This window comes from Lolium rigidum, chromosome 1, assembly GCF_022539505.1.
Source record: "Lolium rigidum isolate FL_2022 chromosome 1, APGP_CSIRO_Lrig_0.1, whole genome shotgun sequence".
Taxonomy (NCBI): domain Eukaryota; kingdom Viridiplantae; phylum Streptophyta; class Magnoliopsida; order Poales; family Poaceae; genus Lolium; species Lolium rigidum.
In genome coordinates, this window is record NC_061508.1 from 89,909,534 (window position 1) to 89,974,829 (window position 65,296).

Consider the following 65,296-nt stretch of genomic DNA (forward strand, 5'->3'; position numbering starts at 1 on the left):
ATCCAACATATACGAGTATGTCATTTTTAACATAGCTCATTCTCATCCCTGCAAACATATATATACAACATATACACATAGCATTTTTATTTTCATCATAAACCATAGCATAAACCACTATACTGCCAACTAAACCATTTTTATTTTCATTTTTTTAAATGAACCAGAGAATCCACCCATCTTTAGCATCTCTCTAGCAGTATCTACTGCATTTTCATTTGAAAACCTGAAGCATTTCATCATTTCATTTAGTATATAAATTTAACTTTACTACTGCATTTTAGTATATAAATTTAACCTTGCTACTGCATTTCATCATTTTCATTTGCAAACCAGTAGCAACGATAAACAAATCCTAGCAGCTTCATTTTAGCAAGGTTAAACAAATCCTAGTATATAAAATTAAATGAACCCTAAACGAACCGATAAAATTGCTAACATCATTTCATCATTTCATTTAACCTTGCAATCGCATTTTCATTTTCATTACAGTAGCAACTTCATTTTAGCATTTTCATTTAAACAAACTGCATTTTAGTATATAAATTCCATTTCATTTTTTTGGCAGCTTAATTTCATCATTTCATTAGAGTAGCGACTTAATTTCATCATACTGCATTCATTTTGAACCAAACCTCTATTTAATTTTATTTTTTTGGTAGTAGGTAATGATGCATTTTCATTTTGAACAAAATCTATTTGCAACCAGTGAGCATGAGCATTTTGAACCAAACCAATAAGCATGAACATTTTCTTTTTTCCTACTTCAACCTGCAACTAAATCAACTAAATGAACCCTAAAATTTGCATGCTAGCGAGTAGCGTAGCATTTTGAACCAGTGAGCATGAGCATGAACATTTTGAACCAGTGAGCAGTAGCAGTATTGGAAAAATTCGGAGGCATAGAGAGGGGAAGGGAGAGGGGAAGGAAGAGGGGAAGAGAGAGGGGAAGGAAGATGGGAAGGGGGAGGGGAAGGAAGAGGGGAAGGGCTAGGGGCGGTTGTTACCGACGGTCGCGACGGTGGCCGGCGCATGCGCGACGCCCTCCTCCTCCTCCTCCTCCGTGGCGACAGTGGTGACGCCTCCTCGATCCTCCTCTCCGAGGCGACGGTGTGGCGACGCCTGCTCCTCCTCCTCACGGCGGTTCTCCTCTTCTCGGCAGCTCGGGGGCTCAGGGGCGACGCGATGGCGCTAGGGCGGCGGTGCTGGCGGTGGTTGGTGCGGCCTGTGTGATTTGGGGGAGATAGGGTTTCTTCAAGTGGACGAAACCGCTAAGTCCATGTGCCAAGGTTACTGCCGGCGCACCAGGGCCCTGGTGCTGGGACTTAGTCCCCCAAATCACCCTAGCTAGCATGGCCATTTCCTTTTCTTTTTCTTTATTTCTTTCCTATTTCTTTTATGTTTCTTTTCTTTTCCCCCAAATGCTATACTATTTTATTTTCTTCTCTTTTCAAAATAAGAACCAAGCAATATGAGCTATGCATGCATGCATTAAAAAATATGAGTTAATGAGTTATACATAAAATGATGACCACCACACAATATTAGTTATAGATAAAATGTTGACCAACACAATATGAGTTATGTATTACAAAAAATATGAGTTATACATTGCAAATAAAGTTTTACATCATCGAGAAGAGTGTTTCACTTTCTTCTTGCTTTTCTTGCTCGTCGTTGAATAATTTAGCCCCGTGTCGTGACTTCTTCTTTTGAAGGGTCGATCTAACCTAGGTAGCGTCGTCCTGCTTCTTCTTGTGGTGTATGTGGTGTCTTCATCCTCGGATTCTTCCATCATTGGGTCTCCGACCTGTCCTTCGAAGTCTTCCTCGCCGGCGACTCCATCCATTCCGACAATGGTCCTCTTGCCTCTCCTCACGACAACACGGCTAAGCCTGGATGGGTCGGTTATGAAGAAGCATTGGTCCACGTGTGTAGCCAATACCCATGGCTCATTTTGTGCGGTGGCGTTTGTGGACCTTGATTTGTTGGCTTCGGGTAGAAACATGGTGGTGAAATACCGGTCTTCTTTTGTGACGCTCTTAGCCCATCTGATACGGAACATCTGCACTTTCTCCCCAGTGTAGCTAAGCTCCCAAATTTCCTCGATCCTTCCATAGTATCTAGTCATTACCACCCCTGAGTTCTGGTAAACGTTGTTCTTGTCTTTTTCTTCCGTGTAGAATGTGTACCCATTGATATCGTACGCTTGGTAAGTCATGATGTTGGGCGCCGGGCCATGTGACAAGGTCCTTACTAGTTTATCGTAGTCACAATCCATTGGTGGGGGATTAGTATCAATGTGGTCTTTGAACCAGCCGCGCGAAAGAGGAGTTGTGCTCTCTGAATATTTCTGCTTCCGTCATCGGCTTGCCACTGTTCTCTATCATAGTTTTGTGTTGTGTCAACCAAGGATCGATCAAGTCAATGTGTTGTAGCACTACTAAGTTGGCCTCCGTCAAAGTCGGAAGTCCGACCGGATATGTGCACGTGCAATTCCCTTCTTCCTTTTTTGTGGCCTACTCCCTCGAACCCGCGGAGGTGCTTGTTTTGAGGCAAACTAACAGGGTCCTAGATGTATAGATAATTCATGCAGAAAGAGATGCACTCCTCGGTGAGCCAGCCCTGGACGATGCTTCCATCCGGATGCGACCTATTACGAATGTATCCTTTAATGACCCTATTCATTCTTTCCAGCAGCATCATGTTGTGTAGTAGGAATGCTGTCCCTAGATTGGTGATATCATCCATGATATGGACCAACAGATGGACCATCACGTCAAAGAATGCAGGCGGAAAGGACATCTCAAGCTCACATAGGATCACCATGATCTCTTCCTGGAGCCTTGCGAGTTTCTTCATGCTTATCGACTTCCGAGGACTTTGAAGAAGTTATAGAGCCCAGTCAGTGTTGCACGGACATGGTCATCCATTATACCTTGGATTGCAACCGGAAGAATCTGCGTCATCATCACGTGACAGTCATGAGACTTCATGTCGCTGAAGTTTCATTTCTTGGGGTCCATGTAATCGCTTATTAGCCCCGAGTAACCGAAGGGCACTCGACTCCTACAAGGAAATTGAAAAATTGATCGACCTCATCCGGACTAAAAGTGAAGCACGAGGAGGGGGCAGTAATAGTCTTGCTGCTTAATCTTTTTGCGCTTCTGACCGTCGTCTGTCTCCTCCTCCGACTGTCCGTCTTGGGTCGGCGGGATCTGAAGCTCTTCCCTGATGCCCAAAACTTTCAGGTCGTGTCTTGCTTTCGGTGTCTTGCTTTCGGCCCATCTTTGGTCTGGTCCAGCATGTTGAGAAGAGTGCCAAGCAAGCTCTCGCACACGTTCTTTGTGATATGCATGACATCAAGGCAGTGAGGTGTATCGAGAATTTTCCAGTACGACAAGTCCCAAAACACGGACCTCCTTTTCCATACACTCATGAGCAGCGTTGTTGCCCTTTTCTTCTTCTCTCCGGGCTTTTGACGAATCTTTCCCGGCGCAGGGCACTCCTTCCAACCTTTCAGTAATGTATCGATCTCTTCGCCGCTCTTCTTACGTGGAGGTCCTCGGGGCTCATCTGTACCATCGAACAGATCTCCACGCTTTCTCCACGGGTCAGTCTTGTGTAGCCACCTTTGATGCCCCGTGTAAATGGTTTTCAAAGAGCCGGGATCCTTACCAAGATGCAAAACACCGTCTCTTCAATTCACCTGACACATGCCTTGTGTCCATGGCACACCTGGCACACAACATAACCGTATCCGAGGTAGTCCTGCACCGTCGTGATGAACACGGCTCTCAAAGGGAAATATTCTTCCGCGACGGCGTCCCATGCATCTACCCCTTCCTCCGCCCACAATGTTTCGAGCTCCTCCTTTAATAGTTTGAGAGACATGTTGATATCGTTTCCTGGCTGTGTCGGCCCTTGAATTAGCATACTCATCTGTATGTACTTCCTCTTCATGCACAGCCAGGGGGGAGGTTGTAGATCCATACAAACACGGGCCTGGTGCGGTGTGTGCTGATCTGGTTTCCGAATGGATTGAATCCATCCGTGCTCGCACCCAACTCCGATGTTTCTAGGATCTGCCCTAGAACTTTCGAATTCAATGTCTAATGATTTCCGCCGGCTTGCATCTGAAGTGTGTACCAGCATTGGGTGTTCAATCCGCTCTACATCATTCAACACTGCCCCCTTTCTTTCAGCGTGCCAGCGCATGAGCTTTGCTTTCTTGCGGTCCGCGAAGAACCGTTGCAGCCGGTGGAGAGGGGGAAGTACCACACAACTTTACGAGGAGCTTTCTTCTTCCCTTTCTTGTATCGATCAGTGTCACACAACAGACATTTGGTCTTGTCCACGTGCTCGCTGGATAAATGATACAGTCGTTGATGCAGGCGTGGTATTTTTCGTGGGGTAAATCGAGAGGGCACGTGATTCTCTTGGCCTCGGCTAGACTACCAGGACATATGTTCCCGACAGGAAGGAGATCTTTCAAGTATTCCAGAATGTCGTCGACGCTTGTGTCCGTCCATCCGCGTTTTGCCTTCATCTGAAGCACATCGAGCGCTACTCTCAAGCGGGACTCCTCCAACCTGCGACCTGACTCGTACAACGGAGTATTCGAGTATGTCTCCAGTTGCTCAATCTTTGATTTCCGCCTAGCGCTTTTCGTCTTTTCGAGAAGCAGATCTTGAAGATGAGGGTCCCGCACGACTGAAGCTAGCGGCACCTCTTCGTCGTCATCAATGTTATTGTCTGCGTCTTGAACATTTTGTTCATCATGATACTGATCTGCATCGCCGTGTGCGACAAACTCTTCATCGTCATCAATATCATATGCCCTCCTTCTTGTCGGCCATTACCACATGATGCCATCACCCCATTGACCTCTGCACCATCATCATCAGCATTCATCCATTGAGTGTGTCCATGCATGAAACCATTAGTGAGAAGGTGCCCCCGCACTTTGCACTGAATAGGGGTCAACCCATTTCCCTAGTTTGCATTTTCGACACGGACACAATACCTCTGTGAGGTTATTTTCATACATGTCGGCGATCGCATGTTTGAGATATCTCATCACGACGCTTTCCCTCATCTTGATGACCATTATCGCCTGCAAGGCAAGATATATAATTGATTAGAACCATGCATCCGTCGGTAGTTTTCACGGAAAATTTCGGCATGACCTTCCAACACATTAGGACCTAGGAGCGCCAGAAATATGCCGAAACGGAAACTTAACGAATCAACATTTCGGCGCAACGTTGGCAACTCATTTTCATCTCATCAAATCGCTCGGTCGCCGACACAAACACAAACACAACATATATATGCCACACACACTTTGCTTCAAATTTCCAATATACGACGATTTCATTTCTCATTTTTTCATTAATCACCTATTTGGTTGATACATTAGTAGACGAGATCGTGATGTCACGCTGACCACGACGTATGGATTTCTATTTTCTAGATCGAGATCTAGATCTAGATTGAGTGGTCAATACGTGATAGATAGATCTAAATCTACATAGGGATGTGGGAGATGCATGTAGGAAGGGAAGATTTTCTCAAAAAATATTAGTTTCTTTGGTCAAATTGGCTAAATTTGGTGTAGAAAGAGGCAAAAACTAGCTGGGTTGGGAGAAGGGTCGGGTTGTTTGGGAGGAGTAGTGTGGGGTGACTGGGTTGGCAGCAATAAGTCCCAGGTTATTGTCGGCGCACCAAGGTGTGGGTGCGTCGGTAGTAATTTGGCCGTTCTTGTGTATTTGGTCCGGGCCAGGCCCATCAAATACTGCCGGCGCATCGTATTAGGTGGTGCGCCGACAGTAACTCCTCAGCGCCGGCGCGGCGAGATACTAGCGCACCGGCAATATTTGCCACCGACGCGTGCAAATGATTGTGCGCCGTCCGTATCTTTGCCACCTATAGGCGTTTTCCTAATAGTGTGGAAGGCGTCGTGTTTACCCTTCGTCCACTTCCCTCAGTGTGCCGGGGGGGGGGGGACCCTAGGACCACCTGGTCCGGGCAGCAGCATTGTCGCTTTCCTTCTTAAAGGTGTTGCTTGGTATTTGAGGATCCGGTGCTGGGAGCGTGGTGATACTTCTCCGGAGAGCGCAACTTCTTTCGTTTAGTTGATCTGCCTCCGTCTTCATTTTGTTTCTTCTTTCTCTTGTTTTGGGCGTGTGTTTGCTGCTGCACCAACATGTTCTTTCGCTTTGATACTCTGTTAGTTGTATCGTGTGGTTGCTATATTAATATAGCAGAGCGAAAGTCTGTTTCGTGGTGGAATTAAGGAACTACCTACCAGTGAAACATGTGCATCACAGATAAGCAGAAGTTGGAAGCATGCTTCGTTGCATCGACCCATGCATTAACTGACACTGCTAGGATGAGTGCCCATATATGCCCGGACATACATAAGTTAGCTCGTGGTGGCGCGATCAGTAGAGGACCCGGCCGGCGAGCAGACAGAGTGGGTTCAAGGTATAATCATAAACCGCCAACAGTGAGCCCATTAAATTGGAATAGTAGCCAGAGAACAAGGGGCTGGCGGTGTGATGCATACATAGTGTTGTGGTTGCACGGAAGGACAAGGAGGCAAACTGGATCCATGGCATTCAAGTGTCCGGCCATGCATGAGAGAGAGCACAGCTACGCTAGCTACTAGTATACCACTACTTGTACAAACAATTGAAGGCATGCATCCGAAATATTCTTCTCATCGAGCTTTATCTCTTTCTAAAGAAAATCTCAGTCAATACCACATACTTGTCGCTAGCTAACACAAGCAAAAGCTCAAACTTATGAAAAGAGCTAGTGCAATTCAACCCCACTCACGTGTGACAGAAAACACAAGTCAACAAACTCATAGGCAGGCTTAAGAGACCTTGTGCATGAACACCGAGGGAGCAACAACAATTTTAATATAAATTGCAAAATATAGGACTAAAAAATGAGACATTGGCTCTAATACCATGTCAGTTTTATGCACTAGCCAATGCAACCAAAAATCCGAATTTATGAAAAGGATTAGTGCAATTTGACTTATACACATCGTTTTTCTTCTTTATCTTAGTTCTTCGAAAAGTGCCTTTGGCTACCGAGCACTAGTGATCCCGTCATTTAAAAAAATTCAAAAATCATATTTACGAGCTTTATAATCTTTTTGAACAAACATCTAGACATAGTCAATGATGTAACCTACATGCTTGTAAAATCGGAATGTGAAATCATTTGTATTGTAGGCTACATTAAAATGACAAAATCTAATACTCCCTCCGTTCCTTTCTATAGTGCCTATAGATTTTTGGCATTTGTTTCACAATATAAGGCTGTAGCTTGGCTTTTTTCAATTACCCTCTCCACCAATCAACTCCCACACGACATGCATGAAAAAATATCCATACAACACAGGAAACAGTTAATTGAGATTCCTAATGCATGGCCTCAAGGATTGTTTAGATTTAGGAAGCAATATTTTTCTTTCCTTAATTAAATCTGGCTGCACATATATGAAGAGACAACCAGACAAATTTGTGGGATTTGTTATGGTAAGTTAAGAAGTTATCGATTTCCCTAATTTTAGTCTGATCTCAAATCGTTCAGCCATTGTGTAAAAAATACTCTTGCGCTAATTTCCGTGCCAAAAATCTATATGCACTATAGAAAGGAACGGAGGGAGTATGATTTATAGATAAAAAAATATGCATAGTCAAATCCACATGATTGTCATTTTTTTTGTGTCGCATAGAATATAAATTATTTGAAACTGACATTTTGCATGTTTGTGGGATACATCATTGGCTACATCTGATTTTTTTTTCTTGTAACTTGTAAATATAAGTTTTGATTTTTAATTTTCTAAAACAACGAGATCTCTGGTGCCTGGTAGCCAAAAAAAACTAACACTCTTATTTCTCCGACTAATTTGGACCTCTTGATGGTGTAAACGAGTGTCTATCTCCAGTTGAATTCGAGTAACCGTATTTCAGGCTTGGTAGCTTGGTGGGGCAGAGATAGTGTAATTGTCCCATCGATCCATCTCACGGTCGGGTGTACCACATAAGCCTGTTGTGAGGTGAGCTTTCTGCTGTTTTCACCTAGTGCAGAAATTAATGGCCGTCGATCAATTGATGGCCATGTCGGGCGACGATGAGATGTATGTTCTCGAGCTCGAGGTAAATATTTTGATATCTCAACTATGCAATCGATCCATCACGCATTCAGGCAAAGTATATAGGATCGCTTGGACAAGGAGCAATCAAACTCGCGCATCTAGAGCCGTATTAGGAGTATACTGTTGCTCACTAATAGCAGTAAGCAGTAGTACTCGGCGATCCGTGCACACGTGCATGTTTCTCCATAGCGCCAGCCCTCTTTATTTTGAGTTTTACTTGGTGACCTTGCATTTCAGTTCAGGTCTTTGTGGTGTAGTACGATTGTCTTGTTTCGTTTAGTACCAGCTTCCCACTTTACTAATTCTGGACAAGCTTCCAGTATTCGTTGTTTCTTCCTGAAAATCCAAATTGATTTCGACGTTATCATAGTTTCCCTTTATGTAAACTTTGACCTGCAGTTTCCAAGTAAACATGTGAACAACTGAGTAGAAAAGATATATACTACGAAGGCAACATCGCTAAATAGCTCAACCCGGAGTTTCAACCTTCGGTTCAGTTGGGATTAGGAGGGCGTTTGTACCCTAGCACACATGGACTAAACCCTAGGATTGACTTACATCGTGCATCATTAAGACAGAATATTATTTCTGTGGGAGATAATGTTTCTGTTGGTAACGAGTTATCTCTGGTGTATCGATAAAGCTCGGTGACTCCAATCTTTATGAGGGGGTAAATAATAACTAATCAGAAGCGTATGAGACAATCTAGAAAGCAATTGGTTGCGAGAGAGGCATTTTAGCACCCCAAAGCATGAGACATACTCCCTCCGTTGCTTGATGTAAGCCATATAGAGAAACAAAAATCCAAAATATAAGGTATATTGCGTTGCACCACTTGTGCGAAGATTTTTTTTAGAAATTTTATTATATTTATCTATCTAATGCAAACTCCTCGAATTTATCACGTCAATTAGTCAGAAATAATCTCGCCAAGAACTGCTCTAGCTTTACCTCGAAGTATGTTCTTTAATATTCGTGCCAAAAGCAATACAGCTTATATTTAGGAACGGAGGGAGTACAAAAACGGTGAGTTCCCATTAGATCTTCAGTCTTACTCCAAAAGCCAAATACTATATTAGCCCTTTTGAGACAATTACATGTTCTAGAAGACAATTCAAATTGATCAATAAGAACAACTAGTTAATCTCTGTTGAAGTAAAACGAGTGGAGTAAGCTCCAATCTTAAGTAGACGAGTGAGTTGTCATGGTCAAGTAATCAACTAAAACAAAAGCTCATAAATAAACTGCCTGCAACTTTTTTTTGTTATTCAGAGCACCATCTCCTGGCATTAGCTTCAGGAGAGGGTCCAGCCGGAAAACAATAAAAACACAAGGTGATCCCCTTGAACCCCAAATCCCAATAAATATGGGAACAGCCATGATTCCGGCCGGGAGATCGAGCCAATCTCGGCCACGCCCATAACAGGAGGGCGCCGGCGACACGGCACGCCATGTGCTCCTCCTCTCCTCTCTTCCTCCGAGACACATGCCCACGGTGCCCACAGCCCAAATGCACAGCGGCACCGACCCTTTCCATCCAGAAAATTCAAGATGCAGCTAGCTCCAACAGTAGGTGGGAACGATAAATGCTGGAGCACAGATGCTTCGATTTAACACGTCGAAGTAGCGCCTACGCTGGACTGCACAGGCAGCAATGATACCGCCCAGGAAGAATAGTATGGGCTACAGCAACACTAGCAGCAGACAAAAGGAACAAGGTACGCAAGTACACAGGGCGCGTCATCACTCAGCGCCGTTGATCTCATCTTCCAAAATGAAACTACATACAGCTCCCGTGGGCACGGCGCCGTAGCGAAAAAATAATGGCCAAATCATGCACCGTGCACAATGAATGAATGTTCGTTCCAACTACTGGAAAGTGGGGAGCACTGAATACTCACATTGGCAATACTACAAGAATGTTCAAGCCCGTAGATATACTACAGTTACAGTTTGAGACGGTGAGGCACATCAAGATGGAATGGACAAGCATGGATTCCATTTCGTGTCATCAGTAGACTACAGTTACAGTTTAATCGATCTCGTGGCTCAGCATCAAGAATGGAATGGATAAACAAGGATTCAATTTCATGTCATCAGTAGATCGTCAGCAGGATCTGGCTCTACGTGTGGCAGCTGAAAATTCCTTCTGCACAAACTGGGAATCCGTAGTTCCCAGATCAAGGGCGTGTGATTGAATAACCAGCACAAAGTTTCCAGTTGTAATTGCAAGCGTGGGCGTGGCAGTATATACGAACTAAACAGGATATCCACCTGGCAATGCTCTCGGCGATCTTCACGACGATGAACACCTCCAACACTACATAAGAATGCATCTGCTTCAGCATCCGAGGCCTTTCAGTATATTCCTCAGTTCACTGATAACGTCTGCGCTGCTCGCATATGATCCAGGGAGATTTATGGCGTGGTACTCTAACGCCTTCCAGTGAGAGATCAGAGCAAAATGCGGCCGTCGATACAGGCTGCTGATGATCTCGAGAACTTTCGTGTCTCGCGTAGCCGACACCAGGTGTGTCATACCAGCCCCGTGAGCCCCTATTACTACCGAAGCTTCCAGGATGGCCCGGAGCTGCTCCTTCATACTCATGTGCGCGAAAAGGCCATTGACAACATTTATTTTGCACTTCTGACCTTTTGCCCAGCTATCGACCGCATCGAATACCTCCTGCTCATTGCTTAGTCTAGATTCAACTTTCCCACTGTGACGCGGGTGTGCCAGGTAGTCTTCTCGCCGAACAAAGAGAACATTGAGTCCATCTGATGTTTTAGACGACACGATACCATCGTCCAGAAGACCGAATGAAGCTATAATCATCTCCCCAAACTCAGACAACCGTGCAGTTTTCTGGGGGTCGGGTTTTTCTCTAAGAGACCGAGCGGAGGCACCTTCGCAGCTGAAGCTTTCACTAAGCCCCTTAAATAGAGCAGTCTCGTAGCCCAATGGCGAAAGAACTGCATGCCGGAAGCAAACAGGACCAGAGAAGTTCTTGACATAAGCCACATTCGAAAAAAGTGCTTCCCATGTTTGCTCCAGTGGTGCCTGTGGATGTCAGGTCATATCTGTTACAGACAAGCATATGCAGGGGGAAAACAAATGAATCATTATGAACAAGAATGAGTTCACATGCTAATTAGCATAAAATGCACTCGAAGATGAAATTTAATCAGAATGTATGCAAGCAGCTGATTTCAGTACAATGGAAAAACTGAACAGATGACCGCTCATGTTCTTCTGTTGAATGAGAAACTTAAGTTTCCGGAGGAAGGATCATTCTGTAAATATAATGACAACACAGCTGCCAGTAAACAGAACTGGCATTATTCTTCGCCATCCTACAATATCTTCAAATGTTTTAATAAGGAGTTGCAAACGGCACACACACACACACACACATCAACTTTCGAAGGTACGATCCTGTTCTAACTATTCCTTGGACAGATGGTGAGATGATTGATGAGACATGCTACAAAACGGTTCCCTCTAGTTGACTAATTTTGGCAAACTAACTCATAAGAGTCAAAACTTAAAACTCTCCCCCATGTTCCATTCTTCAATTTTTTACTGTATGAATTACTTAAGCATAGTAGTTGTTATAAACCACACGTTAAACTACATACAATGGTTCTGAACAAAGTGAATAACATGACAGCGCAATCGAAAGTGAAAGTTTAGGAAAATGTAAAAGCATTGAGGAGTATGAATGGCCAAGTCTGGATCAGGTGTCAGGACAGAATTTTCAGGGATTTTTATCTGTTGTAGATGTAGAACAGAAATACTAGGAGAAAAGGAAAGAATTTGGAAGAGTTTCTGATTGGAATGATCTCTGAACAGGAGCAACAGACATGATCCTAAATACGAAATGAATATGTTCAAAATTGAACGAACTAACAAACTACAGAGCAAGCACATAAATATGAAGTTGATAACTTGATATTGGACAACCAAGATAATTGCTAAAACAGGCTGATTGATCATAACTCATGCAGCATATCACATGTAACAATTACAATGTACCAACAATCATAAGCATAGAATGTTTCTAAGTACAGGACATACCTTGCAATGCCCATCCACGAAAACAACATTAGGACGGTCAGGTAAATTTGTGACTCTGGAACTAACATATGCACTGTACCAGTCTGTAATTGTGTGGAAAAGGTTTGCATACTCAAATCGTGTGACCAGAAGTGTCGGTTCTTCAACCCACTGCACCAAGTATTATAAAACACAGTCACTAAACAATTGCAGAAATTGGCGAGCATGTACAGAAAATGTTGTAATAAAAAAAGAACTTCGATATAATAGTCACAATCCTGAAATAATTTAGAGATCTGCTTGACAACAAGTTCTTCTGCTTCTTCGTGAAAACGTATATTGCGGTGAGAACCTATGTGCTGGTACATTTTAGTACCATGGAAATATGGCACTATTGATTTTTTTACCACCCGCTGATATTAACGTGTACTGACATGCATAAGTTGTATATATCTGTAAACTGGTGATCATTGCATGAAGTAGCCATTTTGACCTTAGAAGACAGGAAAAGGTAAGATTCCCCACACTAATCAGAAAAGTAACATATGAAATCGATCATTTGGTAGGGCTCAATGATAACATCTCGCTCCCTCCCATTTACTTGTTGTCACATAGGCTTACAACTCCATATGTTGACCGCAGCGCATATTTATCCCCCAAGTTTCTTTGTCACATAAGATATGAATTTGGAACTGCTCGTTTGCAGATCCCCAGATATATAGGTTTGTGCTAACTCCAATGGTTCAACCTTTACATAACAGACAAAAATACAACAGCATTTCAAAGACAAAATGCAATAACTGGGAAACTGATTAGCTGCAACTGCAATGTTTATTTACCATGGCCCATATCATGACCGGCACGCCATTATTTTGTTTAGATGTGCATGAACATAAGTCTATATATAGAAATGATTAAAAAAACGAGCTGCTAGGCGACGACAGTAGAATGCCTAGCCATAAGCGATAGGTGCTAGGCAGAGGAAAAACTGGGTTCTTTTTTCGAACCATGCAGGAGGACTGCATGTGAAATATCAGAAAGGAGAGAAGGCCAAAGGAAATGACTAAAGTACACGAAGGGAAAAAGTTCATCAACGATCTTTTAACAGTAACACCACTACCTTAAAAACCAAACTTAAAACCCTATAGCTCGTTTGGCAGCCATCACTTTGTGCCAGAATCGTGGAATTCAATAGTTTGGCTATCATGGAATTGGAACCGGCATTTCAATTGGAAATTCCAACGAATTGGTACTTTTTATGTTAAGTTAATACCTGTTCCTAATCCTGTCACTCCTCTGGAAATTATTTCATTTCATTAATACTTTTGGCAGCCAAAACCTGATTTTTCAGCTTTGGAATTGAAATTGGACAAATGAAATAATGACACCAGTGTCCTATCATTTCATTTCTGTCAAATGAATTGAGTGTTACCAAACGAGCGCTTAAGATCACTAAAAAGTAGACGGCCAAGCTCTAGGGAAGTAGTCTATGCAGTAAAAGACAACCCCCACTCGCTGACGCCCACTGTAATAGATCAGTTTTGATCTGCTAAATGACTTGTTGGATTGGTCAGTACACATTGTCAAACACTATTCCATTCCTCTCCCTCCAGATCGTCCAAAATGGTAAGCATCACTAGCGAGTTTAGTCTCTTACAGTTGTCACCCTGAAGCATGTCATTCGCCTGAGAACGCCAAGAGCGAAACTAAAGTGCAGTAGAGGGAACAGCCTGAGCCCGACCGGCCCAACTAAGAATTGTGCTTCAGATGATATTCACGACTGCACAGCCGATGCAAAGGTGTTGAGCATCCTCGCTGGCCGAGTTACATAAGATGCATTTGTTGATGTGCGGATGCCCACACTTGGCCAGCCTGTCAAACGTTCATTTTCTTCCACTCTTGATCAGCCATGCAGTGAATCTGCAGCAAAGTGGCGCCCAAGAATTCCAGATTGCCTTAGCTGCATCGCATGAAGTAACAGCACTGCAATGAGCACGGTAAACCGATTTGCAGGAGAAGGCTCCATTCGGTTACTGGAGCCAGGTCCATGGGTCTTCTTCGCACAAAGTGGGATGAAAATATCTAATTTCTTCCAAAACCGCAAACACTTGCATGGAAGACTGAATGGAGAGTTTTTATTTTTATTTTGCTCTAGTGGCCACATTGATAGCTTCGTAAACATCAGCATAAGCAGATTTTTGTTCCCTTCCAAAGAAAAGCCCTTCTAATCTTATCAATCACTTTGAAGACCCGGAAAACTAGGCATTTACTGCTAGTGCTTTCTGCTTTGCTTACCCTGATACATGGTCCGCTATAGTTCAGTACATTGAAATTGTCTGTCATCCGTATCTGATATGTGGTGTGCACAGAGAGACACAGATGCTTCTTACATTGTTGAGGAAATAAACTTTGGCATCCATGCACGATGTGCAACCCAAACTTGCTGAAGACTATTCTGTAGCTTTCAAATAGGGGCTCCAAGCAAATCATATAGGGGACAGAATATGCACCACTTGTCGCATTTGATTCTGAATTTGTACAACTTAAGTCTTGATTCCGAATACAATATGTACCACTTTGTCATCAGTTGTTTTAGAAAAGTTGTTGGCAATTAAGGTGGATTAGCTAAGGCATAAATCTTAAGTGCAGACTGTGTGAGCTGGAGGAGGGTTGCAAAACTGGTCTGCAATTCAAAATAATCCTTTGTCTAGGAAACTAACAAAATAAATTAGTAATAGAAGGTTGCTGCATGAGAACTGGATCCAGTAGACTACAATTAATTCCTTATTAAATACCAAGCACACAGCCATCTGTACTCCTACAGTTTATCAGATTGCGTTCTGGGACTACAGATTCTACAATAGCTCATTTCCGTATTCGGATGAACCACCAAACATATGTTAGCAGATATGTTACGTACTCCCTCCGTTTTAAATTAATTGACGCATATTTGTCTAGATGCGCATGTATTAGACGCGTTTTAGTGTGTGATAGATACGAATCTAGAAAAATCTGGCTCAATTATAAAATATCAACGTTCAAGCACTTGCATGAAAGACTGAATGGGGAGGGGTTTTATTATGTCGGTGTGTCGCTAATCCAATTACTACTATCAAGAATTGCTTCGGCACCATTCTCTTTGCTCTAGTGGCCGCATTGATAGCTTGGTAAACATGAGCAAAATTTTCTATTGTTTTCCCATTGATCCATTTGTCAGTCCAGAAAGAACATCTCTCACCATTTTTTACAGTGACTTTGCATTGATGATTTGGCAATTTTTCTCGTCAATGGGTATGACCAAGATACTCCATGGTCTGTCCTTGGCACACCTCAGGTTCCATGCCCTGACATATAGTCTGCTATGGTTCATTAATTTGATATTGTCATTCATCCATATCTGATATGCGATGAGCACTGGGAGACAGATGCATGTTGCATTGTTGAGGTAGTAAACATTGGCATGCATGCACATATGTTATATCCAAACTTGCTGAAGACTAATTTGTATGCAGCTATCAAATAGGGGCCCTAAGGAAATCATATACTAGAGGACAGAAAAATAGAATATGCACCACTTGTGACATTTGATTCTGAATTTGTACAACTTAAGATGCTGATTCCGAATATACAATATGTACCACTTTGTCATTAGTTGTTTTAGAAAAGTTGCTGGCACTTAAGGTGGATTAACTATGGCATAGATGTTAAGTGCAGATTGCGTAAGCTGGACAAAGGTTGCAAAACTGCTCTTGCAATTCGAAAGGAACAATTTATTCTTTGTCTAGGAAACTGACAAAAGAAATTAGTATTAGAAGGTTGCTGCATGAGAGCTTGATCCAGTTGACTACAACAATTAATTCCTTATTAAATAGCAAGCACGCAGCCATCTGTAGTCCTCCATTTTATCAGATTACGTTCTAGGAATACAGATTCTGTAATAGCTCATTTCTGAATTCGGATCAACCACCAAACATATGTTAGCAGCAGATATATGTTACGTACTCCCTCCGTTTCAAATTAGTTGTCACGTATTTGTCTAGATGCACATGAATCTAGAAGTAGATACATAGAATCTAGACAGATCTGCTTCAATTAATTTAACAAAACTTAGTCATCAGCTAGCTATCACGACAAGGAATACCTGGGAGCAGTGGAGCTCACCGGGCGGCACCACGCGCGCGGAGTCCAGCAGAGCTCTCATGGTGTGCATCCCGATCCCGTCGGCGGGCACGTAGGCGTCGAGGAACCCAGGCTCCAGCAAGGGCCCCGTCCTCCCCGCCGCCACGCCCTCCACCTCCAGCGCGCCGGGCTCGTACCTGGGCAGCTCCTCCTCCTCCGCCCGGCCCATCACCTGCCCAATCGGCTCGCCGCCGCGGGACATGGCGATGAGCGCCGGGTCGAGCCGCACCCTGGCGCCCTCGCAGATCGAGCTGCCCAGCGTCTCGCTGTGGTGGCAGCGGAACCAGCCGCCGCGGCCCTCGGGGAGGACGTCGACGCGGCGGGAGAAGCCGTTCCCGAAGTAGGCCTCGCAGGAGCGCGGCGGCAGCGACGGGTCGGCGGTCCAGGGGAGCAGGGACGGGAGGCGCGGCCACGGCTTCTGGGAAGATGGAGTCTGGCGTCGCTCCTGGGTTTGGGGTTCGGGCTCGGCGGGATTTGGGGGAGGGTGGTGGGACTGGAGGAGGAGGTAGAGCGCGAAGGAGACGGCGTGTACGGCGAAGACGATGAAGAGGACGCACGGGATGAGGCGGCGCAGCCTCTGGCTGTGGCTGTGGGTGGTGCGGCCGGCCATCGTCGCCGGCGGGCGGCGGCCGCCGGAGTGTGGTCGGCGCCGTCGGGTTTCGTGTGGGGCTGGACTCGAAGACGGAGCCGCCGCGGTAGGGGAAAGTGGAAGTGCCCGGAGCCGGAGGAACCGTTGGTGGGTAGATCGGACGGTTGGTTGGCGCGGTTGGTCGGTCTATGGACGGCTGCGCTTCTGTCGCCATGAGGAAAAGTGTCACTCCCACTGCTCCACTAAGTAGATTATACATTAGAAAATTAGATGTGTTTACCTACTCTGCAACTTCTGCAGAGAACAGGCAAAACACCCGACCAAGCAATCGATTTGTTTACCTACTCTGCAGCTTGTGCAAATTGCGATGACTGCGATGTTACTAATGGCTCCCAATTTTGTTTATGAATTTTTGCGGAGAGAAGAGGCTTCAGTCAGTCTCCAGATGTCAATATCTAGTCTAGAATCTCTAAATTGGAACCATACGAAATGGACAGCTGTTTACAAAAAACAAACTTGTATAGTACTACTAATTTAGTTCAGAGTACTGATCACCACCATTAGATAATTATACATTGACGCTGTTGGTTTTCCTCTTCCTTCCTTGAGCCACATATTCAATTCGAGATTCCATATCTCTGAAGCATCTCACTTATGTAGTATTCTGTGAGGAAAACAGCCTGATGCTCCACGTGGAGTAGATTAGGCCAGTATATTCTTCGAGAGAATTCCTTATATGACACTGGTCCTAAAATATGGTGCCTTATGTGACACTCTCAACTTTTTTGCTTCCTTCTATGGTCATTTGTGTAAAATTTATGCATCACATGACACACTAGTGTATTTTTTGAGCTAACGTTGTAAACTTTTCACATACAAAGTCAGTTCTGCCCCTGGTGCAATGTGTGACAAAAATTCATGTGACAATAAGAGAAGAGAGTTGTTTAACTATATAAATATACTAATAATAACTGAAACGATAAATCAAAAATTCGGCAGAACCTCCCCTGTATTTTGATGCCATATTCCCTGCACACAGTTTATATGTATATAATCGATTGAACAAATCTCAACAATTGACAGAAAGCAACCAGATTCACATATAAGTCACAAATAGTTCACATAAGTTAGGCCGCCCTGCCCACCCGTCGCGCCGTGCCCGCCCGCCGCGCCCTGCCCGCCCGCTCCATGACCGGCGCGTCGCGCCCGGCCGCCTGCTCCATGGCCGCAGCAACCGACGCCTCGGCCGCCGGTCCTTGGCCGCCGCCACTGGTAGGGTTCCGCCCGACGCGTGAGGTGCGGGCTCGTTCGATGTGGATGGTGTGCAAACAGAGAAAAGGTGAAACAGGGGTATTTTGGTCCACGTGAGCAAAAACTAACGGAACAGTTGACAGAATGTCATATAAGGCATACAATTCATACAACAGGTCACATGAGGAACCAAAAGTTGATAGTGTCATATAAGGCGAAAATGCTCAACTGAACTCGAGCGCAGATGTGCTCTTTTTCTGAACCACACGTTTGCGGAAAGATTGGTATGACCGGTCTGTATTCAACTCTGTAGGGCCCATCTCTGCGCGCGTAATCATGTCCACCGTGACGAAGGAACGTGACCATCACAACTTTCCTTGACGGACTGGACCGTACCAAAACGTCCTAGACGCATCTACACCGATCGCAAATGACAGACACAACCTCCTGTGCATCCACATTTAAGGTGTGTTTAGATTGTGACCAAAATTGCCCGAATAAAATTTGGGCTAGCCAATATTTAATTGAGATATTCCTTGCTCACCAGTTGATTAAGATTAGCTAAAAAAATAGTAGAATTGGTAATGAACCATTGGCAAGGCAAAAAAAAATTTGTCGAAACAGACTTTCGCCCCTCTATATTAATATAGCAACCACACCAATACAACATTTCAAAACAAAGAAAAATATTGGAGCAACAACAACAACATGCCCAAAAATATAAAGAAATGAAGTCAATGGCGAAGCCCGACGAGACGACGATGACCCGCAACCGCTGCGCCCTCTGTCTTGGCCCCACCATGCTCCAAGCACTCTAAAGCGCCTCGTTCCAAGCAGCCCCATCGAGAAGGGAAGCACCATCGACACGATGTTGCTGCCCAACCAGACCGGTCCTAGGGATTCCCCGGCACGAAGAGTACAATGGATAGAGGATTCCCACGACCCCCTTTAGCAAGGAATGGTTCCATAGAACGATTGACAAGGGATTAACTTGTCAATGCCTATGGATTATAGGCTAGGGTTTAGTTAGAAGTAGAGGGCAAGTAGATCTCGAAGGTTTCAGCCGAAAAGTACTCGACGGATATGAAAACTAGGGTTTGCAGACAATGATTCGATGATCTTCTCGTCCCTCGACCCCCCTTTATATAGGTGGAGCCGAGGGATTCGTGCTATACAAGGATTACGGAGTCCGGGACGGTTTCTAACTCATCCCGCCGGATTACAAATAACACTTCCTATTACAACTCTATCTTTTCCTTAAATACATCTTGGGCTCTCGAGTCTTCTTATTCTTCGGGTAGTGGGCCTTCAATAAACCCCGGGTACTATATTAGGCGGGCCCATTTGGGATGCCTATGTCGGTAGCCCCGAGATTTTGCTTGAATCGTAGAATCGGGGAAAATCTCCATTGTCTATTTTTATTCGAAAGCTTTTAACTTTTATACTTTTTCTCATAAAATTCTATATTGTACGGGGATATCGGTAGTTGGGGCTAGTTCATCGACGGATCGGGTACTAGTTAAGCTGCTCTAGTGGCAATCCGCAAAAACCTACTTCAAAATCACGTCCCTGGACATGATTTCGGGATGCTTGGTGTAAACTTCGACGGGCGCCGCTTAAGGTCTTACCATTCTGTCGAGTCCCGGTTAAATTTATCGAGTACCTAACGCGTCCGTTAGGATTTTTCTTCGTATACTGTTGATACGGATAAAAGTAGCGAGCGCGAGTCTTTGGCGATGCCACGCCCGGCGAGAATAGGTACGGGGTCTTACCTTCGCAATTTTTGCGGCATTCGAGAAATTGATCGCAACTTCGGCGTTACGAGAATATATTGTCGAGTGCTTTTCCGGCTGTTGGAATGGCACATTTTATTGAGTCAAATATGACTTATATTGCTTTCCCGATGGGAGTATATGGAGAGTTAATGATAACTCGAAATATACTATCTTGCTTGTTCTATTTTTCCTTTGTTAATTTCATCGGGCACGCGAACAGCGTTCCCGATGGGAGTAGCTCCGAGGCTACAGCCAAGAACTTGTGCTTGGTTGTAGGCTCAACATTTTAGTCCACCTTGTCACTATATTGCCATTATCTCCTGATATTCTTTCCTCCTTCTTCTTTTCTCTTTTTTTTCTTTTTTTTTTTTTTTTTTTTTATATCGGGTACGCGAACAGCGCTCCCGATGGGAGTAGCCCCCGAGGCTACAGCCAAGAACTTGTGCTTGACTGTAGGCTCAACATTTTCTATATTTGCCATTGTCGAAATTTTTCTTTATTCGAAGTAGCCCCCGAGCATTTGGGCAAAAACTTGTTTCGACCAAAGGCTCCCGATGCATTCAAATAACTTATCCTGTCGCCATTCTCCTTTCTCTTGTCGACATATTTTCCCTTGTCAAATTTTCTTCAACTCTATCACTTGGTCGATATTTTTCTGCTTTGTGGGTCCATCGCTCCCACCATATTGACACGTCGTGGAAGTGGGGGACACACGTCCTCCGCTTTTTCTGGTGCACGTACGGTAACGCCTATCCTGGTAAAAATACTTTTTTGCCCTTGTAACTAGAAGATCAATTCTCGCCACACGATTTCCTCATCCAACGGTTCAACTGCTTCACCCAATTCTTATATAAACCTGTCTTCAACCTCCGTTCATCCCCTCGCTTGCGCCGCTCACCTGCTCCTCTTCGCAAATCTTCCTCTGCGCCCAATCTTCGCCGATTTCCCTCTCTCGCATACATTGCTCAACCCGCTTCCGTGAATGCCGCCGCGTGCACGTTTGACTCGCCACAGCACTCCAGAGTCCGCGATGGCCGCTGAGATCTTGAGTGGGAGAGATCCAAGATCTCCAACCAAGACACCAACCTGATGAAAAAGCTTGGCCCGATGAAGAAGGAAGGCGCCATCCGCTTTCCCGGTGAAGAAAGCTATCCCAAGCCTCCCATGGAGTATCGGGTTAGTTTTGTTGACCATCTGATCCGCGGCCTTTCTACCCCAATCCATGATTTCCTCCGCGGTCTTCTCTTTGTCTACGGGATTCGGTTGCACCGGTGACTCCCAATTCGATCCTCCATATTTCTATTTTTATCACTCTTTGTGAATGCTTCCTTGGAGTCGCTCCCAATTGGGCTCTTTGGAAGCGCATTTTCTGCCTTCGCCGCAATGGCGCGCACCACGCCACCTACAACATAGGTGGTGTAGTTATCTGTGTCCGAACCGATGTCGAGTATTTCGACGTCAAATTTCCCGACTCCGTCCAAGGATGGCGCAAGAGGTGGCTCTATATACACGAAGAAAGCGCCAACTCCGTGGAACACAACATAGTTCCTTTCGACGGAAACGCGAAAATTCAACGCCGCCACTCCTGGGACGCCGAAGCTTCCGAAGAAGAGAAGAAAGCGACGAAGCTCTTATGTCTCGTATTCATCGGCTCCAAAACACTCGAGGCAAAGAGTTATCCGGTGTCCAAATCACGGCCTATTTTCTTAGAATTAGAGTGCAGCCTCTTCGGGCTCGCAAAAATCCTCTTTGGACGTACTACGGTGCCAATGACGCCAATAGGCTCTCCGGTGATCTTTACGTGAAGGACTTGGAGAAGCTTATTCGAAGAATTACCTCTACGAGTAAGAAGGATCCTATTCCTTCCTCTGTCGCGTGGCACCCTACAACTCCACCAATCCTCTTCCCGAGGTATTTTGTCTTCTCGAATTTTTATCTTGTTCTGAATTTTCCCTGCATCTCATTGTATTTAACATCTCGCTATTTTTCCTTTGTCACTATTTTTACAGGGTCACCCTACTATGGCTTCCCTTCCTCCTCTTCACGAGGATGGAGAAGTCGAAGAAATGGGTATAGTTGCCGAAGATGCTCAAGGCTCTTCCCTTCTCGAAAGTGAAGTCGCTGGTTCTCACAAATCTGCGGCTTCCCATGAAGAGAGGTTGAGTACGAAGCTAGTGAATCGGCTGAATCCCTTCCTCCTGCTGTTTCCCGAAGAACAAAAGGAAGAGGACTGAAGTCGAGGATTCTAGCATGTCTAAGGCTGAAGAAGTTGGTCCTTCGATCCGAAGGCGGCTTATGATCCTTATTTTGAGTCCCTCATCGGCTCGTAAGTCAATTTTATCTCTCCTCCTCTCTTTGATGTACCCGAAAGATTTAACTCTGTCTTGCTTTTTGTCTTGTCGATTTTTTGTTTACTAGTGATGAGGAAGAAGTGCCGGCTATGACGTCGCTCCTCGGACCAGCACGTCACGTACTGTGCTTGTTTCAGACACGTTAGTTGAAGGAGATGAAACATCGCCTCCTCAACAAAACGTCGTCACTACTACTCCACCGTCAAGCCCCCTTGCCCCTTCGCCAAAAAGGGCAAGGGTTGAAATGACCATTGAGCCTCCTCCTCAATTGGGCAGCTCTTCGACGCAGCTCTTGGATGATGTAAGTTTGTCGAGATCTATATTTCGTCTATGTTGCTTTTGTGAATCCTTTCTTTTTGTAATACCGAAGTTTTTCCCCTTCTTTTTCTTCCTTTTTGACAGCCTATGATCAAGGATCTTATTCGCATCGGGTCCCAATTTATTGGGTACCGCGAGTATGCCAGCAGGGCCGAGGGTAACGTCTTTTATACTTGCTGTTTCCCTTGGTTTTTTATTCCTGCTGCTTGTCGCTATTTTTGATCTTTCTTCTCTTTCTTTCCCTTCCTCAACAGAAAAACTTGCAGAGGCTAATAAACGTGCCGAGACACTTGCTCGAAAACTCGAGCAAAGTGAAACGGCACGTAAGAAAGCTGAGCTTGCCGCTAGCGAAGCCAGAGCTGAGGCTGATGATGCCAAGGCAAAGGCTGCTAGTGTCGAAGAATTGCAGCAAAAGCTTAAGGATGCTGAATCTGCCTTGCATGAGCAAAAATCTGCACAGGTTGCACGAGAACAAGGGATCATCAAGCGTTTAAATTCGCAAAGTCGACGCACGCTGAGTAATATCACTTGTCCCTTCTATTTTGCTTGTACTTCTTGTTTCTTGGTTCTTGACTAATGTTCTTTCTTGTGTGGCAGCCCAAACCAACCAAGATTTTGACCTGGAAAAGTCTGTCAATGACCCTCTTCTTGACGCACTTTCTCTTCTAGAGTCCCATGGACGCGAGATTCGTGAAGGCGTGGCCAATGCTAGTGGGGCTTTGTCGGCGTTGTTCCCCTACTTCTTCCCGAAGAAAGAGGAACCTTCGACTTTCCTTGACCTCGCCAAGATGTTCAATACATCGGAAGATCTTGGGTTGAAGCTGCGCCATGAGAACATGAAGGTAGCCGTTGAAAATGCTTGTTGCTCCGGTTGTCGACGGTCGGCGGACTCTCGGCTCGGACGAAGGTTGGCGACACCGATCCGATAGAACGGTCGAGGTGGAAGTCAACGATGAAGGCGGCCAAGCCCAATACGAAGAAAATCTTGGCGTATCTCGGGATCCGGCCGGCGTCGACTCCTAGTTCGTCAAGGCCGGAGGTCTAGTTGCATGCCTCTGTTTTTCTTTTGCTTCTTTTGCTCTTGTCGCCAAAGTAGTCATTTGGCGACACGTACTTTCTTAATTCCACTTGTAGTGCCCTTGTAATTATTCCCAAGAGATTAATGAAGAATTCTATCTTTGCTGTTTTTTTGATGTTGTTCGTTTAAATTTCAGTTGATATTTGATAACTATACGCCAATTCCTACTCCTTCCAATGCTTCGCCTTCTTCCGCGCGGTGAGAGCTGTTAACGATCACTTTTGTTGATGATACCTTGTCACAAGAATTGAATGATCTTCGACAACAACTTCGGTATGCGAAAAAGCAAACACTTGTGATGATGGAGCGAGTCTCGTAAATCATCCGAAGCCGAAAAAGTTGCCCTTCGGCAAGTCCACGAGGCTATGGCTGCTAAGGAGATTCTTTGTTTACGAAGCTGAAAAAGCGGTTACTCGAGAAAATTTCATGCTCGAGTTAATGAATGAAGCCAGTGCAGATATGTCAGGTATGTTTGTTTCGTCTTGTGATATCTTTGATCTTCATGCTATTGTCTCCTAAAGGTTGTCCCTTCGTTGTGTTGATAGGTGCCTTTGTTGATGCTGCTGCTGAGGAAGAAAGGGTAAACGCTAGGACAAACCTCCTTGTCAATCTTTCCTTGGACCATGGTTCTTTGTTTTGGGCTACTCCGGAGAGGACCCGCCAAATTGTCAGATTTCAGGATCGTACCTCTCAAACCCGTGATTTCCTTCACTTCTGTACCAAAACCTTATCTATGGTTTACAACTCCATGTTTCCTCGGAATGTCCCACCAAAAACTCTTCCTGAATTGATGGAAAGATTCAAGGATGCTCGCGGTATCCACGATTTTGTCAAAGCACAAGCGGTAGGCTGGTGCCGGATTTGCTCTTATCATGCTCCGGATCTGTCACTCAAAGCTTGACCTTGCCCAAGTTGTCGAGAGGGTTCATCAAAAGGTAAAACGCCGGAGAGTTGGTGTTGATAGGATTAACACGAAGGTTACACCTATAGCCGAAGAAATGATTGAGGACCTTCTTCGGATGGATGCCGAGCTTTTTTGCCGATGGCCATTATGCCGACTTTCTTGGTGCTGCTCCGGAGGAGAAACAGAGTTACTCTTGACGATATACTGAATCAAGACTAGTTATTTGCTTCTTGTAGAAATTTCTTCTTTGTAGTCCATGACCATATTGTAAAGCAACCATTATATTTCTATGTTTGCCTAGCCCCCGAGTGTTTCGGTGACTTTTTTTATATTTGTATATTTGCGAGGTTGTGGACCAAGGCATTTATATATTGAAGGCAAGTATGAGCCCCCGAGCTTTTATTGAGTACTATTTTGTATTTTTATTGACTCACGAGGTATTTGAATACCAAGGCAAGATTTTTTCTTCTTTTATCGATGAACTATATTGAATTTCGTCGGAACGATGACTTTGGTCATGTTGACAAAGAAGAAAGGTGATATAACCACTATCTTTATTATATTGCAGCACCGCGAGCCCGCCTCATTAAAAACCTTCTCCGGCCCCACTCGGTGCCCCGAAAAAGGAAAAGAGTGCGTCTGAAAACTCGCGGGCGTTTCAGTACATTGAAGTTTTACAAGGACTATATTTCGACTCTAGGCGTAAAAACGCCTGAGTTGCGCCACATTCCAGGGGTTTGGCTCCTCCACCCCCGTCTTCTTGTCCTTTATCCTGTATGCTCCTCCTCCGATTACTTCCGTGACGATATAAGGGCCGAGCCAAGGTGACTCGAGTTTTTCATGACTTTTTTGCGTGAGCCGAAGAACTAGGTCGCCCACCTGAAAAGATCTTGGCCGCAAACGTCGACTGTGGTAATTCTTCAAGTCCTGTTGATATTTGGTTACTCGAGACAATACTTCGTCTCGAGCTTCATCAAGTGCATCCACATCATCTTCTAATGCTTTTCTCGACGTTTCTTCGTCATACTCCGCGACACGTGGAGAGTTGTGCTCTATCTCGATTGGTAGTACTGCTTCGCTCCATGTACCGGAAAGAACGGAGTTTCTGTGTCGTCTGTATTTGGAGTTGTTCGGATGCTCCACAACACACTTGGTAGTTCTTCGGGCCGGGTATGTCGAGCTTTTTCTAGTGGTCCTAGCAAGCGCTTCTTGATGCCATTGCGAGATGATGCCATTGGCTTTCTCGACTTGCCCATTGGTTTGAGGGTGTGCAAGCGATGCAAAGTTCAGCTTGATACCCACCTCTTCGCAATAGTCTTTGAATTCATTGGACGTGAAGTTGCTTGCCGTTGTACGTGACGATGCTTGTGGGGCACTCCAAACCTGAAGACGAGGTCTTTTATGAATTTTACTGCGGATGCTCCGTCCGGTGAATTTATCGGCTTTGCTTCTATCCACTTTGTGAATTTGTCGACGACTACTAGCATGTATTCCTTTCCTCCTGGCGACGATTTGTGTAACTTGCCAACCATGTCGAGTCCCCATTGTGCAAAGGGCCATGACAAAGGTATTGGTGCTAGCTCTGCTGCTTGGAGAGTGAGGTTTTGCGGCAAACCTTTGACACGCGTCGCAAGTTCGTACTATGTCCTTAGCGTCCTCTATTGCTTGTCAACCAGTAGAATCCTGCCCGAAAAACCTTGGCTGCGATAGCTCGACTACTTGCGTGGTGGCCACATATTCCTTCATGTACGTCCTTTAGAATTACTCTTCCTTCTTCGGGTGTAACGCACCTTTGCAAGACGCCTGAAATACTTCGCTTATATAATTCTCCCTTAACCACCGTGAAAGCTTTGGAGCGTCGGATTACTCGCCTTGCCTCAAGCTTGGATCATCCGGTATTTCTTTCACGAGGATATATGATATGTATGGCTGCATCCATGGTATACGTATTACTAGGACCAGGTCTTGCTCCTCTTCTTCTTCCTCTTGCTTCTCCTTGATAGCCCCAGGGGTTTCTTCTCCTTCTTTTTTGATTTTGTTGTCTCGGTGGATCTCTCTGTTATCTCCTCCCAAAATACACCTGGTGGGACTGCAAGGCACTTGCGACCCGATGTTTGCAAGAACGTCGGCTTCGTCGTTGCTCAATCTGCTAATATGATTTACTTCGCATCCATCGAACAATTTCTCGAGCTCATTGTACACCTCCTTGTATGCCATCATGCTATCATTGATTGCGTCACATTGGTTCATAACTTGCTGAGCTACCAGCTGTGAGTCGCCAAAGATTTTTAGTCGAGTTGCTCCGCGGTGCTTTCGCCATCTTCATCCCGTGTATGAGAGCCTCATATTACGCTTCATTGTTAGATGCGTTAGGGAACGTCATCCGAAGGATGTACTTCAACTTGTCGCCTTCGGGTGATATGAGTACTACTCTGCGCCGGCCCCTTCAAGCCTCTTGGACCCATCGAAGTTCATAGTCCGGGTTCTCGATAAATGCGGGGGTCTGTATTTTGCAACTCCATCCACTCGCGATGAAGTCCGGTAGTATTTGCGACTTTATTGCTTTCCTTTTTTCATACGTGATGTCCCGAGGGAAAGTTCTATTCCCCAAAGGGAGACACGGCCCGTAGCTTCCGGGTTATTCGGTATATTTGACAAAGGAGCTTCATTGACCACTATGATCGGGTGTGCCGAAAAATAGTGGCGCAATTTTCGTCTTTGTCGTGAACACTCCATATGCTAGTTTTTGGTGCGAGGGTACCTTTGTTTTGAGGGGGACAAGACTTCGGCTGACGAAGTATGCTTGGTCATTGTACTCCATGGATTTTCCCTTCTTCTTCTCTTTCGACAACTAACACCGTGCTAACCACTTGGGGTGTGGCTGCAATATACGGCGGGAGAGGTTCCTTTTCCTTTGGAGCCACCGGGATTGGTGGTGTCGATATTTTTCGCTTCAGATCCTCGAAAGCTCTATCGGCTTCTTCGTTCCACTTGGAATTTATCTCCTTGTTTGATCGGCGCATAAAATGGTAACGCTTTTTCTCCTAACACTGGCGACGAATGCTGCTCAAAGCTGCGACTCGCCCGGTTAGGCTGCTGTATTTCTTTCAACTTTGTTGGCTTCCTCATTGTTACTATGGCTTGTATTTTGTCGGGATTTGCTTCAATCCCTCTTGCTGAAACTAGAAACCCCGAAGTTCTCCTGTTGGGACGCAAAAGAACACTTCGTCGGGTTCAGCTTGAGGCAGAATTTGTCGAGGTTGTCAAAAGTTTCCTTGAGGTCCTCGATCAGCGTTGTCCCCTTTTTTGATGTTATGACGACATCATCGATGTATACTTGCACGTTTTTCCCAATCTGTGTTGCTAAACACTTCTGCATCATCCTCTGATATGTTGCTCCCGCGTTTTTTAGACCGAAGGGCATTGTCTTGTAGCAAAACACGCCATAAGGTGTAATAAACGCTGTTTTAGCTTCATCATCTTCTTTTAATCTGATCTGGTTATAACCAGAGTATGCATCCAAAAAGGAAAGACGTTCACAGCTGCAGTGGAGTCGATAATTTGATCGATCCTTGGGAGGGAAAGTGATCCTTAGGGCAATGTTTGTTGAGACACGTAAAGTCGACGCACATGCGAAGGACTGTCGTGTTTTTCTTTGGCACCATCACTGGGTTAGCTACCCATGTGGCTTACGTAGATATCTCTACGATAAAACCAGCTTCCTCTAGTCGATTTATTTCGATAGCATGGATTTGCGGTTTGGTTCGAAAAACGCCGCAAAGGTTGTCCGATTGGTTTTCTTTGTTGGATCCAAATTTAGGTGGTGCTCGGCAAGTTCCACTGGGTACTCCTGGCATGTCGGCTGGACACCATGCGAAGATTTTCCGAGTTCTCACGGAGGAACTCGACGAGCGCGCTTTCCTATGCGATATCCATGTTGTTTGCAATGGATGTCGTCTTTTTGGATCTGTCGGGTGAATCCGCACCTCCTTAGAATTTTTCTCCGTGTTGAAAGTTGATTCCTTGTTTGGCCTTCCGACGTACGGCGGTACGTCGTAGTCGATCATGCTCTTCGACGCCAAGTATTCCGCTTGCATCCCGAAGGTTTCGACAATCGATGGAAATCCTTGTCGCACTTATCGGCTAAAGCAAAGCTCCCTTTGACCGTGATTGGTCCCTTGGGTCCGGGCAATCTCCATAACGGATATGTATAGTGTGAGTACTTGCCATAAATCTAGCGTATGCTTGGTCGTCCCAACAAAGCGTGGTGCTTGCGATGGGAAATCCACGACTTCAAACTCCGGCTTCTCGATTCTATAATTTTCTCGGGTTCCAAAGCTGAACGTCGAGGTTGATCTTCCCCAATGGGTAACTTGGTTTCTCCGGTGTGATGCCGTGGAACCTTGTGTACGTTGGCTTCGGGTTTGCTAAGGATATGTTCATCTTCCTCAATGTATCTGCATACATGAGGTTTAGAGCTGCTTGCCGCCATCTATGAATACTCGAGAAACGTCAAATCCTGCGATAGCTGGCTGGCAGAATGAGTGCTTGGCTGCCACTGGTCGAGGAACTTGCTGCGGGTGGTCCGCTATAGTGAAGCCGATGTCTTGTCACGACCAATTGAGGTACTCAGCTTGTTGGTGGAGGCATTTTCTCTGCCATGAACACTGTCGCGAGATTACTTTTTGAGCTCTATTGGATGGCCTTCCCTTCGAATCATCGACACTTGCTCCGTTGGAGTTAGGATCAACATAGGGTGGTGGTGCTTGGTGCTTGCCGCTATTCCGAGCTGGTGTTGATTGCCTTACGTAATCGCGGGAGGTGGCGGTAGATGAATTTCGCTCCTAGGCTCCCGAGGGTTTCTCTGTGCTTTGCTCGTGCGTGAGCGTTTTACGCACATCTGAACATTGCTTGGAAATTTCGACAATCCTTACGTAGGTGTCCGACTGTCTTTTCCCATTGCTGTCGAGGAAGAAGTGCATCTGGCACGGTCCGTTCAACATTTCTTCGGGAGACATAAAAGGTCGTGGAAACCTCGGCCCACTATTTTGCCTGTTACGGGAGTCGTCCCTACTATCACCTCGCTGTTCATTGCTTCTCTGATAATCATCTCTGTTGCTTGCTCCTGTATTTGACCGAAATCCTGCCGAAATTTGCCCTGGGGCGTCGTAATTCGGATACTGCCGAGGAAATCGTCGCCTCGTCTGATAATTTCGACCACGGTCCTCCTCTGGCGACCTATGTCGTTTATTGTGGACAGCGTCTTCTCCGTCTGCCCATTTATTTGCTATCTCCATCAACGCGGATCTTGTTTTTGGATTGGTCCTTCCCAAGTCCTCGACAAAATCTCCGCGCCTGATTCCTGCGACAAACGCATCTATTGCTCTCTCGTCAGATATATTTTCTGCCGAGTTTTTTATGATGTTCCACCTTTGGATGTACTTTCTCATAGACTCATCTGGCTTTTGTCGACACGCCCTTAGCTCTTCCAACGATGCAGGCTTCTTGCATGTGGATGCGAAGTTCTTGACGAAAACGTCCTCGAAACTTTCCCAGTTGTCGATGGATCCTGGCGGAAGTTTTTTGATCCAAGATCGTGCGGCTCCACTTAAGTGCACCTGAATACTTTGCATCGCTGTTGCTCTAGTTCCTCCGGTTAGCTTCACCGTCTCGAGGTAATCTATCAACCGAGTCCTCCGGGTCTTGCAAGCCGTCGAACTTTTTGAAGTGATCGGGTAACTTGAATCTGAGGGGACTCGAGTTTTTCGGACTCTTCTCGTGAAGCACGGTAGACCGCACATATCCTCGTCATTAAGCTCCGGGGACTGCCGATGATCTCTTCTGCTTTGCCTTGCTCTGTCGACCCTTGCTTGCACTCCTGTGTCTCTTGCTCCACTTGGTCCTTCCGGCGCTGCCGCCGTGACTACTGCAGGTCGTGGACTATTTTGCCTTGCTGCTTCTTCGGGAGGCGTTGCTACGAACGCTGTCCCCATAGCTCCAACCCCTGCTAACGCCATGTTGTATAATGTTTCCCTTGGATCTCCTGGGGGTGGTCTGGATGCAAGGATGTAAGCTTGTGTCGCCATATACCCGGCTTACGGTGTCTTAGGGATAATATTTCCTCTTGTATCTATCGTCATAAAAGACATGTCGAGGTTTTGAATCAAGTGCTCTCTTTCTGCTTCGGGTATGTGTTGTAACCTTGATCTTCCTCTGTTCCGAGCCTCTCTGTGGCTATCACCCGAAACTCTAGATTGTCCACTTAGATCTGCCCTTCTCCTGCTGGATGCAGAGGCTGCCTCCTTTCTCCTGTTTAACTCAGCTGTCTGTTTTTCTATTTCTCGGGCAGTTCGTGCGAGCATATATTGATAAGCTTGCAGTTCTTGAGCTGTAGCTGTCGTCGTCATTGGTTCTGAACCATCTATGGCTTTTGCCGCTCTATCCCAGGCTGCCTGTGGAAGTTGAACTCTGACGCGTGGTGTGGGCCCGTCGTATTTAGTGCCCATACCTCTCCTTAGATCTGAGGGATCGACAAAAGGATTTCCCAATTGGTCGAAAGCCTCCGATGTTTCCTCTTGATCTTCGATAGCATAAATCCGATGATATTTTGTACTCGGATCTATATTGGGTTCGGTGACATCATCGCTGAGATTGATGAAGACCTTGCCCATTGTGAGAGATTTGTCGACGAAGTCGTAGCTCGTCGACATCGCTTGAGTCATCGCTTATATATGAGTCCGCGAGATGACCCAAGCGATGCGTTGCTTGAAGATCTTGGCGAGTTTTTCTCTTGCTGCGAGTGCTGACGTAGCGTGTTGCCGAAGTTTCTTCTTCGACTCAGTTGATGATGCATAGCTTGAAAATTCAGAATCGACCGCCGACGATCCCGACGAAATCGGAATTTCGACACGATACGATCCTTCCTTCTCGACACGAAAGTGGAACCTTCCGAACGTCATCTCCAAGGGTTCCGCCAGATACGCATATGCATCCAAACGGGAGGGTGGGTGAGGAACAAAATCAACGGGACCGATAGCGATCCGTTTACCTCGATCCATAGCGTTGCTTCCGGTTGACGATGTCGAAGATCTTGAACGTGCCATCGAGATCAGATCCTTACGCCTCTAATTCCCACGGACGGCGCCAATTGACAAGGGATTAACTTGTCAATGCCTATGGATTATAGGCTAGGGTTTAGTTAGAAGTAGAGGGCAAGTAGATCTCGAAGGTTTCGACCGAAAAGTACTCGACGGATATGAAAACTAGGGTTTGCGGACAATGATTCGATGATCTTCTCGTCCCTCGACCCCCCTTTATATAGGTGGAGCCGAGGGATTCGTGCTATACAAGGATTACGAGTCCGGGACGGTTTCTAACTCATCCCGCCGGATTACAAATAACACTTCCTATTACAACTCTATCTTTTCCTTAAATACATCTTGGGCTCTCGAGTCTTCTTATTCTTCGGGTAGTGGGCCTTCAATAAACCCCGGGTACTATATTAGGCAGGCCCATTTGGGATGCCTATGTCAACGATAGCCGGCAGGGGGCGGGGACGCCCCGTCGCTCTCAAGGGAGCGAGAGGTGAGGGGTAGTGATACAAATTGTGACAAAAGGAAGAAAGGAAAACCCGCAAGCCAATTTTTTGTTGGCAACTATCCACAAAAAGGGAAACTCTAATCAACAACTAGTTACTGGTGCACCACTTTTTTTGTGACATTTCCAAGTTTTTTTTTTTAAATGCAAATAAAATTATGGACATACATTGTGTTGTATCTTGTGCATCTGTAAAGTTTCATCGAAAAGTATGACAATATGTGATCTACACAGAAAAACAAATGATGTGTAAATAGTACATGACAATATTCACATACGTCTTTTTTTTACCCATGTCACATATGATCATATTTTGACACAAACATTTCCAGGTTCACAACACATAGTATAACCAACGTCCATAATTTGAGTTCACATTTTTTAGAAATTTGAAAGTGTCACACAAAAAATGAGATATGCATCAGCAAATAGCTGAGGAATATTGGCACTAAAAAAACTTATCTTTTGGCCATACACAAAAAAATGATAGAGTATATTTTAGTAGGAAACCAAGCACACCCTTAATCTTGAAACCAAACTGAAGTCATGCGTCCATCCTCCTTTTACCGTGTCCTTATCAGCATCTAGGCTCTAACACCAGATCAGCAAGAGACTCTCCAATTGGAGACGTACATACATCGCAGGCCGGCGGGTGTCGATTCTTCAAGTGGCACAAGGAGGCCTCTGCCAGCGCACAAGTTCTTCAGTCCTGATAGTTGGTTACGTTGTTGTCAGTACTTCTTAATTTCTGTACCACGATCCATAACCAGGCGACGTTCTGTACCACATGTCCAACACCACCTTAGGCTAACTGATGAAAACGGGAAGCAAACGACCGTCAAATACTGCCGCCTCTACATACAACGTCCGCGTGGTACATGGCGTTTTCTGGATCCCACGTCTGACACAAAGCTCTATAACGTCTGACATCCAGATACCAAATGCACGGTCCATAAAACGAGCTCATCTGAGCCCGAGTGCAGAAACACCTCCTCCCATATAAGGCATCAAATTTAAGACTAGTGTCATATAAGGAATTCTCTCATATTCTTCACCCATGCCGTTAGATAAGTATTTTCCCACCTCTAATGCAGCGCCAGGTGGCAGCGGCAGCTCCCAAAGTGAAATGTCTGCTTCCAGTAGATACATTTGCCTATTGCTACAATTGTTATCAGAGCATCTCTAACAGAGCCCGTAAATCCTGCCGGAACCGAATTTTTCCGGCGGATTTACGGGTTCGTGCCGAAACGCGTGTCGATCAGAGCTCGAATACATGGGCCGGCCCGAATTGGAAGTTCAGGGGCCCGAGAAACTCACCGCACGGCCCCTATTAAAAGGGTTCGCGGAGGGGGGTCGGTTCGCAAACCCTACTCCCCTCCGCCGTCTCCTCTCCCTCCGTCACCGCCAGTCGCGCACTCCGACGAGAAATCCACGCGCAGCCAGACACCGATCCTCCACCCGCCACCGCGCGATGGCCTCCCGTGGAGGTTCGGAGGGCCGTGCCGCGGGATTGGGCGGCAGCGACTCGCCGTCGCGTCCGCCCGTCTTCCGCACTGAGGCGGAGCGGCGGAAGTGGAAGAGGAGCGAGGGCGCGCGCAAGAGGAGCGCTCGCCGCTGGACCAACTGGGGAAGCTGGCGCGCTTCGCCAACCAAGGCAAGGGCTCCTCCTCCGGGCAGTCTAGCCGCGCACGGCGGCTGCCCGTGGCGGCGAGCAGCGAGGAGGACGACCTCGTCCCCGCTCGTTCGCCTACCTTCTCCGTCGGGGACTACGTCCACGACAGCGACGAGGAGGAGGCCGTGATGGCGCAGACCTTCGCCATCAGCGAGGCGGAGGCGAGGGCGCGCTTCCGCCGGGAGGAGGCCGACACTGTCCGCCAGGTACGGGAGTACGAGGCGGCCCGCCGGGAGACCCGCGTCCGCCAGGTCAAGCTCAAAATAGTCGAGCTTGACAAGGATGACGCGTGAAGACTTCCACGCCGCCGACCATCTCCGCCAGCACCGGCACCGCCGCGCGCGCCATAGCTCGAATTATGTAAGTATCGATGCTTATTTAGCTAGGTTAAGGTTGTCGGTGTACTAGTATTATGTCAATTGCATGAACTGTGTAAGTATTGATGCTCAATCGGAGCATCTATGTCATCTATAAACTATGATCATCGCCTCAAATTACCCGCGCCAATTCGAATTCCTATCTTCAGTTCAATTTACGGGTTCTATTCTGCGCCACTGCGAATTTCGTCAGAACTCGCGTTTTCGGTGAACTGAACTCGGCGTTTTCAGTTTGCGTTTTTTCGGGCTCTACTAGAGATGCTCTCAGCTTAGCTTTTGGATCTCTGTCATTCTTCGGTTTATTAGGGTTTCTTTCGGTTGTAGGAATTTCATGAGATTTTTGTAATACTAACTAACTGTCTTTGGATCAAAGGAATGGTATTACAATATATCTGTCGATTGCAATCCTATACCTTAATTACCTTAACTAGATTTAGATGTGCGCCTTGGCGCACGACCCCGTGAAATTCGAATATATCTACATTTAAATAGAAATATGTTTTAGAGAATTTAGAAAATAAAATTAATAGAGCACAATTATAACTAAAGACACAAATTCACAAAAGAACAACAATGTTTATACACAATCAAGAAAATAGCTAAATATGCTACAATAACTAACATTCTATGTTTCCTTTTGAGAGCAATAGAAGGTACAGAAGTTATAACATCTACAAAAGCTCGTTGCAGTTCGATCTTGCGCATAGAAAACATAAATCTAATAAGTAGCTGCACCGCCAAATGCTAACACCACACATCACCAAATGGAGAACCTCGGCCCTGCATCTCCATGGAAGATCTCTACACTGGGAGTAGACGCAACGCTGTTTCTCTGGCCTTTTACCTATCAAGTCACGGTCTCACTCCCTTCCCAAGCCACCGCAGGAAATAAGGGTATCTTCATCTTCATTGAGCACACAAGGAGAGTGAGGTACAATCATATAATGCACAGGAGATCCCCTCAAGAACACTTTTTAGCATTTAATCATGCAGCAATATCTCATATAATCAATCTTATATTATAAAAATGAATAAAAGAGACAAAAGATCAAATGTGAAGAAAAATCACGCAAAAGCTTGTACCTTAAAACATGATAGTGCCCTTAGTTTTTATGTGCGCCGTGGTTCTTCCATTTGCGATCTACACCTCAAAACATTTTTACCTCAAATCGGAGGCCAGCAATCAAAAGCGTCCGACCAGCTGGCCACTATGCACCAAGAAGAGGGGCAGAGGATAGAGGCGGCACCGTGCAGGCGGGGATGGAGACATCGGAGCTCTGCAGCTGCTGCACGCAATGAACTTAAACAGTTGGAAGCTTTGTAAACAGTTAGACGCCTAATATAATGATGATAGGGTCTTCACCGACTTGAAGAACCTATACACCATCAAACAAAGTGAAGCTTTGTAATCTTAGTTTGAGATACTACATTTGGAGAAAAAAAAAAACGGAATGTTATCAGAAAGGGAAGATGCCAGATCTGAACCACACGAGGATTCAAGTAAAACAATTAAATTTAAGACCAATACTATATCTTCAGTATATTAAAAGAAGAGAAATTGTTTACCTATATGACTAAAACTTCATACATTTTTTTGGATAGCATGCAAAAGGCATAATGTATACAGTGCAAATGACCAGACAACACAAATGTACACCTAATAACTTTCATAACACACGATGCATATGCTTCTTAGGAACCTATAAATGTCTGGAGGTAGGGGAGATAATTTAGCCACTGGTTAATTATTTCTTCTAATTCCTCCGACCCTAAAGGCCTCAAGCAATTTGCCTGAATCACCGCTTGCTTTATTCCATAAACAAAGTGCACCCTCGGCGAAAGGAATAAATAACACTAAAATCAAGTAAGGCAACACGCATAGGGAAAAATAGCATATGGCATATTTCTCATGACCTTACTATTTGCATACACACCCTAAAAGATGCTGATAAAAATATTAGCAACTATACGCCTTGAAATATTTGTACAGGGATTGGAGAGAGAAGCAGGGAGAGGGGGGAGAGAGGATCTACATGTATGATCTTTGGTTGCTTCTCATGGATGAGCAAAATACTGCATTCAATTGTAGGATTGCATGGATAACCAAAATATTGTCTTTTTATCAATTCGTCGCGTGAGGGAAAAATATGCTACCATTACTATATCTTCAGTATATTAAAAGAAGAGAAATGCTTTGCCTATATGACTAAAATTTCATACATTTTTTTGGATAGCATGCAAAAGGCATAATTTATACAGTGCAAATGACCAGATGGCACAAATGTACACCTAATAACTTTCATAACTCACGATGTATATGCTTCTTAGGAACCTATAGTGACGCATATAACTATTTACCTCTGGCATAACAACATCTTATACTACCTGGTGGGAACTTCTAAAGAAATTGTTTTGATCAACCGTAACATATCGTGAAGAAGGATATCATTGTCCCAAAAGCACCAAATAATGTGATAGTCATGAAATTCCGGAATAACTGCTTCTTCTTCACCTGGAAACTGATGAGTAATGGTTGTGAGAACCTTCAAAACTGTGTTGCGCGACCAAATGACATTCAGAATAGATCTGAATGTTCAAAAAAATACAAACTTATTCAACGCTGAAACCATCAACGTCAGGTTAGAGTATGATACTACATAATGTAAATAAAATGGTATTTGAAATGACAAAATAGGTTGGTCCCTGCACTTTTTGCTGCGAACGTAAGAGAAGAAACACTGACCTGATTGTCATGTGTGTGTTAGTCCAGTTCAAAGTTTCTGATTCTGTTCAGATGCTACAATATAAAAGAAATACCATATATATTAGGGAAAATAATGAAGAGAACATGAATCAATTATATTCAAAATTTGATGCTAAATCAGTCAAACAGCAAGCACGGACACAAAGAAGTACCCAAAAAATAAGGAAAAACATCAGCTACTTGCTAGGAATTTCAGTATTCAGGAGCTGAAATAATAGCGTCATAGTATATTCAGAAGCTGAAAACATCAAACATTGAATAAAGATGTCTCTAGATATTTGAATTACTTCAATAATTGCGAAAAAAGAGCAAGAAATTAATGCGAATTACTTACTAAGGGCTGAGACATATCTCGTGATAAATACGTTGTTTTTTCAAAATAAAAGTTACAGTATGAAATAAATTTCTATGTGCTCTAGTCAAGATACAACTTTCAGACAATAAAGAGTGGTGCATAGTTGGTCAGGTAAAGGAGGGGCATCGCTTTATCGGCAACTAATCCTGGAGCATATTACGACACGCAAAAGGAAAGTTGCAAGGCTACAATCTTTCATTTCTATGCGCTCAAGTTTCTCTTGGCCACATATTGTACGCAAAACCAATGGCGGAACTGAACCAAGCACAATAGTTCAAAGTTGGAAGGTTTTTAAGTAGACACAAAAATACTCAATTGGTTTGACTTCCTAAACCCCTATCATACATCTTATCTCGCATAGAAACATGCATAGTAGGCCTTATTCTGAACTTCAGTTCACCGAACCATGGAAAGAAAATTAATTTTAGCATTTAAAGGGCCAGCTTCAGGGTGTCAGTGCAGCCTGAAATAAGGGCAAAAGTAACTACTCCCTCCAGCTCTAAATACTTGTCGCAGATTTAGGCGAAATATAGGCTAAAATATATATAGATCCATTGAACCTTAGATCCATTGAACCTACGACAAGTATTTAGGACCAGAGGTAGTAGCAAAAAGTTCACAATAGTAGACTATGTGGTACAGCAGTGCCGAGGATTATGAAGAAATGTGGAAAAAAAATGAATCCATAGCGGTCCTCAAGATAAACAAAACAACTCAGTTGTGTTCACTCTAGAAGGTAAAGAAAATATGTTCCGAAGCTTGAACACTTGCCTTCCGTTCGTAGAGTAAACCTTCCAAGCTGAGGGGAATCAGAGAACTTCTCTATGCATATCAAATTATTCACCTGATTGTATGGAACATTACAATTAGTTCTACAAGCAATGAAAAGTTATGCTATACTAATGATGTTCTGGATTAATACCTGAATACGACAAACTACAACAGCGCCATTCTTCACAAAGAGAGGCTTCCGCTTTGGCTTCTTTTTCTTTGGATCCGTTTCTTTCATTTTCTTCATGTTGATTTCCTCTATGAGATCAACAATCTCACACTCCTCAACGACAGAGTGGATATGTAACACTGCCTTGTAGCCAGCAGTGAAAATAGCCTAGAATATTGCAATTGTAGAATGCAAATTAGTTAAAAGAATAAAAATTAGGAAGAGAAACACTGCTGTTCATAATTGTGTATCCTGATAATTATATATACTTACAAATTGGTGATCACTCGTATAGAAAAACAAGTGTTGGCAAAAAAACATTAAACCAAATCTATGACATGTTAGATGCAGCATTGCTACTACACAGAGCACACTGAAAGATAACCCACAAATATACAGAAGTTGCTACTACAATGAACATATGAAATATAACAAAAGCTATGTACTGAACAAAAGAATATCAATCCGATTTTCATTAAAGAAAAACGGTTCCATATTCAAACCACAATATATTTGTATCCCATACGCATAAACCATGTATTATACAGAATCTAATAGAAGCACAAGAACGATTTTTCACCAAAATATATACAATGATTTAAGAGTAGCAACTATGTCGATGGTGGTACATCATCCTCAGCGTGACATCAACTTGGAAAATTGCCATCCTTATAATGTGGATCTATTAGAAGAGAACATAGAAATCAACAGATTATTTCTTCTTACATGAAGCTTACCAATTGTAATACTTTGGGACAAACAGAAGAGAAAATATTGCACAGTGTATTATGCATTCCTTTATATGAGGATATATCTATTGTGTCTGGATAATATTTTGAAGACCAGAACATGCCAAACAAATCCTTATAACATGTATGCAGCTGGCAGGCATACATAAAACAGAAAATGGAAGTGTTCCTACGCTGAACTACTAAGCCTTGAAGATCAATTTCTCTAATATAATTTGTTGGATAGACAAAATTAACTCATACATAAGCAACTTGAAAAGTGCAGTATTCTAGGAAGGTGATAAATCCTTTATTAGCCCCAAATACCACATTACGTCGGTACCTATACCTGCATACTACTTACAATGCATGCATACACATGAAAAATACAACATAACTTGTGTAGTGAAGAACTCGCACACAGCAATATTAGGAGGAGTGCTAGCCTCTTAATAATTGCAGAAATCAATCTGTGACGGTACAGAAAAGCCGTTGCAAAGCAACACCAACTTCAGCCATATTTAACATGCATATCAAACTGTATATGATACATGATCATGCTGCCAAACTGTATAATCGAAGGCATAACCAATCTAATGAACATATAATATAAGTCATGTTGTATATCCTCTGCAGCACATGATTCCCAAAAGATCCCTTTTAGATGCTAAAGCTTACCTGCAACCAAGTTGAATCCCAAATCTACCAGAGAAACAATAGAGCCTTTAGGCAACAACCTTAAATGGGACGGCAGCCTGCAACCAAGAGGTGAAGAACACAACAACCATGTGAAGTAAAGTGGCAAGAAGTGAAAATCGAAGGTGCAAGATTGTTGCGAACTGAAGGAGGGCCAAGAAAAAGGAAGAGATGAAAAAAATTACCGCTCATGAACCATGAAAACAAATCAAAAAGAATAGATTTAGGTGCCTTGCTTTGGCCGCACACCAAGAGAACTGAAGGAGGCACCAAGAGTACTTGCTTGTCCAAGTAGGCATCTATATTTTCAAGCCTAAGCCATATATCTTAACAGTTACAAAGAAACACATTCCAAACCGTATCAACGGGGCCATGCCGGTTTAGGTAGGTAATAACCACCCAATTTAATTGATTTACTAATTTTATATCCATAAGGGATACAGACTGTCTCCAAGCAGGCATTTATATTGTTCAAGCCTAAACACCATATATCTTGAAAATTACAAAGAAACCTATTCCAAACCGTATCAACGGGGCTATGCTGATTTAGGTACATAACCAACCAATTTAATTGATTTACTAATTATATATCCATAAGGATATAACAGACCGCTGACTTCCGCGGTGGGAAACGGTTTGTCAAACGCTATATAATTCATGAATAGAAACCACTCATTAGCAAGCAGCAAATGAACATAGATATACTCTCCAGAAATATATTACACACATCATGTTAATTTAAGTTCAGAGCAAACCACGTTGCTCTTCCATAGATCAGATTTACATACATTAGAAAATAAAGAATAGTTAGTTCCTTCACTACGATATGTCCAAACCATCACAAAAACCCCTTTATGAATAAAGAAGTTTCCGGGAACAGGCTGAGTATATAAAACTATGCTCTACATCTTTTGAAAGAGGAACAAGAAGAATTTCAATATATGATAAAACTTGGAAGCATATATGGAAAATACCTGAGGCAGTGTGACATGTCCGGCTTGAACCTATGGTAAAGCTGAATAAATTATGAAAATAGCAACATAATTAGTTAATAAGAGACAATTTTCTGCATGATCAGAACTGTTCACAGACATCCCGCGAAGTATCAAAACGTCCAGAAAAACACCAACACATATAGGAACCAGGCATAGATAGTGAAACCAATACATTACATAGATATGCCGATTAGTTCTCTAGTAACTTCACGGTGAACCACTCACTATTTTTTACTGATCACCTTTCTTGGGTGAACAACTAAGCCTCTTTAGTAGTAATATGCGTCAATAAAAAAATTCCCAAGTTTTATATGGTGCTTTCTACTACAGGCTAGAACACAAGAGCAGCACCAGAAGCATGGCACATTCTCCACCTTGCTCCGCATTGCACCAGGTGCAGTTCCTCGTCTCCAACCAGAACCGATTCAAGTAATAAGTGAAATAGTGAATACATAGCACAATCAGCAACCATAAAAGTCTGAATGTTGAATCGCAATTATTATTTACTACAGCTCTACAGCTACACAATTTAAAAAAAAAAATGAATCTAATAGCTGACAGGCATCAGAATTCAATCAAAAAAAAATCGGATCTGTGCCCGGTGGAGGAAGTGGCGGAGGAGCAGGAAACTGGACTCCACCCAAACCTCCGCCAACTCAAACGGGCGGCCTGTTACACGGAGAGATACCATTGTTCGCCTTCTTCCCGAGCTGCCACAAGAAGGGGGTCCTGAGAGAGAGAGAGAGAGAGAGAGAGAGAGAGAGAGAGAGAGAGAGAGAGAGAGAGAGAGAGAGAGAGAGAGAGAGAGAGAGAGAGAGAGAGACCTGAAGAAGAGCCGGAGGAAGGCAGGCCGTCATACGATTGCCCAGCTTCGTCGCTCCATGGATGGCCCCTTCATTCTCTTGCGATGCTGCGTCGTTGCCGTGGATGGCCTTCTCCGGCGCGTGCTCTTCTTGCGAGGTCCTCCTTGTCTCCCTCCGCCGTCACCTCTCCTCTGCTCGTCCGCAACGACGGCGCCGCCCTGCTGCGCCGCCCTGCTGCCCAGCGTCGATCCATAGTCCACGCAAGAAAATGCGGAGGACGGCGAGCAGGAGCTCCGGTGTTCTCCATGAAGAACCAGGGCCGGCCTGCTCTTCCCTACTGTCGCAGGCCCCCTTCCTCTCCCCTGCAGCTCCACCCACCGCCTAGAAGAGCTGGAGGAGCGTCGCGCATCTGCCTATCGGCGCCGCCTCGCAGCTTCTTTTCCACGCTGCCCCGCTTCTTGTCGGCGCCGCCTCGCAGCTTCTTTTCCGCGCCGCCCCTGTGCTTCTTGTTTGTGCCCAGCTCTTCCCTCCTATCGCCGACCTCCGCCCTGTCCCCTTCAGCTCCACCGCACCGCCTAGAAGAGGCGGAGGAACGCCCCCCTTGCTGCTTCTTCTCCGCGCCGCCAGGGGTGTTGGCGGCGTGAACGGGGACGAGAGATGGACGGGAGGAGGATGCGTGCCTCCCGCTGGCCTCTAGCCCTGTCCCCTTCAGCTCCACCGCACCGCCTAGAAGAGGCGGAGGAACGCCCCCCTTGCTGCTTCTTCTCCGCGCCGCCAGGGGAGTTGGCGGCGTGAACGGGGACGAGAGATGGACGGGAGGAGGATGCGTGCCTCCCGCTGGCCTCTAGCCAGTCCTATTTGGTGGTGCCATGGTGGGAGAGGAGAAAGCACGGGATGGGGAAGGGGCCGGCGGCGGCCAAGACGGCGGCGCGCTGGGAGGAGAAGGAGGGAGGCGAGCGGCACCGTGGGAGGTGAAGGGGAGAGGATAGGGCTTGCGGTAGCGACTGCCCTTTTCCCTCAGCTCGCAACCACGCGCGAGGAGAGGCTGGGCCGGGCGGACTTTCACACGACCCATGGATAAAATGCGGGTTCGTGGGAGAGCCTCGCGCCCTGGATAAAATCGACGTTGGAGATCGCGCCACGTCAGCTCGATCTGACGGCCGAAAATCCAAAGCGCTGTGAGACCCCCTATGGGGGGCATCATATACACCTTTAGATTCCATAGAAATTCAAACATCCAATTCAACCTTGGTTTCAGACTAAATGTGTAGGATCGAGGCGCTTTTATTGTGCTTTCATGTGTTCATCTGAAGGACCACCCATGTAGTTTCATGTTTTACAATCCTCTGCTTTCCACAGGCAAACATTTTTATTCGAAGTGAAAGTCCCAGGGGCTCCCAATTTCATTGAAACGGAACCAACAAAACATCAGTTTTGCGTTTGTGTCTTAACATCCAAACGGAACAGAACGACCGGCATCTGACGATAGAAACTTCCGTACACGTTTGAACGCTATTTCTTATTGCAGTTATAGGAAGCACATTTCTCGTACAAAAACACAGAAAGCCTGTGAGATTCCTGTGTTTTCCTATTCATGCATTTTTCAATCCTACAATCCAATTAGGCCTTTGTTGCTGATAGAGAAAGATGATCACAACGGACGTGTTTAGTCTTTTTACAAATTTATTTGCCTACATACTCCACACTGGCAACGAGCCAGTAGTAAGAGTCACGGCGGAGTGAAACTGCTGTTCAACCTTAGGATCCTAGCAGATTAAGACCGAGAAATTCCAACGTTTTGCATTCATGTAAGGTATTATTTAAACTAAATTTAGATGTGCGCCTTGGCGCACGACCCTACGGAGATCACACCAATCTAAACGTAAATGGAGATACATTTTATTGGATTTGAAAAGCAAAGCCAATAGGACCAAAGCTATACTTCAACACATGTAACCAGAACATGTAACCAGAACGGGGAAAATAACAGAATGTGGCAGAATAACTAATACTCCCTCTGATCCATAATAAGTATCGGGGAATTATTGCACATAGCACTGATAATAAGAGTGAAACAAACCAGTAGTAAATCAGAAATATATACACAAATCTTTTTTTCCGAAGAAGCACACCACATGACGAAAGAAACTACAGAACTAAGCAGCTGATAGTAGCTTGAAGCAAAAGCACTCAAATACAACCATTGCACCACATGCTTGATAGTATATGTCCAATACCACAGCAAAAGGGCACAATCCTCAGATCCCACAGTAGGTAGATAAGAGGAAGCAAACAACTATCAGTGGTTCGTGTCACCTGGAAGCAGCGCTCCTGAAAAGTAAATCCGGCAGCAATCAGCGCTCAGTCGCAACTTACAACAATCATATGGTACACAATACAGACTCTACAACATTTTCACACATAGGACACAAAGGTAGACCGAGATGCAACATATCCATCAATAGAAGGGCACTGTTCTACCGGGGAGGCCAAATAAATCATAGTCAACACCATTTTTTTCATCTGTTAATATCATGGGTCATATTTAAATGGTATTTGGATTATTTAGGTTGCCTAGCTAAGTCACAGGTGCAGGAGTTTTCTGTATTTTTTGCATGACATTTTTCAACATGCTCGTATGGTCGTTTGTATTTAAAGAACAGTCCATGGCGCGGTATTATAAATAGAATTGTTCATCTTAATCTATAGTTATTGGTACCACAATATTTACGATTAAGACATTTTTGGATGTTGAGGATGTCCTCAACTGAAATGATCACTACGTAGGAAAACCAAGCAGTTAGCAGTACAGTTTTCCTGTTGCAGTAATAAAGATGCTTTTTACATTTATATAGCAAATGGCTTTAATTGTTAAGATGCACAAGAAAGCTCAACAATCTTCTTTCCAGATGTACATAAGCAAACACTATTTTGCTGGTATTTGATCGTTGTCGTTAAGGTCTAGAAAGGAACATCCGACTGAATTTACATATCATACAAATAACGTAGTAGAAATGTACTACTGTACTGAGTCTTGTCCCCCACTTTCAGATGCTATCAAAGCAATTCATAACATGAGAATGGTTGAGAAAGAAGTATAGATACCCCCACAACTTTCTGAAAAGGAACAGAAAACCCCCTCAAGTTAAAACTGGGGTACATAACCCCCACAACTTTGTAAAACCGGACAGAGAACCCCTTATGTACCCCAGGTTTAACTTTAGGGGGTTATCTGCCCCTTTTCTGAAAGTTACGGGGGTTGCGTATACTTCTTTCGAATGGTTGATGGTTATGACTGTTGATATGTTTGTGTACAGAGTTCTTGCAAAATATAACAGACATTATATGATCGATGTGAGAAGCACCATTTAATACGAACTCGAGATAAAAAAAAATAAGAACTTACAAAGTAGAAAATTTGAATGGCACCACGATCAATCCTCCCGAGAGGATCCTTGGTAGGGGATAGCGGGTTTGCGAGAGCACCTGAATAAGACCACAAATTTCCTGGAAATCTTAATTTTCATAGGATAACAATTATGAGAAAAGCTAGGCACGATGGAAAATGGGAACGCAACAAGGAACCATAATAATTGAATTTGGAAGAATCTATATAGATCAAATATTTGATGGAAACTTCCTTGTAAAATTAATTTGTTCCCAATATATATTTTAGTACCGAGAAAAATATTTATATCATCACGTTTGGTGAAGCTAGGAATTCGATTGTTCGGATCCCTGTACCAACAACTGGATGCATAGAAATAGCTTGTCGTATTTAGCATACAGTTTAGCAGCACGAATTGCTAGCTCTTTACCTTTTAACCGAGCCCAACCCCACCGTTCTAAGATTACCGTAGCCAATCTAACCACTAAGTAGAGAAAGTAAACCAAAGTGCATAATCGTAACCTTTTAGAGTCCATATAATTTGGAGTGTACTGTTAAAACGATGTGTTAAACACACCAATAATGAGTAGTTAAATCAGCAGTAGCATGGCAGATATTTATGATCCAAATCAGATCAATCATCTTTGTTTTCAAGGCTGAATCGGTGGGCTTCTCATTTTGTGGACAGCTATGTCTTTTCTGGAATTCTTATATGAGTAATAGAGTAAGTATAATTATAATAAAACCTCAATTTATTGATCTCTCAGTACTAACAATACAAACACGAGCAAATATCATGCTTTCACATTTAGGGAAGCCATTTCCCACCAACATCAAGTACCACCCTATGCAGCTTGTGAAAAACACACAAAAATAAGAAAGTATACTTTTTCTGTGGAATGATTTAAGAAATATAGCAAGGAGAATATTTGGAAGAGGCCTCTTAGCTAGCATATAATTAAGTACATGATATGCCATTTTCTGTTGCAGCACATCCCTGCAATCTATTTTCCTTTGCAATCTATTTTCCTTTGCAGGCAAAAAATCCCTTTTGGTTGTGTAAACATAGTCTAATTTCAAATGATGGGACACATGACACCAACAAATGGAAGTAAAAAAAAATAGCAAGTGCAAGAACAGCGGCAATGCAAATATCAAAGGCCTGAACTTCAAATGGTATGTATCCAAACTTCAGCAATCTACACCATCACTGTCTAAGCTCAAATAAACTCATCCATGTTATGTGCTATGGTGGCACACTTTATTCTTGTATTATTACCATTCTGTAATCTACTTAGTGTAAATCAAGTTGCTCTTATCCATGTAAGATGATGATTAAGCAAACTTTACCTATTTCAAGAATTAAATAATCAATATAGCAAATCTAATAGTAGCAGCTCATGCTGCTTTTGATGAAAGCAAAACCAAGCTGCAGAAAATATAATGAACATGCCTATTAAGAAAAGAAGAAGGAAAGACCATCGTTTGCAGACTCTATTAGAGATCACTAAAGAATAAATAGCCGAACAATGCAGAATCTATGCCTCCTCTAGCCAGGTGAATATAACCCTGTGGTGAAAGTATTGCACGTAAAATTTGTATATTAATTAACAGATTTTAAATAGTAAATTATAATTGTAGTACTTTGTACTTCAAATTTGTCTGATGGGAACACTTCAGTCCACAAACTTATAAAATGCAATCAGTTAAATTGTCAAGCCTGTCATGTTCTAAAATCCCCAATTCAATATCGACACGAGGCGACAGAGAAACAGCCTACAACCGTGGCATAGTGGAGCATGGTAGCCGCTGCTCAACAAAGTCCATTGTTCACTCCGAATTAGCCTAGTAGAATTAGAGTATATGATGGCACTAACCGTCTGCCATAACTCACTCCCCGATGGTTAAACACAACATGAATAATACATAATCGTCATTACCTTTCGAATTGGTGAAGCCCTTGGAAACTGTAATCAGCAATAAATATTTGACCTGCAATCAAGACATAACCAAATATGAGTATGAAAAACTCACTAATCTTATTTGGATACAGACTAAGAATCAGGGAACATATAATAATAATAAATTTTCTCGAGGACATCATCCATAAAAGGAAGCAATCTATGGAGATTTCGTTGACAGAAAGCACTATCAGCCTCAGAGTAAAGTCTGTAGACTTAAAGCACATCATGATATATTTTTTTGGGCAGCATCTGTAATGTAAGATAACATGATAGGATCATATATAAGCTGCTCGTACTACAAATGTGGCATGCATGGTTATTTACCAGCTAAGAATGGAAGGCAGTACCCCAAAAAAAAGCACATCCAATCAATGAGAATGAGGAACATCTGTTGGTATATCTGTGCCACAAAATTAGTTATAGAGATGCAGTTTATTGCATAAGAGTTATTTCTGTCACTGAAAGCTGAGATTTCCACATATGACCAGTAATGCAAGCCTTAAGCTGATGACAAATAGTTTCGCGGCACTAACTATATTACCAAACATTGTAAAATAACAACCACGATAATATCCAATAAACAATCGAAGGGATCAATAGTTGAGAAAGCAAGATAAATCCAGGAAGTGAAGGCGTGCTTATGGCTTAGGAAAATTCTTTTGAAGGTCCTAAATTCATACACACATATGGCATGATTTGTAACTACCTAGAAACAGGACTGAGAAAGGGAGATAAATAATTATGGTCTGCACAGAGCTTCGTAAATGAGTACGGGATTCATATCAACAGTTTGTACAGCATTTCCACAAGTGAATATTATAGCATGATTTTGGTTTTCAAGTTTACCGTCTCCAAGCTTTGGATTGCCAAGCAACTTAGCTGATTAAATTTCCTGCTACAGATAATTTATTTTGGTGATACTGAAACACATTGTAAAACAATGAACCATGTTGAAGTTTATAGTTGAAGATATTGACTTCCTTGAGAATGCAACGGTCAGGATACTATAGTGGTGCCAATATAAATAAGTTACATGTCATCAAGTATAAGGATATGAGAACTGCACACAACAGACCAGAACAATCTCCAGGAACTAACGTACTGTAGCCATTAAAGTGTGAAAAGGGAAAAATAACAGATGAAACCCAAGAATACTGTTCTTAACAGTTAAAACGGTGCTTCAGAGAATCGGCAATAGCAATTGAGCATTATGCAGGAGGAAAGGCGTCCAAAACCACTAACCTTGTCCTTTCCATGGATGTCAGATTTAACAAGCTTCAAGTAATACTCAGTGTTGGGCTTTCCATTCCTAATGCTCTCGACAACATCAATGTAAGCAATCTGAGATCTTCATTTCTGGGAAAGAAACAAAAAATTGAGATGATGTACTGGTGAAGCAGTATATAATACCCACAAAAAGAAAGATCTAACCAGTTTGGTCACTGATTCAAAGATCAGGAGCAGCGCTTCTCTTACCGTGAATGCAGATCATCAAGCAAATCATACGATAGAGATGCCAAATTTATGTGAAATGACAACCACTATAGGAAATAAGAAGTTCTAGGAATCTAAATATGAGGTAGTAATCACTTTGTATTTTTTTCAAATACTGCATGCGTACACTTTCTACAGTATTAAAGATGCTTTCGTATAGGAAAGAGTGAAATATATTGAATGGATAGAAATGTTCAAGCTAACAGAAAAAGAGCAAGAAGATTATGTTCAGCTCATTCAGTAAAGACAGAGCATAAACATCATATTTGTCTATCGCAACTTTGGATGCATATATCCTTAACTGGTATAAAAATATATACCAGTTCTATGCACCTGGATGCCTTCGATTTTTTCCCAGAATTTCTACTGCACATCCAATATGGACATGCAACGTCACAACCTTAATTTTTCTCAAAAAAATAGTAAGTATTATAAGCTGCACCAGCATAACCAAAACTACTTTGCAAGTGACTTATCTCTAGATCTGATCTCTTCCACAAAGTAGGCAAATATTGTGTCCTTTGCAGAAGGTATTTCAATGGGCCTTCATTGTTGTTCTATGATAAAAACTATGATGGCTAAGCAGTATACACAGAAGAATCGTGAAATGAAAAATATATAATACGAGATGGGCACATGACAACTAATTGTTGCAGAAGGGCATTTGTATTTAGGGGAAATTTGAAGAACATACCTTTCCAGCATCACTGCAGAATTCTGGACATGTCATATCTCTTAGAATTTTCCGCTTCTTTAATTTATGAAGTTCACTGATCCTTGCCTCGGTCATGCCCAACCTGGATTTCCAACAGGATCTTTGGTCTACAATGGAAAATAGCAAGGTGCAATATGATGCAATTATTTGCATGCCCATAAGTGATACAACTCGGAAATCATTATTATCATCTTATACTTTTTATTTATTTTTCATACAGCTCTCCAAACCAGCAATCGACAAAAACCAGACATGAAGTAAGCTATATCCAATCCAGCACTTGATATCATCAACAATAAGAGACCTACACGAGCTAGAGGAGGCAAACAAGGCTAGAAGTCAAACTGCAGCCCGCTCATGCATAAATAACAAACCAGACGCATCCAAATAAAAGAACCAGTGCCAACTCAAAAGGTGTTTATACACGTCATCGAAAGCAAGAGTAGATATTAGCCGGGGAATCAATTATTGTGGCCTTGGATATGAAATTACCTAGCTTGCTTGAGAATGACCAAATCTAGTTGGAATTATTGTGGCCTTGGATATGAAATTACCTAGATTTGCTTGAGAATCACCAAATCTAGTTGGGGATGATGATCTTCTGATCCCGTTCTCTGCCCTGGCTCCCTTCTTTTTGGCTGCGGCTTGATCCCTCCCCTTTTTCCGAACAACTGCAAATTGCCTTCTTCCTCATCTCTTCCTTCCCAACTCTTTGTCTCCCTAGTGCTTGGCTCCCCTATGCGATGGGGATGGCGTGAGAAATGTGGTTCACGGAGGTGCTTTAGCAGCAGCTCGAGAGAGGGAGATGTAGGGGACCACGTGTGGATCGAGTCCTCCTTCTGACCGGCAGGCGCACCGAGGAAAACGGAGGAGGGCTCGGTGGCTGAGCTTCGACCGCTGATCCCTCGCGTGCTACTCCAGGGCCGGCCAGCCGCCGCTGTTCCGCGGCCAGCGAGCGCAGGCGCCGCCGCTCTTCCGCATCCGCGTCTCCGGCGGGCTTCTTGAGTTCTTGGCCATCCCGATGCGCCTGCTATAGGGGAGGTGGAGGGGACGCGAGAGTTGATTGGGGGTGGAGGGAGGAGACGAGTCCCTCAGCGTTCTACTCCAGGCCAGCCGCCGTTCTTCCACGGCCAGCGCGCGCAGCCGCCGCCGCCCTTCTGTGGCCAGCGAGCGCAGGCGCAGGCGCCGCCAAGGGAAGGGCACGCGGGCGTCTCGGAGGCTGCTAGGTTTTCACCGTGGGCTGCTCATTTATACTGCCTTGGTGAAAAAATATCGACGGCGGAAATCTAATGGAACGCGGCATCGAACAGCCACAAATCCAAACGAACCAGGAGGCTCCGTGAGGGGGCATCATATATGGTAAACACTATACTTCGGAGTCCGATGAGAAGCAAAGTATCGGACCGATTCGGCGCCATCCATCTCGTCTTCATCGAACGGCTGTTTCATTTTTTTTTTCTCCAGTTAGCCATGCAATTTGCCAACCTGAAATCCCGATATTTATGGTCAATTATTGATCTTCCGCATCGTTTCCGAAAACGCATCCCCAAATCGATCCCCGCTGCCAGCGAGCCGACGACCCTGCTCACCTTGCCTCATCTCTCCCCACCATGCCGCATCCTCCCATACAGGCTGACACCTCCGCCTTCATCCGGTTCGCCGGCGCATCAGTAATAGTCGGCCCGGCGCTCATTACTTCCTCCGCCGGCGCGTCTACCGGCTTTTCTCCCTGCGGCGGCCGGCAGTAATACCGATCACCAGGCTCCAAGGGGCACATGGTTGAGGAAGCTCACTCGCGCACGAGCACATTTTGGGTACCATCCGCAGCAGGTGCGGCAGGCTCCACCAATCAGGTCCAATTCGCCCTAGATTTCTTCAACTACATCTTTGCAGCAGCACCATGTATATTATCGTTTATAATTTTCTACGCTTTTTGCTAGGACTCTCAAGTCGTTGTGGTAGCAGTATTTAATTGATACGGAGATCCAGCGCCTAATATATGTGTATATGAAATTTGTGCTTACTTGATTGGCAATAAGGTATGCTAGTATGAATATGTCTATGGTTCTTGTATCTCCTACACACAAAGTAAGATGCACTGCAGCGAGCTTCCTCAGTATGTATATTCGTTTCCAGTTTACAAGCGAATTTAAGCATTACGATTACCTATATCTTTGCAGCAGCGACATGGTGATTTTCGTTTATAAAGCTCTACGCTTCCACTAGGTTTCCCAAATGCTCTGATAGCAATGTATGATGATTGGCAATATATATGCAATATGTGCTTACCTGATTAGCGATACAGTCATGCTTCTTAAGTTTGTATTCATGATTCTTATATCTCCGCCAATGTAATTTGTGTGCTTCCACACACTACTTGTTATGTTCTGTTCCCCTGACTTGTATGCTTCTTGCTTTGAACATGCTTCCAAACCATTATAGATTGTTGATCAAGGTGATTCCAGCATCACAAAATTTGCGGCAAACATTGCTATAATTATATTTTCAAATTTCTCTGCTTCTACATAGTATACTCATTATGCTTCATTGCCACAAATCTAGATGCATCTTTTTGTCCGTGCTTCCCAACTAGTATTTTTGTCAGCTGTCATCTAATTGTGCATCGGTACTCACATGATTTATCAAAGGATCGTATGCTTTTTCCTAAAGGAAAATATCACCAATGCTTTCCTTCTTTTATCATCCATGTTGTTAATGGCTACGATTTTTAAATTTTCAGCACATATCTACATACTTCCAATTGGTATAAGACATGTTGTGATAGCTACAGAGTTTTGCTTTCGACAATCCATGCTTCTCAGTCTCCTATATGTTGTGATAGGAACATAGTTTTGATTCAGAACACCCATGCTTCACATGTCTCTTATGTGCATCCATTTGTTTCTACCAGGACACGACCACAGTCGATGAACCCCTGCCGTTCTTCGTCATCCTTGCTCGCGAACGTAGCTCTGATCTGGACGCTCCTTTTGAACATTCGTCTACACAGCGGTGGTCATGTCCAAGCATTCTTCGTCCCAGCAGGGCTTGCTTCCGTAGGCTCGGGGCTTGCATCTTCTTTATGACCCATTGTTGTATATGGAAACAAATTCAGATATCAATAGAAGCAGATACTATTTCATGTAGATGCAGAAATTATATTATTTTCGAAGCAATGATGATAGAAGCATATATTTGCTTCGCTGGAAGCCAACATTGTAAATTTGCTTCTGTTTTTAACATCATATACTGATGGAAGCGTATATTTGTTTCACTAGAAGCAAATCAATTTTACATTGACAAATTCTCTGGTCAATTGAAGGATACCTTTTCAACGGTGGAAATAAAAAAAACTAATCGAAACAATCACCCATTGTCTTGTCTTGTAACAAAATCTCGTAGTCTAAACGAAGCACAGTATTATCGGTATAAATCAAAATTTAGTCGTACCAAAAATAAATTCATTACAACTGTAAATATATTTTCTTCATAAGGAAGCAATATTGAAAACATTTGGAGAAAAAAATTCGATTCAATCATACTATCTATCGAAGAATCTGTCTTTTCAGAAATTATTAGCTTCCATAACTTCTGAAATTCGTTTCCTAATAATCTGGGGAAGTCAATTAGAATTCAAATTAGGCAAGCCGTGGTTGACGGGATTTATTGCAAGCTAATTAACAGCTCAGATTTCTCTGTACAAGCCCACGCTTATTGGGTTGTATCGCACGGCGGAAGCAAAACGAATCAAACGGCCTAGGACTGGTCCGATGGAAAGCTAAGTATCGGGAGCCGATCCCTAGAGGTGCCCATCATATATACCCCTGGACTAGATTTAAATGTGCGCCTTGGCGCACGACCCCGTAAAATTTGCACCGATTTACAATTTGTATAAGAATGATGAAAATCGGGTGAAAAATGAAAATACGATTTTTAGATTTTACAAAACAAAGTCGGTAGGATGAAATCAATGAAGAAAAGAGGAAGTAGAGCAATATTTTGGGGCTTGCCATGGCTCGCGGCTCCGGTAAATAGTTTGTAAATTACTATATTAAGCATCTATAGATATCGACGGTAATAAAACATCAAATGGGAAAAAAAAAACTATTCGATAGCTAAAAACACTATGTAAACTGTCATTAGTACCACATGTCAAAGGTTATTGGTTGTATAGTCGGACTTCTCCATCGGAATGATGTTTATGACATGTTGTCGGAGAGAATGTCACCGGCACTTCTCTATTCGCCCTTGGTGGGTATGGTGTTGTGAATGACTTTGGAAACTGCAGTGAATGCCGCCTTGATCATGACCCTGGATGGAATCTCACCGACATCCATAGCTTAAACCTGGTAAGAAAGGATCATAGATCATATTAGCTAAGGGTAAAAGTTTGTGAATCAGGAGCCCGACTTTGGCATGGGTTCCCCATCTTTGGTAAGCGATTTGGCAATCGCTATATGAAGTGTGCATAAAAATATAAAACTAACTAAGCTATAAATGAAGAACACACATGATTTAGTCATTCCAAAATGAAATATAGAAACAACTGGTATCGATCCTTGGATTCAATTCTTAAATGGTAATTAGAAAACGAAATGTAAATGAAAATGGTACACTCTTATATCACAGATAGACATGTAGCAATGTGTTTTTGGCTGTGTTTCTAAAACTATTAATTTCTCCTATGCATTGTGCGTAGCGATGGAACAAATAGAACTCAACTTAGTAAAAAAATGATGGGTCTGGCTCACTTCTAAAAACAGAGGTATGCAAGCCACAACTTTTCCCTGTTCATTTGCCTTTGGAGACATCCTGAGATTTACAGTTTGTATAACAATGATGAAAATCAGGTGGCAAAATGTTAATATGGTTCTTTGGTTTTACATTTTTTATTTTGATCAGGTCACAACGATTTACAATTTTGCGATCCCGTATTTCACACTGTTTATCATTTTGTAATAAGCTGAGAAACATGGTAGGTTAGCATTTATACAAATCAGTGATAAAAAGGTATTTCAAAATCTTCCTATTATTCTTGGTTCTTTTCATTGGAGTTTTCGAGAAGATTTTCTTCCATTTGAGTAATACTGTAGTATTCACACTTATTGTGTCTACACTAAGATTTGGTAAGAAGAATGTTAGGATAGTTTCCATGTAAAAAAAATCAGTAAGAACCTAAGTGATCACGCCGTGACATCAATAATTTATATGGAATATAAGACACTATTTATATAGCAAGCAATATTGACTTGTGCATAGAATTATCTACATAAATTCCTCGTCAATATAGAGTACAATTATCTGCATTTCAAAAAAAAAAATCAGTATGGAAACATGCACCAAATATAGTGCTTTTTTTGTACAACTTACACGATTTGGCACACGGCCCCGTGAAATTCGCACCACCTCCTCATGGAAAAGGATGTCTTGAGCTTTGTTATGAAGACCAAAATAAGCCACAGGTAAGCCTACATTTCCAACGTCACTATGACAAAAAACATCATTATAAGGCAGCGTTGATGCTATCATAATAAGCTTAAGTACAAGGCCCTGGCACAGAGCTGAAGGATAATCTGGACCATCTAGCTTCGTCCATCTAGTTTGGTGCAGCGAAAATAGACCCTGAATACTCGGTACACATACACATTGAAAGCATGCCAACATAAACGATCATACTTGTTTCAGGGAACTGTAGGTTGTAGGTAATCTCTCTAGAGGTGGTCAAGGAATGAACTAACATGATGCAAGAAAGTTGTCATGTGAGATCATCAGAAAACTGAAAGAGCAGTACATGTAACATACATAAATATTTCAGGTGACCAATAGTCTGATTCTATGAAATAGGTTGTCACAAAACTAAAAAAGCAAGGCACACATGCTCTTTCATCCAAACACCAAAAATATTTTATGGCACATACTGAGGAGATTAAAACTCATACTTCGGACTAACGAGATACCTATTTTACGAGAAACAGAAACTCGATTATGTACTATGTGAAAATGAGCAAATTAAACTTCACCTGCAATTGAGAGGCATTACATTTCAGAAACTCTAACTAACTTATGTGATATGGTATTTTCACCTATTTGAGGTGCTTGTGCTCATTGTCCGTCTTGTAGCGTCCCTGTCACTCTACCCGCTACGCACTATCGAGGTGAGTCTCCTAGCTGTAGGCCAACTTTGATACTGCCTTTTGGCCTATTCTGTACACACCATCCAACTGATCAGAGCTCATCTCTGCTCAGGTAGCTAACAATCTAGCTCTAATGGACATGTTTACTGCGTACAATGTTGTATAAATAAGCACGAGTGATGTGCCCTAAAATCAAATTAAAGAAAAATACAAAAAAAGATCTAACGTGCTCGAGAGATCAGAACGGCGGACACGCAAAAGAACACAACCAAGAATCATTCGGTTGATTATAGTAATTCAAATTGCAGCGATCCTTTAGGTAAGCAAAAATGTTGATTTTTCAAGTGGAACAGTGCCAAAAAAGAGAAATAGCATCATAGCATCTGTGTTCTGTCAGACTGAACTCCTCTTATTTTTTGTGACATCATACCATAATTACTGTTGACCTACAGACATACCAAAAAATGCATTCATCTTTTTCATGGACACGAACAGAAGTACATATATAAACCATTAATCTTTTCCTTGAAGATAATCTAATGTACTGTATTCATGTTATTAGTAAAAAAAAAAATACGTAGATGAACTGGAGCTTCAGGGATGGGCGCATAGGGCTAGTGAATGGGCACATAGACTCACATGTGTAACTCATATAGCTATCTGAGAGACTCGGCAAGCACAACGCGAAGAAAGAACCTCAATACCAAACAGCAGCGCAACCTGCAAAACAAACGCTAGTCAACAGTTTGTAAACAACAAATGTAAGCACGAATAGATTGTCTGAGCCAATTACAGCAAACAACAACGATTTTACACCAAATTCGGTTCCATGGATTCCGTTGAAGCCAATAAATGGAAAACGAAAATAACATCAGGAATTCCAATAGATAATAGAACCCATGACAGAAATCGGGTGAAAAAAATGCTTGGTAATCATGTAGAAGAACTGTGTAGAAATTGCTTGAGCACTATGTAGAAACCGTAGAAACAATATTGTACCATATACTCCGTGCACAGCAGAGGAGTAAACTGGAACAACCCTATAAATTGAGGGTGCACGGAAGTACCAGATCAAAGCCATTGCTGCAAGGAATCACAGACATTTGATGATCACACGGATGAGTCGAAGAATATAAAAATTAAGAAAAATAAACAAAAAACACAGGTGTATCTTATGGACTATGCCACGGTACCATCAGAAAGGCATGAAAAATTAGAGAAAAAATGAATATATATCTCTGCAAGGGAAAATCATATAAATGTCCACTTAGTCAAATATAATTTCGAGACTACTATTGCAAGATTAGTGGGATTTTTTCTTTGCTTTCGCTGTACCAAAATAAACCAAACACAAATAATTTAAGTTTTCGCACTGGCCAGTCAAGGGATTGTACACTTATAAATGCAGGGGATTCTATGCAGCACTGCTTAAATAGCATCCATGCCTAATTGTAACTATCATATTGTTATATACCTTATACTATACAGATCAGCTAGAAAAGGGGGAACACGATCATCAGAAACCACGACATGCAGTCAACAGGACACAAACATTTGCCTTTTGCACCGGTAAACCATTATGGACTGGATCGGCTATAACGAATGTGTGTTTCACATCACAATCATGAAATTGAAAGTGAACAAAGAAAATATTAGGATTGTAGAGATCAGACACACGACACAAACATTTGCCTTTTGCACCTTTGTGGACTGGATTGGCAGTAACGTAGTCAAGTGCGGCCCAATCAATTCCTTATCATGTAAGTAAGATTTAATCAGCCCATTAATTTAAAAGCCATTGGCCGTCGGTGGTCAGCCAAGTAGTCATCCAGAGCAGGTAGCACATAATTCTAGAACTTCGTGAATTTGGAGACCATGATGTACTTTCACAATTCAAAAACAAGAAACTTGGGAGCGTGAAGTGCACAAAACACACATATGAGATACCTAACAATGGAACCTTGCTAGTTTTTTCTCCTAATTATTTACAAACACCATACCAGCATGTCAGAGTGATAAGGTTCCATGTGAGAGTGAGCACAACTGAATTAATAAATTTTCTTTTCACTATAGTATAATATAATTTCAACATCATTACTTAATACCGAGTGTACACAAATTGCGTACTGAAAAGTCCACCTGAAGTGTTTCGTTCTTATAGTCTTATATGGTTTTTTTATATTGGATTGCAGTTCGAGCTTGTAGAACCACAAGTGTACAACATCCCTGTAAATTATTTTCAACAGCCCTACACACTAAAATTGCACATAAGAATATTTTTATGCAGTGCTCCTTGTAATGTCCTTTTGTGCTCCATTTTTATGCTTTACAGCTTAGCATAGCAGATAGTAAGTGAGCCTCTCTGTGAGCCGATAGTTTTTTTTTTTCACTAACGGTGTAATCCATTAACTTTCACCATTGCATGTATTACAAAACCAACTGCATCAAGAATGGCATTTAGCAAAACGAAACCAATAAGGGGATCAGAATACGTATATCTACTGGATCCTATTCAGTTGACCTGAGAACTCAGCACTCACCAAGAAACCAATCCTATTGCATGAAAACGAGATTGAGTTGATGTTCAGATCTTCACGCTTACCTCGAAATTATCTCCGATGTTGACAATGAACAAGCCCTCGACTGGACTGACAGGAAACCAGATGTCATTCCTCTTGATCTGCACGCCTTGCACATTATTTACTTGGAGCACGAGAGAGCAGATCAGAATTGGAGTGTGGAGAGAAGGCGACGACTTTGTCCGGCTGCCGCATGCACAGGAGACAGGGACAGTAGTTCATCCTGAATGATTGTATCCCGCCGGCACATTTCTCGGCGATCGTTGCTGGTTCCGGTCCCAGATTCCTCGCCACTTGTGACCAAAAGAGAATCCGAGTATGTGCTTCACGAGCGGTAGAATATTTATGCAGTGTTGATCTGAATGAAATTCAGTCAGACACATGATGTTCCATCTAAGAATGTAATGGCAACACTTACAACTAAAGATTAGGAGGCGATAGTGATACTGAGACCAGAAATGATATTTATAATTAATTTTTTCTAGCAAGTAATAGAAACATATTTTAGTATAATTAAGTTGCACAGTAATGGTAGAAGTACAGTCGACAGGCAGTGAGCAATCAGATTCAGACCTGAAATTAGAAAACTGGTTAGGCCAGAACTTAGGTGGCCGACTGCGTATTGGTAAAGGATGTCATCCCAGTAAAGCTTCCGATCTTCCGAGACAACAAATCATTGGCCATAATCTTCCAACTGCACTCGCTCCTCGGAACGCCGAGTTCTTCGTCTCTGAAGGTAATTGGAAGAATCGCCGAATGTTGGCTTCATCCCCTCCATCTCATCGTCCGGAAAACAAGCCGTAATTCAACACCAATTATTTTCCATCAGGATCAGTGGTCAACTTCTTATGATTTTCTAATTACCAAGACTAAGGAATCATCCACTTGAACCACAAATTGTACATAATTATAACTGAAAAATTCAACTGAAATACAGGTACAACAACAAGGCAGTAGTGATAATTATAGAAATGTAGAATGCAAGGCTTCGTCGATATCCTCCGCCATGGCCAGCACTCATCTGATCTCTCACTTCTTGGCATAAGATGGAGGTGTGGTTCTGCGGCTCTTGCCGTTCTTCCTCTCAGCCGAGCTAGAGGAGGGGCATGGTATGGGAGATGGAATGCTAGCGTGGCGGGGGCGCTAGAGAACTCCCTCGCGGCAAGTGCCTTTGGAGATGTGCTCTCCACCACCACCAGCAGCTCATCCGGCCGGCCGTACAGCCCGCTGCTGCTCCTCTCACCTCCCGCGAAGAATAAAAGGCAGAGAGTAGCAGCGAGCTTGATCAGCGGCCCGTCCCCTACCTGCTAAGCACGGAGATGGCTTCCACTCTTCCCTATTTCCCTTCAACAACCGAGAGGAGAATCACACGGGCGACATCCCTGCTCCATCTCGATCTCGTCGACGGCGGCCATCAGAGCACCAAGAAACATCGAGCTCCATGGAGGAGGCCAACCGACGAGATGGGGATGGGACCTTGGAAGAGGAGAAGGGCGGGTGGCGGCTAGGGAGGCGGAGCGGCGGGGAGCGAGGCAACGGCTGCGGCTGGGGAGGCGGCGGCGGGGATCGAGGCGGCGGCGGGGAGCGAGGCAGCGGCTGCGGGAGCTGGGGAGGCGGCGGTTGCGGGAGGCTCGAGGGGAGGGGAGATGGCCAGAGGCGGCTGCGGGAGACGAGGATAGGGTTTGGTGCCCTTTTCCCTCTGCTCGCAGGCACGCGCGACGCGAGAGGCTGGGCCGAGAGGGCTTTACAGGACCCATGGATAAAAAGTGGGTCTGCGAGAGGGCCTCAGCGCCCTAGACGAACGGACGGACGAGATCCACCACCAAACAATATCCAACGGCTACGAGGCTCAAATCGCTGTGAAGCCCCCTATGGGGGGGCATCATATACAACGTTAGATACATTTGCATCATGCTACTGTGGTTATCAGTTAGCTAACAGATCTATGTCGTTCTTTGGTTTATTAAAGCTTTTGATGAAGATACCTGACAGTCTTAGTTACCGGTGGAGAAATGTTGTTGAATATATAAGCAAATTATCATATGAATTAATTTAAAATAATACTTGACAAATCATGACTATAGAAATAGCAGATGAACTAATCATGCAGATCAACAGAGTAGATGTTGTTGGCGGCAGCAGCAGCAGGCCAGCAGCATCGATGTTGGCGGCAGCAGCATCGGCGTTGTTGTCGCCCATGTTGAGATTGCCGAAGAGGTCATCGATGTCCGGGAAGAAGTCGTCGTTCGGGAACTCGTCGTCGGACGACGTCGTGTTGCCAGTAGTCGCGTGTAAGCGCTTCCCAAAAACCTGATTGCCCCTCACCCGTACAGGTGTACGAGAGGCAGTGTTCTGGAGTCCTACTGTCCCGCCGCTCGGTGCACGCCGAAGGACGGGATGAGGAAGACGAAGGCGGCGGCGCAATGTACTGGAAAGAGGTAGTCGCATATGGTGTCTTGTACATGCTAGTGTTCACGTCCGCACTTATATAGTGTGGTTCGGGAAGGTCATGGGGCACAGCCCATGTCCGAGGCCACGATCCAGAAAAATCGGAAGGAAACGGTTGCGTTAACGCGTCCGTTAATGACTCGTTATTAATCACACAATTAATTTCCTGAACATCAAAAACATAAACTCGCCTGGGCGAGATTCCTGAAATCCGCGGTGCGTCGTGACGTTCGTGCGTGCGTGACGAGGCGGCGGCAGAGGAGGAGGAGTGCGCGAGGGCTCTCTATCTTCTCACTCACTTACAAGGACTAGAACATCCCACCTTATATACCACTCCAACTCCCTCTCAACTAGCAGTGTGGGACTAAAGTATAGTCCCACCCCTTGCCATTCCCACATGGGCCAAGAGAATTTCAGAATTTGTATCAGGACATGGGCTAGGGCTCAAGGCGAAATTCCAGCAAATGTGACCACAAAGTCCCATTGGCACATTCAATGCCATTATTTCAGAACATTGTTTTATATACCGGTGCATGGTAGAGACTGTTAAGTTGAACTTCCACTAAAGACTTCATATTACACTAGTTTGCAAGTTTAATAGTGGACTATGCCTTGAAGAACCAGCTTCACATAGAGCCTAGACCGATACAGAGCTGCCGTGAGGCTTCCTCGCGGTGTGGAGCTTATACATCATACTACAGGGCCTTTCATGAGTTTATTAGAGAGCACCAAACTCTCATAGATTGCAACGTTTAATAATCAGACTCATATAGGTGTGTTCTTAAAAAATGTTTTACATGACAACATCTTTTCTTGAGTAAGCCACTTAGAACACATTAAGAATTAAGATAAATATCAACCTACCATGCAAATTAGGAGAGTATTGCATCTTCACGGAGAGGGTAAATTCATTGTAGGGGTACTATCCTCCCAGCTAACCAACAGCTCGTCTCCCAGCTCTAATTCACGGGATCTCCGATCACATAGAGTGGGTTACCACTGTGGGCAACTCATAGTGTGGGTCTCAAGCTCATCTCCCTCGATGCATTATCTATCACATTTCGTGATAGACAATTTGTGAAAGGATCTACCAAGTTTCTAGACGTTTAGATATAATCCAACGTAATAACTCCGGAGTTTCTCATTTTTCTGACAGATTTCAATCTCCTCTTCACATACCTTGATAGCTTCATATTATCATTAGAACTGTTTACTTTGATGATCACAGTTTGATGATCACAGTTCATAGGAATAGCGGGTATTGGTTTCTCAACCACAGGTAAGTCCATCAAGAGTTCATGAAGCCACTCCGCTTCAACAGTGGCAGTGTCTAGTGCTGCGAGTTCTTCTTCCATTGTTGACCTCGTTAAGATGGTCTGCTTGCAAGACTTCCACGAAACAACACCACCACCAAGTGTAAACAAATAACCACTTGTGGCATTAGTCTCATCACCATCAGAAATCCAGTTGGAATCACTATAACCTTTAAGTACCCTCGGATACCAAGTATAGTGAATACCATAGCTCGCAGTGCCTTTCAAATAGTGCAAAACTCTCTCAAGAGCATCCCAATCAATATCTTCAGGTCTTGATATAAATCAAGCCAATTTGCTTACAACAAAAGAGATGCCAGGCCTCGTGGCGCTGGCTAAATACATAAGCGAGCCAATGATTTGAGAATATCTCAATTGATCTCTAGCAACTCTTTTGTTCTTTCAAATTAGCACACTAGGATCAAAAGGCGTTGGAGAAGACTTGTCGTCGCTATACCTGAAGCGACTCAATATCTTTTCCACATAGTGGGATTGAAGCAATGTAATCCCACCATCGTCTTGAGAAGCTTGATGTTTAAGATTACATCAGCTACTCCTAAGTCCTTCATCTCAAAGCAGCGAGATAGGAACTCTTTGACGTCCTTAATAACAGTAAGGTTGGTCCCAAAATCAATCATCAGTATAGAGACAAAGGATATATAACTCCCTCGCCCCCACAATGGCGATAGTATACACACTTGTCAGCTTCGTTTACAACAAAGCCTTCAGCGGTTAAGGTTCTTTTAAACTTCTCATGCCACTTCTTAGGTGCTTGCTTAAGACCATACAAATACTTCAACAACTTACACACCTTTCCTTCCTGACCATCTACTACAAATCCATCAGGCTGCTCCATATAAATTTCCTCATCTCTCCATTTAGGAAAGCTATCTTAACGTCCATTTGATGAATGAGAAGACCATGTGAGGCAGCCAGGGAAAGTAGTACTTGAATAGTGGTTAGTCGAGCTACAGGTGAGTATGTATCAAAGAAGTCTTCGCCTTCTTTCTGAGTCTAACCCTTGGCCACAAGTCGTGCCTTGTACTTTTCAATATTACCACCGGGCCTAACCTTTTTCTTGAATACCCACTTGCATCCTACAGGTTTGCACCCATAAGGACGACCAGTAACCTCCCAAGTTCCATTAGCTAAGATGGAATCCATCTCTCTACGGATAGCTTCCTTCTAGTAGTCAGCATCTTGAGATGCATAGGCTTCTGAAATAGAAGTGAGAGTATCATCCACGAGGTATAAAATGAAATCACCAAAGGACTTTGCAGTCCTCTGTCTCTTGATCATTTTGGAAGCTTCATTGTCGTCCTCCACAGGATTATCATAGTGTTCTATCGCAATGGTAGGTTTAGAAATTGTAACTAACACCCGACTTGATGAACTAGGCATCTCCTGATTTGATGAGCTAGACGGGTCTTTCATGGGAAAGATATCCTCAAAGAAAGTCGCATCATTCGAATCCATAATTGTACCAACATGCATGTCGGATACCTCATATTTCACTATCAAAAATCTATAGCCAATGCTATGAAATGCATATCCTAGAAAAACACAATCCACAGTTTTTGGTTCAAGCTTGCGCTTCTTTGGTATTGGCACATTCACTTTTGCTAAACAACCCCAAGTACGTAAGTAGGAGAGTTTCAACATTTTTCTTTCCCATTCCTCAAATGTGTAGGGATTCGTAGCATAGAAAACAAAAAAATTCCTACCGTGAGAACGCAATCCAAGACAAGATGCAATCTAGAAGACGGTAGCAACGAGGGGATGAACGAGACTAACCCTTGAAGATTTCCAAAGCCTACAAGAGGAGGCTCTCGTTGCTGCGGTAGATGATCACTTGCCGCTTTCAAAAGCGCGTAGAAGATCTTGACGGTGCCACAATCGGGCAGCACCTCCGTACTCGATCACACGTTCAGTGTTGATGATGACGTCCTTCTCCCCGTTCCAGCGGGCAGCGGAAGTAGTAGATCCTCCTTGGAATCCCGACAGCACGACGGCGTGGTGGCGGTGTCGATGGAGATCTCCGGCGGAGCTTCGCTAAGCATATGCGGGAGATGTGGTGGAGGAGAGGTAGCTAGGGTTTTGGGGAGAGGGGCTTGGGCGCCGGCCCTCATAGGGGTGCGGCCAAGGTGGAGCCAAGAGTGGCCGGCCAGCCCCTCCTCTCCTCTCTTTATATAGGTGGAAGCCCCAAGGATTAGGTCAAAAGTCTCCGAATAAGACCCCAACATAAAACTTCCATATGACCAAACCTAGGGGGAGTGGGACTCCCCCCTTTCCTTGGTGGGGTGGCCGGCCACCATGGGGAGGAGTCCACTTGGGACTCCTCCTCCCTTAGGCTGGCCGGCCAAGGTGGGTGGAGTCCCTCTGGGACTCCACCTTCCATGCTGATTTCTTCCGGACTCTTCTAGAACCTTCTAGAACCTTCCAGAGAAAATACCGGATCATTTTCAAACCTAGAAAATGACTTCCTATATATGAATCTTATTCTCCGGACCATTCCGGACCTCCTCGTGATGTCCTGGATCCCATCCGAGACTCCGAACAAAACTTCGAACTCCATTCCATATTTCTATATCTACTTAAACGACATCAAACCTTAAGTGTGTCACCCTACGGTTCGCGAACTATGTAGACATGGTTGAGACTTCTCTCTGACCAATAACCAATAGCGGGATCTGGAGATCCATAATGGCTCCCACATATTCAACGATGACTTAGTGATCGAATGAACCATTCACATACGATACCAATTCCCTTTGTCACACGATATTTTACTTGTCTGAGGTTTGATCATCGGTATCTCTATACCTTTTTCAACCTCGTCTCCTGACAAGTACTCTTTACTCGTACCGTGGTATGTGGTCTCTTATGAACCATTCATATGCTTGCAAGCTATTTAGACGACATTCCACCGAGAGGGCCCAGAGTATATCTATCCGTCATCGGGATGGACAAATCCCACTTTTGATCCATATGCCTCAACTCATACTTTCCGGATACTTAATCCCACCTTTATAACCACCCATTTACGCGAGTGGCGTTTGATGTAATCAAAGTACCTTTCCGGTATAAGTGATTTACATGATCTCATGGTCGAAAGGACTAGGTAACTATGTATCGAAAGCTTATAGCAAATAACTTAATGACGTGATCTTATGCTACGCTTAATTGGGTGTGTCCATTACATCATTCATATAATGACATAATCTTGTTATTAATAACATCCAATGTTCATGATCACGAAACCATGATCATCTATTAATCAACAAGCTAGTTATACAAGAGGCTTACTAGGGACTCTTTGTTGTTCACATAACACACATGTATCAATGTTTCGGTTAATACAATTATAGCATGGTATGTAAACATTATCATAAACACAAAGATATATTATAATAACCATTTTATTATTGCCTCTTGGGCATATCTCCAACAGTCTCCCACTTGCACTAGAGTCAATAATCTAGTTTACATTTGTAAAGATATAACACCTTGGCCTTCCGGTGCTTTATCATGTTTTGCTCACTGGAGAGGTTTTAGTCAACGATTCTGACACACTCAGAAACGTATGTATTTTTTAATTCATTAGCGTCTTCACGCATCACTCATTTTTCAAATGAGTCGGCATTAAATATG

At 43.6% G+C, this 65,296-nt stretch overlaps 1 protein-coding gene and 4 long non-coding RNA genes across 5 annotated transcripts; all 5 read right to left on the reverse strand.

Moving 5' to 3' along the window:
- Positions 1–9,922: 9,922 nt before the first annotated feature.
- LOC124693033 (beta-1,2-xylosyltransferase RCN11-like) lies at positions 9,923–17,153 on the reverse strand. The gene is made up of 3 exons (XM_047226510.1): positions 16,381–17,153; positions 12,261–12,410; positions 9,923–11,243 (listed from the first exon to the last, which is right to left on the reverse strand). Exons 1-3 carry the CDS (start codon positions 17,026–17,028, stop codon positions 10,524–10,526), a joined length of 1,518 nt encoding a protein of 505 aa, XP_047082466.1. The 5' UTR covers positions 17,029–17,153; the 3' UTR covers positions 9,923–10,523.
- A 17,947-nt stretch (positions 17,154–35,100) lies between these two features.
- LOC124677467 lies at positions 35,101–36,469 on the reverse strand. Its single transcript, XR_006994065.1, has 3 exons — positions 36,363–36,469; positions 35,413–35,615; positions 35,101–35,233 (listed from the first exon to the last, which is right to left on the reverse strand). It is a non-coding gene; the product is annotated as an uncharacterized LOC124677467 (long non-coding RNA).
- Positions 36,470–43,641: 7,172 nt separating this feature from the next.
- LOC124677473 lies at positions 43,642–50,065 on the reverse strand. Its single transcript, XR_006994066.1, has 6 exons — positions 49,726–50,065; positions 49,151–49,278; positions 48,205–48,318; positions 46,939–46,990; positions 45,017–45,096; positions 43,642–43,941 (listed from the first exon to the last, which is right to left on the reverse strand). It is a non-coding gene; the product is annotated as an uncharacterized LOC124677473 (long non-coding RNA).
- Positions 50,066–53,222: 3,157 nt separating this feature from the next.
- On the reverse strand, positions 53,223–54,604 carry LOC124677481. The gene is made up of 2 exons (XR_006994067.1): positions 54,542–54,604; positions 53,223–53,517 (listed from the first exon to the last, which is right to left on the reverse strand). It is a non-coding gene; the product is annotated as an uncharacterized LOC124677481 (long non-coding RNA).
- A 51-nt stretch (positions 54,605–54,655) lies between these two features.
- Positions 54,656–56,350, reverse strand: LOC124677488. The gene is made up of 3 exons (XR_006994068.1): positions 56,305–56,350; positions 55,945–56,025; positions 54,656–54,793 (listed from the first exon to the last, which is right to left on the reverse strand). It is a non-coding gene; the product is annotated as an uncharacterized LOC124677488 (long non-coding RNA).
- Between the last annotated feature and the right edge of the window lie 8,946 nt (positions 56,351–65,296).

Coding starts and splice junctions, on each gene's coding strand:
- LOC124693033 (XM_047226510.1), bottom strand. CDS start 17,028: ATGGCCGGCCGCACCACCCACAGCCACAGCCAGAGGCTGCGCCGCCTC. Junction 12,411..16,380: donor GTGAGCTCCACTGCTCCCAG/GTATTCCTTGTC, acceptor TACTTGGTGCAG/TGGGTTGAAGAACCGACACT. Junction 11,244..12,260: donor TCGTGGATGGGCATTGCAAG/GTATGTCCTGTA, acceptor TGACATCCACAG/GCACCACTGGAGCAAACATG.